The 72,089-nt window shown below is 42.5% G+C and overlaps 1 protein-coding gene across 1 annotated transcript; it reads left to right on the top strand.

Moving 5' to 3' along the window:
* Positions 1-16,633: 16,633 nt before the first annotated feature.
* Positions 16,634-18,693, top strand: ADRA2C (adrenoceptor alpha 2C). Its single transcript, XM_086964540.1, has one exon. It carries the CDS (start codon positions 17,199-17,201, stop codon positions 18,480-18,482), a length of 1,284 nt encoding a protein of 427 aa, XP_086820666.1. The 5' UTR covers positions 16,634-17,198; the 3' UTR covers positions 18,483-18,693.
* The last annotated feature ends 53,396 nt before the right edge of the window (positions 18,694-72,089 follow it).

Genomic DNA, 72,089 nt, shown 5'->3' with positions numbered 1-72,089 from the left:
GCGTTGGGATGACAAAACATCGAGTGATCTAATTGACCGAGGTGAACCACCTGTAATTGATAAGGTATTGGGGGTCTATTACTAAGCTTGCGTAACAATCGAATAACTGTTGTTCCTATAGTCGAGTTAAAGCTTCAAGGGAAGGAGCTTACCCTGAACTTGGTGGTGCAGCGTCTGTAATAGGTATTCAGGCGTTGGGATGACAAACCTCGAGTAGCACGTCCCCAAACACTACCTAGGAGACAGCAATTGGGGGGAACCAATGAATCTCAAAAATCCCAGTATGAATTGCATGTGGACATTAATGGGCCAACAACCGATTTTCATACTTTTCGTATCAGGCGTTATATATCCCGAGTGTCACCCAGGCGGAGCATTCAAGTAATCCGGGTCAGTTCCCGCTCCGCAGTTTTTTGCAAAAAAAGGCGCTGCAAAAAATATAAATATATAGCGCAAATCGGTCAAAACGAAACTACGATCCAGATAAATCTAGTGCGATGTTTTTTAGCCTATTTCCATACCTTTTTACTTCGCGTCTGCCGCTGTCAGAAGTCCAGCTGCCATGTTAGAATCAGGCACGACGCGATGGCGTCAGTCGTGCGTATTAAACCTTCCGAAAGAGAAGGACAAAAGACTACCAAGGTAGAACGGCAAAAGAAGTTCAAAACAACCCGGAAGTTCGTGTTACAACATATCGGGGGTGTTATTGAATTAATTGACAGAGCCATGAACTACCAGTTGTTAATGAGAAATTATTCTACCAAGGCACAAGTTTTTTAACAACGGGGGTGTGGAATAAAATTAATAAGGAAACATGAAAAATTTAGCCATTATTCAGGATAGACACTTGTCTATTTATTTCCTCATATTCATTGAGGCCCCGTCTGATTGTGTCAAAGAGATGTATAAAGCGACACTCCCGAATACTAAGGGTTTGATTAAAATCTCCCCCCCTTGGATTGGGTGTCACTTTTTCCAAGATACACCATGACAGACTGTCAGGGGTATGATCAAATCTCGTGAAATGTTCTACAAGGGGTGCCCCTTGGGTCTTGCATTTAATGCGGCTAATGTGTTGTAATATCCTGCACTTAGCTTTTTGGATAGTTTGCCCAATATATACAAAGCCGCATGGGCACGTGATGGCGTAAATGACGCCAGAAGAGTTACAATTACTATGATCACGTATCACATGTGTATGATCATTATATTTGAACTCCTTGACTTCCTGAGTCAACGGGCATGCCTTACAGTTGCCGCATTTTACATGTCCTTTTACTGGTGGGATCCCCCACAGTACTGTTTGACTGGGTTGCAGCGTTGTAGGTAACAGGGCCCTCACCACATAGTCCTTTATATTTTTAGCCTTTTTAAAGGCGTGCAGTGGCGGTGGAGCATTCCCTATCTCATCTGAGATCATATGCCAGTGTTGGTTTATTATCTTTTTTATTTTGTTACTCTTGGTGGAATATGTTGTCACACACACCAATTTTTCGTCGTTTGCCTTTTTCTTAGTAGTTCCTAGGAGGTGCTCTCTATGATTATGCCATGCTCGTTTTCTTGCCTGCTTGAGGAGCCTCATCGGATATCCTCTATCGTGAAGCCTTTCTAGAAGGCCTGATGATTCATTGAAAAAATCTTCTTTCTTGGAACAATTCCTCCGCAACCTTAGAAATTGGCCAAATGGATGGTTATCTCTAAGGTTGCGGGGATGATGGCTAGTGTAGCGGAGTAAGGTGTTTCTCTCGCTGCTCTTGCGGTACAGGCGAGTGTATAAAATACCTGATTCTACATTGATAGTAATGTCCAAGAAGCTGATTTTCAACTTGTCGAATTCTAGCGTAAATTTAATATCTTCAGAGACTGTGTTAAGCCACTGATGGAAAGAGGTTAGTTGGTCTGAGTTGCCATTCCAAATAATCATGACGTCGTCTATATATCGACGCCATAACCCTATATTGGTGTAAAAAGGGTTAGTTACATTAAGGATATGTTGCTGTTCGAACCCTTAGTATTCGGGAGTGTCGCTTTATACATCTCTTTGACACAATCAGACGGGGCCTCAATGAATATGAGGAAATAAATAGACAAGTGTCTATCCTGAATAATGGCTAAATTTTTCATGTTTCCTTATTAATTTTATTCCACACCCCCGTTGTTAAAAAACTTGTGCCTTGGTAGAATAATTTCTCATTAACAACTGGTAGTTCATGGCTCTGTCAATTAATTCAATAACACCCCCGATATGTTGTAACACGAACTTCCGGGTTGTTTTGAACTTCTTTTGCCGTTCTACCTTGGTAGTCTTTTGTCCTTCTCTTTCGGAAGGTTTAATACGCACGACTGACGCCATCGCGTCGTGCCTGATTCTAACATGGCAGCTGGACTTCTGACGGCGGCAGATGCGAAGTAAAAAGGTATGGAAATAGGCTAAAAAACATCGCACTAGATTTATCTGGATCGTAGTTTCGTTTTGACCGATTTGCACTATATATTTATATTTTTTGCAGCGCCTTCTTTTTTTGCAAAAAACTGCGGAGCGGGAACTGACCCGGATTACTTGAATGCTCCGCCTGGGTGACACTCGGGATATATAACGCCTGATACGAAAGGTATGAAAATCGGTTGTTGGCCCATTAATGTCCACATGCAATTCATACTGGGATTTTTGAGATTCATTGGTTCCCCCCAATTGCTGTCTCCTAGGTAGTGTTTGGGGACGTGCTACTCGAGGTTTGTCATCCCAACGCCTGAATACCTATTACAGACGCTGCACCACCAAGTTCAGGGTAAGCTCCTTCCCTTGAAGCTTTAACTCGACTATAGAAACAACAGTTAATCGATTGTTACGCAAGCTTAGTAATAGACCCCCAATACCTTATCAATTACAGGTGGTTCACCTCGGTCAATTAGATCACTCGATGTTTTGTCATCCCAACGCCTGAATACCCATTACAGACGCTACACCACCAAGTACAGGGTAAGCCCACTCTTTTGAAGCTTTAACTCATTTACATGAGTAACAACTATCTTTACATAAGTTTAGTAATAGACCGCCCATGCCTTAATTACAGGTGGCTTACTTCGGTCTACTAGACTATCCGTCTATCCCGGCACAGGAGGACGGAGGCAGCCCATTAATAATCAGTGGGTAAGCAAATAATAGAATGTGGGATAATCATATCCACATACATCTTATATATAAAAAATCCTGACCACCAATTTTAATAATTTTTACTTTAGGTTAACTTTGTGAACTGTCTACGGTAAAAAGTGTGTGCAACATTCGTCCTGAGGAAGACCCGCAGGTCGAGGCTCCAACTTGCCCACGTACCAAAAGACGGGTCGAAACGTCGACGCCCTTGTTTTCATGTACAGATAGGACCACTCAGAAAACCATTATACATGTCATTTTTTGACTGTACAAATGTGTGAAATATAAAAGCAACTAATTGTGGCTTTGTCTGTGATACTAGCTGATTCATTAGTACAGCTGTAACATTTTTTGAACTGTTTTCACTTGTCACCATTCTTCTGTTTGAGGCTTACACCCTTCTCACCACAATCACTTTTTCTTTCTTCTTTTTTCCTGCACTACTTTAGAAGCTGCTTGCTCTTCTTTTTACCGTTATTTTGAAATTGTATATAATTGTATAAATGTATATAAAAACAGCATATCAAAAATGGAGTAAATTATTAAACTCCTAAGTTTTTCAAATAAACCTTTGGTTTGTGTCAGGTATTTTCATAAGAATTCTGTTTTGCATAGGTTGCCTTAGTGGTAACCATGATTGATTCAACAGAGCCTTTTTGATGTAAGAAGCTCATTAAATTAATTAATTTTGTGCAGATTTTGTCTGTTGATACATAAAAATTTTTTGGTTGGGACCATTGTTTCTAGTATAACGTTATCTACCCAGGTCCTTGAACCTTATTGGGTTACCCCATTCCAGTAATGGTTACCTTGTGCAGGGATTCCTGCGAGGGTTGTGAGAATTGACTAAGTGTTTAATGTTGTAAATGTTTGTACAAAAAATCTTTTTTCTGTCCATTGTATGTCTCTATGTTATATAGTATAACATGTCCGAAAAAGAAACACTGTCATACAGTGAAGATTACATTGACAAGTTATTAAGTGACGAAGGAGCGAGCGCACTACTAGGGAACGACACTAGAAATATTGATATTACTCTCAATGAAAAGGTTGCAAAGTTAGAGAGGTTAGAGAAGAAACTAATAAGGACCAGGCTCCATGGGCACACTTTAGCGAAATATCTTAAATCTAATGTGATTCCTGTGGGCCTTAGAGTCAGAAACGAGCCAGCAATCTTCATCGATAACCCCAAATTTAAGGAGAGCTTTAGTTTTGTCTCCAATACATGCTCACGCCACTGGATGGTGTTGGGGGTAGAGACCGCAGTGGTAGAAGCCGAAAAATTAATAAAAGAGATAGCTGAATTCAAAAAAGAAATTATTGAAGACAAGGCCCTGACTAACGCCAAAGAGGCTTTGGATAAAGTAGAAAGGACCATACACGAGTTTGAGCTATACACCCAAGCCACGAAATTGGATAAAGTGGCTAAGGACATAAAATTCTATGACAAGAAAGTGACATACCCCTACTTACAGGAAGGGTATTATACAAAAGAACAGTCAGGTTCATACTCCAGCAGAGGAAGACAAGGATATAGAAAATACACCACTTTCTCTGGGTCATCTTTTGGCAGCAACACAGATAGTGATTCAGAACAAGCAGGTACCAGTAGTAACACAACGAATCCTCGGAACAATTTTGTAGATCCAAATGATTTTTTAGAACAGGATCAATGGTGGGAACCACGAGGAAGGGGGCGCCCCTGGGGGAGACCCAGGTGGCCACGTCAACAGACCTGGAACAGAGGGAGAGGGAAAGGCAAGCGGCCAACACAATTCCAGCAGACGTCCCATGGAGAAATACAAACCAGGAGACAGCACTACAGGTGGTGAGCCATGAACCTGAAAATCCAATAATCAATCTCTCCACTTACCAATTAGATCAGGACGAACAAAGTGTCCTAGAAAAAGGCCCTTCTTTTGTTCCTACAGCTATGCCGAATTCCTTTAATCTCAAGGTTGAGTTACACCAGTTCTTCAGAAAGATCAGACTGAAACATTTCTTTCTAAAGGTTCCACACAACCCCACTTTCACGGGCAGTGGCCTTAGACCACCGTCCAAATTTAACCCTCCTGCTCATCAAATGCCTTTAAAAATTCTGGCACATGAACAAGTGGTTCTACGAGATATAGAAAAGACACTCTCAGAGAGACAATATGTGAAGTACAACATCACAAAGGCAGAACGCAAAGCCCTGAATACTCTTAAAGAAAACCCAAATATTGTCATAAAACCCGCTGACAAGGGTGGGGCAATTGTAGTACAGAACTATGATGACTACACGAAAGAAATATTGGCTCAACTGAATGTTGAAGGGAATTATAAGAAACTCATGAGTGACCCCACAAAAGAACTTGCCAAGAGAATTAACTGCATAACATCACGAGGGCTAGAATTAGGTTTCTTAAACAAACATGAGTTTGATTACCTGAACAACCGTAACCCCAGAATGCCTACTATTTATACCCTCCCAAAAGTCCACAAAAGAATGGAAAACCCGCCGGGTAGGCCAATAATTTCTGGATGTGGTTCTCTGCTAGAACCATTGTGTAAATATATCGACACTTTTTTAAAACCCCTGGCAGAGAACACTGTCACATACCTAAAAGACACCATGCAGACGATACAGTTGCTAGATGGTCGTACCCATGATCCCAGTAAAAATCTTTTGGCTACAATGGATATTCAATCATTATACACCAATATCCCACAGGATTCAGCCTTGACTGTAATTTAAACAGTTTTGAACTCACGTCCGGCACCGACCTTTGTTCCAACTGAGTTCATCATTGAACTTCTTACTTTGGCCATGACAAAAAATTATTTTTCCTTTCTGGGCAAATTTTATGTCCAGACTAAGGGGGTAGCGATGGGGGCAAGCTTTGCCCCCAATCTAGCCATAATTTTTATGGATGCCTTCGAACAGCAACATATCCTTAATGTAACTAACCCTTTTTACACCAATATAGGGTTATGGCGTCGATATATAGACGACGTCATGATTATTTGGAATGGCAACTCAGACCAACTAACCTCTTTCCATCAGTGGCTTAACACAGTCTCTGAAGATATTAAATTTACGCTAGAATTCGACAAGTTGAAAATCAGCTTCTTGGACATTACTATCAATGTAGAATCAGGTATTTTATACACTGGCCTGTACCGCAAGAGCAGCGAGAGAAACACCTTACTCCGCTACACTAGCCATCATCCCCGCAACCTTAGAGATAACCTTCCATTTGGCCAATTTCTAAGGTTGCGGAGGAATTGTTCCAAGAAAGAAGATTTTTTCAATGAATCATCAGGCCTTCTAGAAAGGCTTCACGATAGAGGATATCCGATGAGGCTCCTCAAGCAGGCAAGAAAACGAGCATGGCATAATCATAGAGAGCACCTCCTAGGAACTACTAAGAAAAAGGCAAACGACGAAAAATTGGTGTGTGACAACATATTCCACCAAGAGTAACAAAATAAAAAAGATAATAAACCAACACTGGCATATGATCTCAGATGAGATAGGGAATGCTCCACCGCCACTGCACGCCTTTAAAAAGGCTAAAAATATAAAGGACTATGTGGTGAGGGCCCTGTTACCTACAACGCTGCAACCCAGTCAAACAGTACTGTGGGGGATCCCACCAGTAAAAGGACATGTAAAATGCGGCAACTGTAAGGCATGCCCGTTGACTCAGGAAGTCAAGGAGTTCAAATATAATGATCATACACATGTGATACGTGATCATAGTAATTGTAACTCTTCTGGCGTCATTTACGCCATCACGTGCCCATGCGGCTTTGTATATATTGGGCAAACTATCCAAAAAGCTAAGTGCAGGATATTACAACACATTAGCCGCATTAAATGCAAGACCCAAGGGGCACCCCTTGTAGAACATTTCACGAGATTTGATCATACCCCTGACAGTCTGTCATGGTGTATCTTGGAAAAAGTGACACCCAATCCAAGGGGGGGAGATTTTAATCAAACCCTTAGTATTCGGGAGTGTCGCTTTATACATCTCTTTGACACAATCAGACGGGGCCTCAATGAATATGAGGAAATAAATAGACAAGTGTCTATCCTGAATAATGGCTAAATTTTTCATGTTTCCTTATTAATTTTATTCCACACCCCCGTTGTTAAAAAACTCGTGCCTTGGTAGAATAATTTCTCATTAACAACTGGTAGTTCATGGCTCTGTCAATTAATTCAATAACACCCCCGATATGTTGTAAAACGAACTTCCGGGTTGTTTTGAACTTCTTTTGCCGTTCTACCTTGGTAGTCTTTTGTCCTTCTCTTTCGGAAGGTTTAATACGCACGACTGACGCCATCGCGTCGTGCCTAATTCTAACATGGCAGCTGGACTTCTGACGGCGGCAGACGCGAAGTAAAAAGGTATGGAAATAGGCTAAAAAACATCGCACTAGATTTATCTGGATCGTAGTTTCGTTTTGACCGATTTGCGCTATATATTTATATTTTTTGCAGCGCCTTTTTTTGCAAAAAACTGCGGAGCGGGAACTGACCCGGATTACTTGAATGCTCCGCCTGGGTGACACTCGGGATATATAACGCCTGATACGAAAGGTATGAAAATCGGTTGTTGGCCCATTAATGTCCACATGCAATTCATACTGGGATTTTTGAGATTCATTGGTTCCCCCCAATTGCTGTCTCCTAGGTAGTGTTTGGGGACGTGCTACTCGAGGTTTGTCATCCCAACGCCTGAATACCTATTACAGACGCTGCACCACCAAGTTCAGGGTAAGCTCCTTCCCTTGAAGCTTTAACTCGACTATAGGAACAACAGTTAATCGATTGTTACGCAAGCTTAGTAATAGACCCCCAATACCTTATCAATTACAGGTGGTTCACCTCGGTCAATTAGATCACTCGATGTTTTGTCATCCCAACGCCTGAATACCCATTACAGACGCTACACCACCAAGTACAGGGTAAGCCCACTCTTTTGAAGCTTTAACTCGTTTACATGAGTAACAACTATCTTTACATAAGTTTAGTAATAGACCGCCCATGCCTTAATTACAGAGGGCTTACTTCGGTCTACTAGACTATCCGTCTATCCCGGCACAGGAGGACGGAGGCAGCCCATTAATAATCAGTGGGTAAGCAAATAATAGAATGTGGGATAATCATATCCACATACATCTTATATATAAAAAATCCTGACCACCAATTTTAATAATTTTTACTTTAGGTTAACTTTGTGAACTGTCTACGGTAAAAAGTGTGTGCAACATTCGTCCTGAGGAAGACCCGCAGGTCGAGGCTCCAACTTGCCCACGTACCAAAAGACGGGTCAAAACGTTGACGCCCTTGTTTTCATGTACAGATAGGACCACTCAGAAAACCATTATACATGTCATTTTTTGACTGTACAAATGTGTGAAATACAAAAGCAACTAATTGTGGCTTTGTCTGTGATACTAGCTGATTCATTAGTACAGCTGTAACATTTTTTGAACTGTTTTCACTTGTCACCATTCTTCTGTTTGAGGCTTACACCCTTCTCACTACAATCACTTTTTCTTTCTTCCTTTTTCCTGCACTACTTTAGAAGCTGCTTGCTCTTCTTTTTACCGTTATTTTGAAATTGTATATAATTGTATAAATGTATATAAAAACAGCATATCAAAAATGGAGTAAATTATTAAACTCCTAAGTTTTTCAAATAAACCTTTGGTTTGTGTCAGGTATTTTCATAAGAATTCTGTTTTGCATAGGTTGCCTTAGTGGTAACCATGATTGATTCAACAGAGCGTTTTTGATGTAAGAAGCTCATTAAATTAATTAATTTTGTGCAGATTTTGTCTGTTGATACATAAGCTCTACTTACCCCAGCAATACAACCATGAATGTATATTCATAACACATATCATATATAACGTATTAATATGTCTTCAGTTCTTGTCTATTGATGGACCACAATGCTATGTTGTATTACATTTTACTATAATTGTATACACTCCTCTTTTGAAATAATAAGATATTAGAACATAAAAAAGACGGATGTAGCAACAGAAGGCAAAATTCGGAGGGTGACCCTCAAAAAAGGGTCAGGTCTAACAGTTTCCTTGATAAATGAATAATATGTTCAGCTCTTGTCATCATATCTTCCTTGGAAATGTCAATCTTCACCGAGAGAAAAAACAAAGGCACTTAAAAATCTGTCCACAAATCATTCTTGTCGTACAACAACCTATTACAACACTGCACACTGCCTACCCATAATAAAGGCTCTCCCATTAACATGATTTTCATAAAGAAATACCGCATACAAAACTCTAATCCTCTCAAATGTAATTTGTCGCTCATTTCATCATTCCTTTCTAAATCTTGATGATAACTTATCCACCCCATGCTAAACTAAAGGTGAAAAGGATGAAAAATAAGAGATCTTAAACAGACACTTGCCTCCATGATGTGTCGATTGAGTCATACACTTGGGATCTTCTTATGGGAGGGGTCAACATAGCCCTTAATATTATAGGGGGTTATATAGAAACGAGAATGGATGAATAGGTTTATCTGAATGTACACTCTTATTGACCTACTGAATGCTTTGAGTTTAGAGATATGTATTACAGTTACACACACAAGATGATGGACGGAATGTTGCACAATGGCAAAACATTCACCCCCAGTCACAGATCCGGGTTGAATCCATTGCTATTTTGCTCACCAAGCCACCCCAGTTCAGACATGGCCTTATGCAATCAATCTTGATCCTGTGCCTCATGGGAACAGTCCAGACCGAGCTACCAAGCCATGTCTTCCCTGGACCGGAATCAAGCAACCTAGGACCGGTTTCTGGCTATCAGACGTCTTCAGCCAGGATAGCTTGACTCCAGTGGCATAGTGAGCACGGGACCCACGTCTGGGCATACCCTACCCATAGAGGGTGAACAGCAAAACACACAAGATGGTGGACGGAATGTTGTGCAATGGAAAAACATTCACCCCCAGTCACAGATCTGGGTTGAATCCATTGCTATTCTGCTCACCAAGCCACCTCAGTTCAGACATGGCCATATGCAAATCAGTCTTGACCCTGTGCCTCATGGGAACAGTCAAGACCGAACTGCCAAGCCATATCTTCCCTGGACCAGAATCAAGCATATCCTAGGACCAGTTTCTAGCTATCAGCCGTCATCAGCCAGGATAGCTTGACTCCAGTGGCGTAGTCAGCACGGGGTCCACGTCTGGGCATATCCTTCCCACATAGGGTGAACAGCAAAACACACAAGATGATGGACGGAATGTTGCCCAATGGCAAAACATTCACCCCCAGTCACAGATATGGGTTGAATCCATCGTTATTTTGCTCCCCAAGCCACCCCAGTTCAGACATGGCCATATGCAAATCAGTCTTGACCCTGTGCTCATGGGAACAGGGAACAGTCCAGGCCGATTATTGGCTTTCTTTATAGGTCTGTCTAGGCACCTTTTGAGAAGAGTGAGACACTTTAGTAGTAATCGTGTTTTTCTCGTGGTAACTATCTGACTTCATGAGTGCTTTGACTTGTCTTGTTCTTTACTTTGTCACGTAGACATTGTTCTTGATGTATGTGGTATTATAGTTGTAACATATATCAACGTCATGTTTGTTGAGTTGTAATATGATTCCTATGTATTACAATTTCTAGCACTGAGGAAGTCTGTGGCTTAGACCACACAAGATGAATCACTTGTTGTCGGCTAGACCTTTGCTTTGAAGAAAGTACTGTGAGGAAGATTGAGAAGATCATCTTGTGATTGAGGACTTTAATTAATGGGAGAATGAGCTCAGGATATATTGTCTGATTACAAACACTTAAGATGATGATAACTCTGATTATTCATTTGTTATCCTCCATGCTGCCTATAAAGGTTTCTTCGTCCTTTTTTCATGACATTGATGTCCTTACTTCAAAGTTTTTGTGGAGTGATAAGCATTCTAGAATCGCAAATAAACATCTGAGAAAGCCCTATGTGCTGGGGGGATGTAATCTTCCAGACTGGAATTTGTATCAAATTGCCTTCTTGGTATCTCAGGGTGCTCTTTAGTTTTTATCAGATTCCCACCATTCCCACTGTGGATTTATATTGAGCGAGAGTTGTGTTTCCCGCTCTCTACTCCTGCTTTCCTAATGGCTTCCAAGTTGGCTCTTCCCTACTCAGGTTGTATTATTTCAGACACAATTGCTGCACTAAAATATATGGAAAGAATGGTATCCAAACCCATTCATAAATCGAGATGGTCTTCCGTATGGTTTAATCCTAAAATTGTTATTGACATTGATCCTGGTACGATATCTTCCTGGGCTTCTTAAGGTATTACGATGGTTAAAGATCTCTATGATGCCAATCATGATCCCCTTCCTTTTTCTTCTTTGGCTAAAGAATATTGCCTTAATAATATGGATTTTTATTATTTTCTCAAATTAAAGGTTAGCCTTTCTAAACTACCCCTGTGCCCATTCTCGTCTACTATCTCACTTCTTTCCATGTGCTCTCGTTCTGGTCATATGGCCTCGAGAATGTGTACCTTTATATCTGCTCTATTGAGTTTGCAGTCTACAATTACACAGGATAAATGGTCACATTGATGGAGCAAGGATTCGCACGTTATGCGACTTGCTTGTATTCATGAACCTCGAATAACGTTCACGTCATAACCAACACGTTTTGTCTTATTAATATTGATCTTTTACACTTCACGGGGGTGTCCCAGTGACGCTTGCCTATGTGTTTACTAATCCTAACTACACTTGCATCTAAAATGGTCGCTGCTATGCGGGATTCTAGTCTGCGCATGCGTCGGTCATACCCATGTGATGTGACGCACTCGCAGTTCTGGAGGGAACTTGTCGCTCATGCGCAGTATTGCTAAAGATGGCTGCTTTGTTTCTCACATGCTCTTCGCTTGCACTGCTGCTTTTGCTCAGCCGTTTCGTTCTGCTTAACTCCTAATGCTATAGTTATTATAAAGTAAGGGATGTAGTATAGCCAATCATGGAATACAGTGTATTCATTTTTTCTGTGTTTCTAAATTGTTTTCGCTTACTTTTCATGTATCTATCTTTGTGGGCCTGGGAGAGGTGTGCCCTTCCATCTTTGAAGCCCGTGCAGTACTAATCACGTGATGAGGGAAAAGAGAGTCATGCAGTAGTGGAACTCAGCCAGCTGGCTGCCGAAGCTAAGATGCTCATGGGAAAGTGACATGTGCCCCAGCGAGAAGACTCAAAACTCATACCTGCATTTGTTACATTGTAGTGTTGTAATGTGTGTGCTATTGTTTTCTGAATTTCTATGCCATGGGAACTGGAATGTAAGGGGTGGGTTCGTAAATTGAATATTTAATCTGGGAAAGAGAAAATTATAGGTGGTGTCATGACCTAACCATCTCTCTTGTCCAATCCGAAGTTGGGGATCCTTTCACTTGCAACATTGGTGGGTGGTACACTGACCCGAAAACAGTATAACTAGCCTAGGTTTAGCTAGAGAAATTGTCCGGCTTGTCCGAATAGCTGACCTGTCACTGACCCTACGAACTCTATAGGTAATTGATACAGAGATCTGCGGAGCACTTTGTCCGTAATTTCCACAAAATCAGTCTGGGGTGGAGAAACCTTAAGTGCTGGCGAAGCACTTTGCTGGAAGATTCGAGAACTCAATCGGGGTTATTGGCAGATTCCTTGCAGAGAGGGAGTAGCGCAGGCGTTGCATCCGAAGCTGCAGGTGTTGGTCGTACCCTTTGGTGAGCCCAGTCCTGATCCAAATCCTGAAGTGATCCTGTCCTGACTGTCCATGAGCTGTACCTGCTCGCCTACTGGCATCCTAAGTCCTTGAGGGTCCCTTCCCGCCTTTCCCAACTGACCCGTGGCCAGGGTTAGTCTCCATTCTGTCCTAGGTAAATATAATCTCTGTGTGGGTGTTTGTCTATCTAAATCTTTTCTCTCTCTCGTCTTAAATAAAGCAAACTTGCCTATGTAAATTTCTCTGTCATTTGATTCTCACGTAAAGTATTTTTCCTAGCATGTTCCATATCTTTTCCCTACCTTTAGTCAAACACTGAACTGTTTTTCATATCTAGTATGTTCCACTCTTACCTTCCCTATATAAAATAAGTACATCTTGGAAAGTGTCATTTTCTTCTAAATCATTAGTATAATTCGAAATCAGCATTGATTAGTATGTTCCTTTTTCTTACCCGCCTTTAGTAACGTCGTGAAAGTCTGGTAGACAAAATTTAGTGTGTTCCTTATTTTCCCCTTTCCTTTATTTTCGAGTTATAGATGATTCGAACTTTGATTCATAGCTATATTATATTATATTCCTAATCTTAGTTATTGATGTTTTGATTTGTGTATATTTCATTCTCATGGTAAAGGTGTTTAAAACTTCCTGCGTTTGTGGTTATTATAAAAGTGCAAAAATTTTCAATAGTATATGGTATTTTGGTTTGTGTTATCTTCCTACCCACTGCTAGCTCCTGATCCATTGAGATCTTAGGTACCTGTGACAAGGAGTGGTAAGTCAGGTACACGGAAATAAAATTAAGGGAACAAGAATTACTGATAGTGGTGTGTAAGTTACCTGACCAATACAAATAGTGATGAACACGTTATGGGCCCAGAAGTGCACATGTTGGTAAAATAAGAGTCGGGTGACCTGCACGCTCTATCAACATCATTTTGAAAGGGATACTTTTGAACATATTTCACAAGAGTCCTGGCAGCTGATTGGGAAGCTTTCCCTACGGAATAAGATTGCTCCTTCTCTGATTCAATCTAAATTTTTTACACTGACTCTTCTGCATTTGACTCCTGCTTGCTTACACAAATTGAAACTTAGGGATAACGATCTTTGTTGGAATTGCAATTTGCTTTCAGGCACTCACCAACATATGTTTTTCGAAAGCTCGTTGTACTAACCCTTTTGGGAGTTGGTTCAGAAACATTTATCATTAAGATTTGACTCATTACCCATAATTTTATTGGGACCAAGGGCTGCATCAACCCCTTTACCCCTTGATGATATGGATATGCAGTTATTAGATCTCCTTATATCAATTGCTGTTAAAGTAATATTAACAGAGTGGAAATCCTTTAATTCTGTATCATATCACACCTGGTGGGCATGGGTATCTATCTTCGTGGGGCTCATACTTTGGTAGAGGAGAAACACTATTCTCCTTCCATTTCTCAGAGTGTCTTGAGGTCCTTGGATAACTATATGAATTTGGCTTCTCGAGGGTTTGTAACCCAGTATCCTTTTATTTCTCCCTCTTAACTTGTATTTCTCACTGGAGCAGTGGTCCCCATCTGTTTCTAGTCCTTTCTTTCTCTTCCTATGGTTTCCTCGTTTCTCTATTCTTTACTATTTTCTATCTTTTCTCTTTTCTTTTATTTTGCTGCTCTACTTACCCCAGCAATACAACCATGAATTTATATTCATAACACATATCATATATAACGTATTAATATGTCTTCAGTTCTTGTCTATTGATGGACCACAATGCTATGTTGTATTACATTTTATTATAATTGTATACACTCCTCTTTTGAAATAATAAAATATTAGAACATAAAAAAAGAAGGATGTAGCAACAGAAGGCAAAATTCGGAGGGTGACCCTCAAAAAAGGGTCAGGTCTAACAGTTTCCTTGATAAAGGAAATAATATGTTCAGCTCTTGTCATCATATCTTCCTTGGAAATGCCAATCTTCACCGAGGGAAAAAACAAAGGCACTTAAAAATATGTCCACAAATCATTCTTGTCGTACAACAACCTATTACACCACTACACACTGCCGACCCATAACAAAGGCTCTCCCCTAAACATGATTTTCATAAAGAAATACCGCATACAAACCTCTAATCCTCTCAAATGTAATTTGTCACTCATTTCATCATTCCTTTCAAAATCTTGATGATAACTTATCCACCCCATGCTAAACTAAAGGTTAAAAGGATGACAAATAAGAAATCTTAAACAGGCTGGCAACAAACAACCTCAGAGTCAACACATCTGGCTTTAATATGCAAACACCTGCAAACGCAGGCATGCATAAATGTGCACACACTTTGTTTTGCTATAATTTGTTTTCCTCCTGTATCTTTCTATGGCTCCTAAGCGTGTGCCCTGACTTTACTGCCCAAGCTTCTAGTGCTGCTGGTTTTTGTTCCTGAAACTTCTTGCGCTAGAGACACACAGACCCACAAACGTGGGTAATAAAAAAAAAACAGGGAACAGACACAGGAGTCACAGAAAGAGTCAGGTTGCCTAGAGACAAGTCACAAATAGCCTGAGGTAATTTGTACACATCAGTTTTTACATGCGTTAACACGTTAAAGCCAGCCCTATCGACTTTGTCAATGCTCGTTTTAAAGGTATCACTGGCAGTACCTGTAGGATAAAGGTCGTTTTATGTAACCAATCAGAGGTCAATCGCTGTAATCATTTCATAAGAAGGCGTGCTCTTTAAGGAAAGAAGGATGTTACTACAAAAGAAGCTAAAAAACGTTCTCTAAATGAAGAGTAAGTAATTTAGCAGTGATAGATTAAAGAGCTACCGGTGTAATTAATACCGTATTTCTCCGTTTGGGTGATGGAGACGTCCTTCGACAGTGCTTATCTGGGTTTCAGATACCACGTGCACTGTTCTCGTCATCATTTTCTTCACACATAACTTGAGGTTTAACATCTAACTGCTGCAAGAGGCACACTTAAGTGCCATATTTACTTCTATCTCGGCAGGAATCCAACAGCAAATGGGAAAAAAGAAACTTGAACAGTGAAGAATTTGTTTTGGTACTTTCACCCAATAGATCGATATATACAAAAGCTCCAGCACTCTGGAAACTTCAATAACTGCACAGAAGAAGACTGTGTGCCTCGTGCATAGCTGGAGGGAAACAGTAGCGCAATTTGTCTTTGTCTTCAGTGCTTCAAGGTGCAAGCCTGCCATCTAACGGTGGACCGTATATTGCAAAAACCACCCGACGCTTCAGATGCCATGCTGCTTAATAAATAACATTAAGCGCAGAAATCAATTCAAACTGCATTTACTGCTAAGAAAACATTCAAAGGGAATTCAAATGAGCATGTTAAGGGCCCGATTCTAAACAGCTGAGGTATTTTATTATCAGCCGTGGATTTAAATGTTTACAGAAATGAGAAACTGCCGAAACGATGGGATGCTGCAGTCCACGGGATCTCAGTTTGCGCCCGTGCAGTTCTGGGTGTCTTTTCCTGAGAATCTGTAGCAACATCGCCCAGAAGCTCTCTCTTCCCCACTGAGCCTCTGCGCTGAGCGCCCTTTGATATGACATTAGCTGGCACCGCATGACACTAATATGATATCCGTGAGCACCCAATGATTCTTTTGCCAGTGGCAGCGCTGGGGGCGGGACAGGGTCTGCAAAGGGAAGTAAGGGAGTGCGCGCGAGAGAGAGAGACTTATCGGTGGAGCGAGGAAGCCTCCCAATCGGCTAAATGGAATTTGCAGCTTCGCAAATCCAATAACGGGCAGTACCAGGGGCTGGCTGTGCAGTCGGAGAGCACTTGGAGAGAAAGTGACTCCATCCAATGCCGCCGACCACCAGTGTCCCCGCGGGCTCCGACAGCTCTGCGGCCGTACCGAGGGGGTGCGCTGCTGGACCGGGCGCACCTGGCGCAGCTGGCTTAACACGGGCATCCCTCACCAATTCCTTGCGGAACTATCAGGACTTCGGTGTGACTTTGAGGGTCATCCACACGGCAGGTGCGGTGCGCGCACTCTCCCAGTGGGATACGCACGACTTGGAGAAAAGAGGAGAGAGGCTCCCCGCTGAGTCCCCTTGACAGCATCTCCAGGGGTGAAGATGTTCTTTTTCGGACAAAGGAAGAAAGCGCAGTCGGTGGTGTGAACACCTTCAGAATGTGAGGAACCTTTCGCTCTCAGCCGGAAGTCTGCCCGCGTGGCTCTCGGGGAGCGCGAGGAGAGGCAGGCATTCCTTGCTAAGGATGGGATTTGAGTGACTCTTTGGGGCCACCATGGATGTGCAGGGGAATATGACTTGGGCCAACAGGTCGCTGTGGCCCCTGGGTGACCAGGCCCAGTGGCCCTACTCCTTCTCCTCTGTGGTATGCCTGGCCGCCGTGGTAGGCTTTCTCATTGTTTTCACCATTGTGGGGAATGTGCTGGTGGCCATCGCGGTGTTCACGAGCAGGGCCCTGAAAGCCCCCCAGAACCTGTTCCTGGTCTCCCTGGCTTGCGCAGACATCCTGGTATCGGCCATGGTCATGCCCTTCTCCCTGGCGAATGAGCTCATGGGCTACTGGTACTTTGGGGTGGTCTGGTGTGATATCTTCTTGGCGCTGGACGTGCTGTTCTGCACCTCGTCCATCGTCCACCTGTGCGCAATAAGCCTGGACCGGTACTGGTCGGTGACCCAGGCCGTGGAGTACAACCTGAAAAGGACCCCGCGCAGGATTAAGGGCATCATCGTCACCGTCTGGCTCATCTCCGCGGTCATCTCGTTCCCGCCGCTCCTCTCCACCAACAGGGACCCCGAGGACGAGCGCTACCCGCAGTGCAAGCTCAACGACGAGACCTGGTACATCCTCTACTCCTCCACCGGCTCCTTCTTCGCGCCCTGCGTGATCATGGTGCTGGTGTACGTGCGCATCTACCAGGTGGCCAAGCTGCGCACCAGGACGCTGTCCGTCAAGAAGTGCGGACCCGACGGCTCCTCGCAGACGGAGAACGGCGTCAGCCGGGGCGGCACCTCGGTCCGGTCGCCCGGGGAGAACGGGCACTGCCCAGCGACGCTGGCCCACCTGCGCAAGAGCAGCGAGCTGGACGACATGGACCTGGAGGAGAGCAGCATCTCCGAGGGCAAGCGGCGCAAGAGCAGCAGCAGAGAGGAGAACACGGACGGCTCGGGCAAGGACAGGAAGAACAGCAAGTGCCACTCCTTCTCCAAGCAGTCCAGCCGCCTGTCCCGCTCCAGCAACAAGTCCATCGACTTCTTCTCGTCGCGCAAGAAGAAGCGCAGCAGCGTGTGCAGGCGCAAGGTGACCCAGGCGCGGGAGAAGCGCTTCACCTTCGTGCTGGCCGTGGTCATGGGGGTCTTCGTGGTCTGCTGGTTCCCCTTCTTCTTCAGCTACAGCCTGTACGGGCTCTGCCGGGAGAGCTGCGAGATCCCCGAAACTCTCTTCAAGTTCTTTTTCTGGATCGGGTACTGCAACAGCTCTCTCAACCCCGTCATCTACACCATCTTCAACCAGGACTTCCGGCGGGCCTTCAAGAAGATCGTCTTCCCGAAGCGGAAGTAAAACTTCTCTCGGTGACGGGGCCGGCGAGAGCCAGGGAGAGGGCCCTGGGTGGGACCGAGGACAGCTCGGACAGTCTCGAACTCTTAACGAACCCTTCGAATGTTCGCACCAAAAACGTTGATGCCAATTTTTTAAATGGACTCCTTTGTATTTTTGCAAAGCAGGTAAAGTACTAAGATTCGCTATGGTTTTGAATGCTGTTTTGGAGTAAAGTGTGTACAGTATAAAATAAAAAATATACGAATAAACCGACTCAAAACGAGGATCTTTATCGCTGGGATGGTATTTTCCTCTGGTTGTTTCCATTATTGCAGTGGTTCATTTGAATTATCAGGCAATAATCCCATAACCTTTTATTTTGAGAGTAAAATAGTCCAGTCTAGACTACAGATGTGTGTTTATGTAACACAGCGCAGGGAACACAGTGTTCCTTTTACACTACTGGTGATATTGTTTCACTACTCGACGGTATCCACTGTATCGGCAACAAAAAGATGAAAGGCCGAAGAGGCCCAGTTGGTTTTGAAAGTCTGGCCTATTGTTCTTAAAGTCGGTTTGTGGGGGTTCACTCATGCCCCGGATGTGCTCATAATTGCCCAGCCTTCCTTCCACCCAACACTGGGGACCCCGGTTTACCACTTAGACATCATATGAGGTGGGACTTCGGGGAATCTGGTGTTTTAAGCTAAAAAAGTTGTCAATATGTTAATACTTCACGATTTTCCACAGTTTCGCCTGAAGATTTCAGCAGTTTTTGAAATACACCGGGTGAAATTGGAAACTTTAAGTTCCAATAGAACTAGTAAGTTAACTGCCCTACTGGACACTCATGAGGGGGGCATAAGTGAGCTATCTCACTGGTACAATTCACATTTTCGACCTACACTTTATAATTAAAGAAGCAGAAGAAAAAAAAACCTTGTATCTGAAGCAGTGACCCTACTGAAGTCTTGAGTTCACTAAAGCCAGTTTTCCTCTACTGATGATCACACATACAGTACACATTAACCCTTTCACGTGAGGTTTTCATGCGCACACGTACACATACTGCTCTGGGAACATGTAATGTGTAGACTTGACAGTACTTTAAATGAACAGTAAGGTACGACCTCAGAATTGGCAAATATAAAATCCCAAGCAGCATTAAGTAAACTACTTAAGCATACCTCAGCGCAATGTTTTAGGACACTATTATATTCATTTATTTGATACCAACAGTGCTGACCTGTGTGTTTCATTGGTATACTATCAGAATATATAAAAACAACAATGTGCTAAAGTACCATGATTTAAATACCGACTCTGCAAATTATCTTGATGGTGTAATACTGTGCCTGAGGGGGTAAAAGGCTTTTGTCATTTTACAGTTTGGCATGGATGTCACTGTGCTAATCCTATGCTTAATCCCTTGCATGCACAGCAAATTTTCGTTCTTTGCGGGTGATTTACATAGCGGGCGGGATTTGGACGGCCCCCGGCAGTCGTCAACACATGCCCAACACGATGCATGAGGGCCGGGGGCTGTCATGAGCATGCAAGGGGTTAAAGACTTTGCTGCAGAAATGGTAAAATAATGTGTCCCTTTCTCCCTCTGTATGGATTGCATTCTGCTAATCCTCTGCTTAAAAACGTTGATAGAAAAGCAGACATTTGAGGTTGACAAATCTAGAGTGTCGCTGGTATTATAGGGTGATCTAATCAGGAGCTGCTCTCCACCTAAACTTAGGAACTATCCAAATCTCTGCTTCTTTTTTTTGTATAATATATATATATATATATATATATATATATATATATATATATATATATGCAATGTGGTTATGTAGCAAATTGGCACACTCAACAGCTGTGGGGGCCGACCGTCTTCCCCAAAGTTATTGTCATCAAACTTGAAACACTGCACTCCGCGACCTGTATTGTCAAAAGTCTTTAATATTGATAAGACAATCTCACTAATGTGTTTCCACCTGTAAGGAGTGTAGTGACATTTTTAAAACTGTTCTTGAGGTCCAAGTATGGAGAGCTAGACATTAATGAGAAGTAATTGGCAAATTCCAGTCTAGATGGTGCTCACAATATACACCCAGGATGATTCTGATGTTGGATCCAAATGATGGATGCTGTAATGATAATGAGCAAACTAAAACTTATCAGAATTACTCAAGTATTAAAGTATCACTTAGACATGTTGAGTGGGAATGAGTACTATACTTGAATGAGAGGTCATATTTTGGTAAACAACCAAGGCTAACCACACACAAGATCTCAACAATACTGTCAATAGCCCGCAATATAATTTTAATAATATCTCACACTTTGCTGAGAATGAATGCAAAATCATCTGAGATATGTTAGTGAGCAAAAGTATTATGCCTCTATCAACTGTCACAACTTGACAGTAACCTAAGGATAACCAGTTAGTCTAACAATACTGTTAGTCTGCAATCTGTTAGTAGGTATCCCTGGACTACAATGTGATCATAAGTATGGATTTTGAGGTATTCTAAATAATCATCCAAGTTGCGTTAAGATGCTTTGCTCTGATTACAATGATGGTACTATACCATTATTTGGGTTAATTGCTCAACTAGGCACTTATTTGTTGTTAATGGCTTACAGTTCTTAACATTTTATTATTGTTTGAAATATGGATTTGAATTGACACACTACATATCCCAGAATCCCTCAAGATGGGCAGGACTGGCTGCTTGTAGAAATGTAGAAATTAACAAAGGGCTCCCCAACCGTGAACAAGGTTGAAACGTGTCAGCGCAATTATCTCATTAAGATTAAAGAATATTGAAAATAACTGTTGAAAATACAGGTCATGGAGTGCAGCATCACTTGTTTGATTAAATATATATAGAGATCGAAACGAGTCTTGTGTTTGACAAAATAAACCCGTAATATTTTCACCTTGGAAACTGGAGTGGCTCGCTTTTTCATGCCAGGAATGCAGGGATCCTCGTTTGTGTGTGTGTGTATATATATATATATATGTATATATATATACACACACACAAATACACACAGATATATCTGTCATCGAGATTACATAGATGTGGGGATAAGTTGCATTAAGTCTATACTTGAAAATATGTCCATGTGTTTGTGTGTTTATATTTGTATGTTGTACTCTGTTTTGTGGGGAGTATTTAACAGAATAACAGAACCATTCATTAGTTGATTCAATTACAGTAATCATTTATATCACTTTTACACATTCTACTGGTAAAAAAAAATCTATTTTAGTCTTCCTCAATGATAGAAAAATATAGTTCTATTGTCATAGCTATATAGACCGTTTTCAAAGAATGTTTTTTACATTTTCTTTTTATTCAATAACAGTTTCCAAATGAGGGTGGAACTAATGTTATTTGCAAGAGCCAACACATAATTCGTCATACTTAAAGGTCGCTTCTTCAGGGCTGTACAAAACAATTCAAAGAACATGTCTGCAACATCTGCAACACTGGGGACCCCGGTTTACCACTTAGACATCATATGAGGTGGGACTTCGGGGAATCTGGTGTTTTAAGCTAAAAAAGTTGTCAATATGTTAATACTTCACGATTTTCCACAGTTTCGCCTGAAGATTTCAGCAGTTTTTGAAATACACCGGGTGAAATTGGAAACTTTAAGTTCCAATAGAACTAGTAAGTTAACTGCCCTACTGGACACTCATGAGGGGGGCATAAGTGAGCTATCTCACTGGTACAATTCACATTTTCGACCTACACTTTATAATTAAAGAAGCAGAAGAAAAAAAAACCTTGTATCTGAAGCAGTGACCCTACTGAAGTCTTGAGTTCACTAAAGCCAGTTTTCCTCTACTGATGATCACACATACAGTACACATTAACCCTTTCACGTGAGGTTTTCATGCGCACACGTACACATACTGCTCTGGGAACATGTAATGTGTAGACTTGACAGTACTTTAAATGAACAGTAAGGTACGACCTCAGAATTGGCAAATATAAAATCCCAAGCAGCATTAAGTAAACTACTTAAGCATACCTCAGCGCAATGTTTTAGGACACTATTATATTCATTTATTTGATACCAACAGTGCTGACCTGTGTGTTTCATTGGTATACTATCAGAATATATAAAAACAACAATGTGCTAAAGTACCATGATTTAAATACCGACTCTGCAAATTATCTTGATGGTGTAATACTGTGCCTGAGGGGGTAAAAGGCTTTTGTCATTTTACAGTTTGGCATGGATGTCACTGTGCTAATCCTATGCTTAATCCCTTGCATGCACAGCAAATTTTCGTTCTTTGCGGGTGATTTACATAGCGGGCGGGATTTGGACGGCCCCCGGCAGTCGTCAACACATGCCCAACACGATGCATGAGGGCCGGGGGCTGTCATGAGCATGCAAGGGGTTAAAGACTTTGCTGCAGAAATGGTAAAATAATGTGTCCCTTTCTCCCTCTGTATGGATTGCATTCTGCTAATCCTCTGCTTAAAAACGTTGATAGAAAAGCAGACATTTGAGGTTGACAAATCTAGAGTGTCGCTGGTATTATAGGGTGATCTAATCAGGAGCTGCTCTCCACCTAAACTTAGGAACTATCCAAATCTCTGCTTCTTTTTTTTGTATAATATATATATATATATATATATATATATATATATATGCAATGTGGTTATGTAGCAAATTGGCACACTCAACAGCTGTGGGGGCCGACCGTCTTCCCCAAAGTTATTGTCATCAAACTTGAAACACTGCACTCCGCGACCTGTATTGTCAAAAGTCTTTAATATTGATAAGACAATCTCACTAATGTGTTTCCACCTGTAAGGAGTGTAGTGACATTTTTAAAACTGTTCTTGAGGTCCAAGTATGGAGAGCTAGACATTAATGAGAAGTAATTGGCAAATTCCAGTCTAGATGGTGCTCACAATATACACCCAGGATGATTCTGATGTTGGATCCAAATGATGGATGCTGTAATGATAATGAGCAAACTAAAACTTATCAGAATTACTCAAGTATTAAAGTATCACTTAGACATGTTGAGTGGGAATGAGTACTATACTTGAATGAGAGGTCATATTTTGGTAAACAACCAAGGCTAACCACACACAAGATCTCAACAATACTGTCAATAGCCCGCAATATAATTTTAATAATATCTCACACTTTGCTGAGAATGAATGCAAAATCATCTGAGATATGTTAGTGAGCAAAAGTATTATGCCTCTATCAACTGTCACAACTTGACAGTAACCTAAGGATAACCAGTTAGTCTAACAATACTGTTAGTCTGCAATCTGTTAGTAGGTATCCCTGGACTACAATGTGATCATAAGTATGGATTTTGAGGTATTCTAAATAATCATCCAAGTTGCGTTAAGATGCTTTGCTCTGATTACAATGATGGTACTATACCATTATTTGGGTTAATTGCTCAACTAGGCACTTATTTGTTGTTAATGGCTTACAGTTCTTAACATTTTATTATTGTTTGAAATATGGATTTGAATTGACACACTACATATCCCAGAATCCCTCAAGATGGGCAGGACTGGCTGCTTGTAGAAATGTAGAAATTAACAAAGGGCTCCCCAACCGTGAACAAGGTTGAAACGTGTCAGCGCAATTATCTCATTAAGATTAAAGAATATTGAAAATAACTGTTGAAAATACAGGTCATGGAGTGCAGCATCACTTGTTTGATTAAATATATATAGAGATCGAAACGAGTCTTGTGTTTGACAAAATAAACCCGTAATATTTTCACCTTGGAAACTGGAGTGGCTCGCTTTTTCATGCCAGGAATGCAGGGATCCTCGTTTGTGTGTGTGTGTATATATATATATATATGTATATATATATACACACACACAAATACACACAGATATATCTGTCATCGAGATTACATAGATGTGGGGATAAGTTGCATTAAGTCTATACTTGAAAATATGTCCATGTGTTTGTGTGTTTATATTTGTATGTTGTACTCTGTTTTGTGGGGAGTATTTAACAGAATAACAGAACCATTCATTAGTTGATTCAATTACAGTAATCATTTATATCACTTTTACACATTCTACTGGTAAAAAAAAATCTATTTTAGTCTTCCTCAATGATAGAAAAATATAGTTCTATTGTCATAGCTATATAGACCGTTTTCAAAGAATGTTTTTTACATTTTCTTTTTATTCAATAACAGTTTCCAAATGAGGGTGGAACTAATGTTATTTGCAAGAGCCAACACATAATTCGTCATACTTAAAGGTCGCTTCTTCAGGGCTGTACAAAACAATTCAAAGAACATGTCTGCAACATTTAATTAGAATATAAACAATATAACAATATGTCTAATAATATAAATATAATAATAGACAATACAAATAGTATTGTTACTTTTTTAAAGAGACACCTAAACATTGAATTCTTCTAATATGATTTAATGGAATATATTAAGGCTTTCAGCAAAAGACCCTCCAATAGTGTAAGATATATATATAATATCTTCCAAAATATATATCTTTGCTTTGTCTTTGATCATTGATTTGTTAATAATGTGAGGAAGCATTTTAGAAAATGATTTTAACCATGGCAGCTGAATGCAACTGACTCACATATCTTAATAATAATTTATGGTAACCTAATTTAATTTGCTTAAATATCTGTAGCCAACCATGCTATTCTATCCATAAGAAACTATTGTATACACTACAGTGGCTTCTATTTACAATTACCAAAAATGATCTAGTAGCTTTAATGACAACACAAATAGTTGTGATGTGTCTTCCCTATATATGCATCCCTTCACAATATGTGAAAGAGGGTAATATAGGTAAGTATGATAAATACATCTAGTATTGTTAATAAAAACTCTAAACGTATCTATATATACTTATCTTCACTGTATGGTAGACTATATTTAACTGAAAAAACAAAACAGGTGTGTGGAGGGTCGGGGGAAAATATTTACTGACCTTCCTGCTCGCTCCCCTATGTCAAGGTAAAAAAAACACAAAAGAGCAGACAAGGTCTACAAATGGTGTGTAACTGCAATAGCGACCGTGAGGCACTAGTGGCGAGCGCATGAGATAAAGGGCTGTCAAAAATCGGAGACTATTAGTCACAAAAAGGCTAAAGTAATTCCCATCAGACCACCCATGTGGTGGAGTAACGTCATATGGGAATCAATGATCATCCCATCCCAAATCTGACCATATAGTGTCGATCCGGGAAGGGTTGTCAAAAAATAGTCCTGTTGTGACACCAAGAAATGTTGTGAATGGACAAAGTGCAGTGCTCAAAAAGATGTGTGAAATAAAATTGACTACCAGGACACCGAAGAACATTACAATAGGAGTCCAAGTGTCAAAGATTAAAAACACGCCAAGTAGTAAGGCTACTCAAAGGCGCTGTGCAGTACGGTCAACATGTTTCGGCTGTAAGAGCAATTAGCTCAGCTTTCTTCAGGACCGTTAGACAGTAAAACAGCTACTGCAACTACATTTGATATGTATAGGCGAAAAATAATGTAAATGTACTAATACAGAGTTACATATATACCAGGAACTAGTATACTTAAATGTCCACTGGAGGGAAAGAGAAGTGTCTTCTTCCTAACAAGAGAAAAAGAGAACACAAAAGACAGTATGTCAAACAACACCAAATCTCACACGCTCACCCACCGTACACACACAGAGACCATGCAGACACACCTGCAGGAATAAATTATATTCTGCATTCTAACAAGCATATTAGCTTTAATCACTCAGAGGCATTTCCTCTCAGTGATACTCACCCAGCTTTGTGTGGGTGATGACCTCACCTCACCCGGCAACCGCTCGGGAGTATGAGGCCCCGCTCTATAGTATAGAAATAAAAGACACAGTAAGCACACAACTTTACAATGTCCTACTCAATGGTTCTATACATATAACCCAACTGACGTGTGATAGTACACAAGATGTCACACCCAACCCTGAACACCACAAAGATTCATAAGGGGTATATAGAAATCGCACATCCTGCGATCCATGACATCACACAGAAAACTGGTATCCATGTGTATCTCAAGGACAATCCTTTAAAGGGTAATGTATGTCCTAACCCAATATATAGAGTCCAGCATATTATAAAAATGTCACGACCTCCGCGTTGCTGTATGAGAGGAGGGTTTTTTTGGTGCATTGCCCCTAAGTTGCTACCTGGGCCAGACCTATTGAAAGGCTTCTGAGCTCTCCCCGTATCTCCAAAAGCAGGATACCCTGGACCTCCCACAGATGAAAAAGTAGGGGCCATGCCGGGTGATCCTGAACTAACACGTAAACCGGGATATCCTGGCTTTGACAAAGATCAAAGAATGGGGGCCAGCCGGGTCCTCCTAAACTAACTGGTACACCGGGAATAGGTTACTCGCTAAACTCGAATACGAGCACTCTCTGACTCACCTGTCCGTCGGTGCTCTCGCTGCAAATACGAGCGGAAGTGGAGGTGAAAATGTTCACACCCTTCCTACTTTTAAACCTTTGTTTGATTGGATAATAAATTGGCCGTGGAGTCAGGGTTAAGAGTAATCGCGGTAAATCGCGTCGCGGAAGCCGCTACTCTCTTGCGCATGCGTGGAGGCAGGAAACCATTCCTCTTTTGCGCATGCGCTGACCCTCAGACTCGCCGAATAACGGAAATGGAAATAAAAATTCCCGGTTAAATCTTTAAAGAGCGAGTATTTTCATGATATATGACGGTAGATCCATTGTGCTCAGATGTTTATATAACCCAACGGAAGACAGAGTTTTAATAACATCAGATCGACGAGTGTCATAACGCAGAACTCCTATAATGTGTGTCTTCAATTAGTGATGGAACAAAGAATGTTGCAACATTGCCAACGTAGTGTGTAATTATTTGTTTTAAATTGGGAACCACCTGTCCCTGGTAAAGAGTTTTAAATTGGGAACCAGCTATCCCAGGTCAAGAGTTTGAACAACATGGGTCTCCAGGCGTAATATATACGATGGGACATACTTATATAGTGGTGCTTGGCTCGCTGAGTATACGGAGGAAAAAAGGACGGTGTCTAGGAGGAATCTACATTTCAAATAAGATTCAAGGGCATACATACCAACATGGGTCAGTGTGTAGTGGCAGAGTGACCAACCCATATGGGGACCCTAAATGGGAGTAGGGGTTGGTATCTTAGGGTGTCAGTGAGGGCGGACAAAAAGACAACATACACACATAGGTTAGGTGAGCTATAAGGTGCAAACATGGTTGCACCCTGATCAAAACGACCCGCAACTAAAAAGCCGCACTCAATACTGAAAAAACAAAACAGGTGTGTGGAGGGTCGGGGGGAAATATTTACTGACCTTCCTGCTCGCTCCCCTATGTCAAGGTAAAAAACACACAAAAGAGCAGACAAGGTCTACAAATGGTGTGTAACTGCAATAGCGACCGTGAGGCACTAGTGGCGAGCGCATGAGATAAAGGGCTGTCAAAAATCGGAGACTATTAGTCACAAAAAGGCTAAAGTAATTCCCATCAGACCACCCATGTGGTGGAGTAACGTCATATGGGAATCAATGATCATCCCATCCCAAATCTGACTATATAGTGTCGATCCGGGAAGGGTTGTCAAAAAATAGTCCTGTTGTGACACCAAGAAATGTTGTGAATGGACAAAGTGCAGTGCTCAAAAAGATGTGTGAAATAAAATTGACTACCAGGACACCGAAGAACATTACAATAGGAGTCCAAGTTTAAAAACACGCCAAATAGTAAGGCTACTCAAAGGCGCTGTGCAGTACGGTCGACATGTTTCAGCTGTAAGAGCAATTAGCTCAGCTTTCTTCAGGACCTTAAGACAGAAAAACAGCTACTGCAACTAACTTTTGATATGTATAGGTGAAAAATAATGTAAATGTACTAATACAGAGTTACATATATACCAGGAACTAGTATACTTAAATGTCCACTGGAGGGAAAGAGAAGTGTCTTCTTCCTAACAAGAGAAAAAGAGAACACAAAAGACAGTATGTCAAACAACACCAAATCTCACACGCTCACCCACCGTACACACACAGAGACCATGCAGACACACCTGCAGGAATAAATTATATTCTGCATTCTAACAAGCATATTAGCTTTAATCACTCAGAGGCATTTCCTATGTAACTCTGTATTAGTACATTTACATTATTTTTCACCTATACATATCAAATGTAGTTGCAGTAGCTGTTTTTCTGTCTATCCTATTGTAATGTTCTTCGGTGTCCTGGTAGTCAATTTTATTTCACACATCTTTTTGAGCACTGCACTTTGTCCATTCACAACATTTCTTGGTGTCACAACAGGACTATTTTTTGACAACCCTTCCCGGATCGACACTATATGGTCAGATTTGGGATGGGATGATCATTGATTCCCATATGACGTTACTCCACCACATGGGTGGTCTGATGGGAATTACTTTAGCCTTTTTGTGACTAATAGTCTCCGATTTTTGACAGCCCTTTATCTCATGCGCTCGCCACTAGTGCATCACGATCGCTATTGCAGTTACACACCATTTGTAGACTATATTTAACTGCAGCAATATTTTTACTGTTGATATTCTCAAATATATATATATATATATATATATATATATATATATATATATATATATATATATATATATATATATATATATATATATATATATATATATATATATATATATATATATATATATATATATATATATATATATGTGTATTATCCTCTCATCTTCTATGTTCGTCATAGTCCTAAATCATGATTTGAGTTCTAACCATGAGACAGGAAATTCACTTGTACTTAATTATAATTATCAATGAGTAATCATAGACGCAACAGCGTAATTGACAGCCGATTTGTAAAGCTTTTTCCAACAGGCCTAGCTGTAACCTGTGCCTATAATACGTTGTACACTATGCATCTATTCTTTATATGATGATTGATGAATTATCATTCAAAGTATACCCCACCCATTTTAAATAAACATGTGTGTTCCTATTTGGTTGTGGATAGGAGCCTATGAGGGAAGGGTCTCAGGACATACAGTGAACACTTGGCGAACACCCAACCAGTTCTGTCTTTGTAGCATTTACAAAGACTTCCAAGTGTATTTCCCACACTTGACTGTGTAACTGGCTTCTTTCTAAAGGATCCAGGCATAAGTACCCTCAGTAATTCTTGGATAGAGGACGATTATGTAGAGTTCTCCTCTCTTTTGTTACAACAGGGTGTTAAAGAAATAGGCAAACAGAAAAAAATTAATACCACAGTTTCTGTAATACTAGGCATGGACATAGATACTTTACATACAGCAAATATCAAGGATTATGGAAACAGAAGTAAGGCAACAAGGTCTCTAAATACCATACATATACGTATGCCCATTCTCACAAGTGTCATATAGGCATGCAATGTAGATGGATTTGTGCTTAAACAAATGCAGTTTTAATCAGCTTGCTTTTGTCTGTGTCATCTAGGCAAGCCATTGCTTACACATCTTAAGCCCTACATTTGTGTCCCAGCTTCTGGATAGATAATGTGCTGCATTTTCAGAACTACACTGTGGTTTAAATGACCGGGATTTCCGACTTTTCTCTTATGTCTGAGTGCTAGTTTTAAATCCTTTCAACTACCAGTGGGCCTGCATCGGTAATACACTGGGGTGGTAGTTCACATTCACTATTAATTCTGCAATTTAGAAGCATTCATTAGTGAATGATCACTGGGATGTGGTGGCAGGTGCACCAGACGTTAGCATTCATATCTAGCATTTCTATTTCCAGACAAAAGTACTATTATTGTCATAGCAACCAGTGCAGTAGCTACTGAACATGGTATCACTGTTATGTATGCACACTTACAAGGACATCCATGACTGACTGTATATTTTCATGTACATGTATAAATCTGAATGAGTGATTTTCTTTTTTTTTAAATGTAGTATGCAAACCAGTGAGGGTACATTTAGGACCTAATGGCTTTACTTTGACTCAACATTTGTAACATTTTAGAGAAAAACTAACTAGAAAGCATCAGCTCTATGACCACAGGCTGATGCAATGTCATTGTGGTCAATGTGCAGGCAACAGTCGAGGTACGATTGCAGAAGCAGGTTATTTTAGGGGTCCTAGAGTATAGGCAAGTGTAGTTGTACTAGGATATGAATAGATATTGATGTAATAGGATATAGATAGCAGTGGGGGCACTAAAGTATAATCAGAGATAGACTTACTGGGGTGCATAAAGGGAGAATGTTATTACCCTGTCTGTGGATTAGAGCTCCTGGAGCATATGCAGGAGTAGAGTATGGAGGGGTAGATGTACTAGAGGATAGATAGTGGTGGAGGTACTCGTGCATTGGCACGGGTGTGTAAAGAGGGTGGGTGCATGTGCAGCGGTAAAGATGGGCAAGGGCTTGGGTAGAGACCTATTTTTTACTTTCTTGGGATTGTTTATAAATTACAAACCTAACCGTGAATGGCAGTTGAGCAGTGTATATAGCAACAAGATATGTAGACAATATGGATGGTATGTATATGTGAAGGTTTATTTATAGTGAGATAAATGCACACAAATAATGGATACACAGCATCACAATGGCGTGAAGCAGGGGAAGTAAGGGATGCTAGGATAACAGTATTATGAAGAATGAGAACCTCTGGGGTGTCGAGGAAGGTTATTCTAGTATCGTTAGAGTCTCACTCCATGTACAAAGAAATAAAGTTTGTTGACATACTTTTGTAGTCTTTTTGGTTTCTGTTCTGCCGGGGAGATGTTCATACTTTCATTTATGCTATTAGTTACATTGAGGTTAGTTGCAAAGAAGTCACATGAATTGCCATATAGATCACAGTAAACTTTGAAATGGGTTCTGGCAGGGAGACAGTGCAGCTCTTTCAAGATAGGGAAGATGTGCTCAACCTTTCTGTGGTTGGCGACAGGTTGAGTTGTTGCATGAAGAATGACTTTGATGTCAATGAGCACTCTGATGAGTAGTGTGCAGTGGCGTAGCAAGACCTAGGCTGCCCATGGCGGTCTCTGGTTTTGCCGCCCTGTTGCTATTTTGCCCCGCAACGGCCGCAGGTAAATGCGGGGGTGGGGTGTGAAATCACAGTCCCCAAAACTCCTGCCGCCCTGGCGGTCTGACCCCGTGATAATATGCTAGTTTGGACTTTTAACTGGAAGGGTGCAAGGGCTGGCTCTTGCACACTAATGAAAGCTAGCACCATGCTGTCATTGCATTTTTTTCATTGTATTGTCCCTTAAAGGATGTAGGAGCATAATTTAGAAAACCCAGATGCTGAGTTGAGGAGTTTAGTGGAGGATAAAAAATTTAAAGAAAAAGTATAATTGAGGGAGATTGGGCAGTGATTTGGCTGTACAAACAGGGATAAGAGTGGTGTACAGAAAAAATGGGTGATATAGGGATATTTTTCAACATGAAACATAATTACAACGATTGAGTCAACATCTTGTAAATGGCATTCATTTGGTAAAGTATCGGGAAACAGGTTTGTTGAGAAGGATTCCCTGGAACCGGTTTCCTTAATTTACTTGGCCAGACGCACAAAATGCAAAACAATTATACAGATTTGCGCATTGCGCTTTGATTTACACATATTTTGTGATGTACATAACTTTATAGTAGTTTTTACAGTAATTCGGAAAATCAGAGCTTTCCATGCATAGTCCTAGTTCTCCAGGCAAACTTTGATGGTATAGCAATATGACTATGAGTGGTGGAAATGTGCAACAGTCCAATTAGCATTTTACTTTTTTCTTTCTGAGGAAAACAATTTCCCGGTGAAGATATACCTTATGCTACACCCAATTAAATATTCCATTAACCATTCATTTTGCACCCTGGGAAGGTATTTACTCCTATGCTTTACATTAGTTAGTTTCCCTGGCGGTAGTAAGCTGTAGTATGTTGCAAATATTCACTAATATACAAATGTATGGGTTCTCACCATTACTTTGCTGTGCAATCACCCAGACACCCGTAAGCATTTTTCTATTTAACATGGAACTTTGGCTTCGACAGACTATAAATCACAAAAAATAATAGGAAGAGAAACCCAGCATCCTATAGCCATGCTGCACTACTGCAAAGAACTGAACATCTACATCAGGAAGCATCAGCATCTGGATGCCTGATGGCTGTTTAAGAGTTACTGCTCCTATCTCTTCCTACAACACCCCCCTTTTCCACCTGATAGTCTCCCTCTCACCTTGCTACTCTGACTCTTCCTGTAAGCCTGAATCCAGCTACCTTTTACTGTAAATATTCTCCCAGGTACTATTTTTCAATTTGCAGACAATATCTATATTAGTGTATGATATACAGTAATACAAATGTAGTAGAGTCCTGGTACAGATTGCAGGATGTGAGCTTGTGCATTGGTATCACACACAAAAACACAGTACTCGCATCCACAACCAATTAATTAGGGGATGGTGTTAGGTCACGTGAGAGCAATACTTAAGATATGGGATGGAAAAGTCATCGTGGCATGCTTTCATCATTGGATAGTCCTTCCCAACTTGAAAGGATAGTACTACCGGGTAGTCTCTAACACAATGAGGTAGTTCAGTGTTTGTGCCGCTTGACAACGGTAGGATCCAGATAGCAGTTAAAACAGCATCAGTGTTAACCCAAGGGCATTTCATTTATTGAGAGTGTACACAGTGAACGACACATTTTTTTTAATCAAGGATGCTAGTTAAGAGGTAATGTCTTATTTATCTTAATGACAATATAGTTCAGCCTCAGGACTATGTGCCAACTGGGTCTCAGGCCTTCATCAGGACACACATAGATTCTTACTAATCCTGCTTTGTTGCTGTATGAGCAGTAGAAAAAGGAAAGAGCCGTATCATTATGGGGAAAGTACACAATAAATTATTTCAGCTTGGAAAGGTCAGATGGAGAAGGGGAAATTGAATGGGAACGGGGACAACTGGACCAGTCTATGACACAAGGACATGCATAAAGGAGAAAGGATCAAGCAGGGAGTACCATAGGTGGTGAGAAATGGGTCACAATAAGGATGATAAGAGAAATAAATGGAGGCGGTGTAGAAAACAATAGATTGATAATGACGATGTGGGAAAAGTTAAGATACTTAACCTAATTTATTTATAGCAACGCTAGTTAGAGGTACAAGAGCAGGGTAAAATTATGGCTTGCAGATGAAATGTGTTGAAGCAGGAGGAGTTTCAAATCCATTTTCAAAGTAGCAAGACAGGTAGGGGGAGATTTACAAAAAAGTCATGCAATGCAGCGCAGCCACCCGCGAGGCTGCGCTGCGTTGCCTGACAGGGAGGGAGCAGGAGAGCGCAATATCTTCAAAGATATGGCTATCTCCTCCTCTTTCCCTTGCGCCGGCGCTGATTACGGCTGCCGTGTGCCATGCACACACCTTAGAGCAGCAGCGCTACGGTGTGTGCATGAGTCCAACATAGGTGTTGTACAAGATGGTACCCTTCCTTTACAAAATACTATGCTTGAAACAAGGGAAAGCTGTTTCCACATTGTATGCGTGCTGCACTGTGCAGCACGCATGCTAAGTCAGAAAAGGAGGAGAAATGAAATCATTTCTCCTTCCTTTCACCTAGTTGAAAAGGGAGCAGTTTTCTCAAGCTAAACCCAATCTACTGTTTTTAGTAAATTGGGTTTAGCGTGAGAAACCTTGGGTGGTTGCATGGGAACGCCTATGCACCACCCTTGGTACGCCCCCATGGCACAAAGAAATGTGAAGCAGGGCAATGCTTGGCTTCACATTGCTGTTACGATATTTCCAGTGCTAAACAAGTTTAGTGCTGGGAAGTAAATTGCAAAAAAAGATTTTGTGTTGATTTGCGTCACTTTTGTGACCAAAACACAGCTCAAAAGCTTAGTATATCACCCCCAAAGTGTGCATAGCCTCGAGGGCAGTCAATTTCAGAGTCTCATCACACTGCCAAAGAACAATAAAGTCATAGACTGTTCACTGGTGAAAGAAGAGGCTTTAGAAAAAGAGAGTTATCATTACACAGTAGTCCATGGCAACCAGAAATCTTCAATTTTCTACCAAATATTTCCTAATATTTGGGAGTAAATAAACCTTTAGGAGAAATAAGAGCCTTCCTGAACTTTGCTCTGGCTTCAATGAAAAGCACCTGAAGAGAGGAAAGCACATGAATGATGTGATCAACAGTTTGAGTCTGGAGCAAAAGAAGCAGCTGGGTTTGCTCAGTGGTACATCCTTTATGCCAGCAAAGCCTTCCTAGAGTTTGTTGCATGCACCCAAATTCAAGATTGTAGAATGGGTCTCAACTGTTTGGTGCCAGCTACTCCCCTATATCTCCATGTTAGCTGGTCAGAGAGCTTGAGAGAAGCCTGAATGTCCCATTTAACAATTATTGGGAGTTCCTCCCCATTTCTCAACTGTACATGGCAATCGTTTGCCGGCGTTCAACTTCCCTAGAAAGTGGGAACAAGTGTGATCTCAGACAATACCGGTTACTCCTTTGGAATGCATCTTGCTGAGCTCACAGATAATACATTTCTCATTTCATATTTACAAAGTAGTAGATTCTCAGACCAGATTAAGGGGCTGATTAGGATGGAGGATTTTCCGCATCATCCGGGCCGGCGGAAGCCACCGCCGGCCCGGAGGATGTGGAAAATCCTCTGCGGACCCACCAAAGACCCACCGCCATATTAGGATGGCCGGTGGGTCCTGGTTTCAGTCCGCCGCTTTTCCGCCGCGGTTGACTTACAACCGCGGCGGAAAAGCTGTAACATGGCTGGCGGTGGCTATCAGACACCGCCAGTCATATTAGGATAGAGTAAAAGAGATGCTTTTCCATGGCGGCTTTCCCGCCGTGGAAAAGCATACGGAATTTGACTTCGGGGGCCCGTTGCGGGACCCCTGGGTGAAGGGGGTGGGGGGTGCACATGGGGGGTACCCATGGTACCCCCCTGCATTTGTATGCAGAAATCGGCAGGCACCCCGCGGTGCCTGCCGCTTTCTGCATACAAATGGAATGTATGCATTTTTAACATTGCGGCGGGTGCAGCTTGAAGCTGCACCCGCCGCAATGTTAAAGATAGAGGATGTGACCGCCTCCCTGGCGGTCACATCCTAATCTGCACGGAGGGAACGCCACTGCCCATGCGGTTGTTCCCTCCTACTCTGGGGTCGCAGACGGACTCAAGTTCGTCCGTGATCCTAATGAGCCCCCAAGTGTAGTCAGCAGGAATCCATGATCTAAAATCATGCTATATTTTAGTGGCGGTGTGAAACATATTTTTTCTCTTCCTTAACACTGAAAATCTATGGTTTCTATTTTTTTAGGATTCAGGAATCAATGGAGTTTAGGGTTGATAAACATTTGTTCAGGAATGGGTGTCGTTTAGTGGTGGTGAAGGGGTTTTAGGGTTCACAGACGAGTGGAGGGGTGGTGTTTTTTTTAAGGTTCAGGGTTGTGTGGTATGTAGGGGTGTTGTGGGGTTTCAAGGGTTCACAAATGGTTATGGTTTTATGGCTAGTGAGGGGTTTTTAAGGTTTCATAATGAATGCAGGAGTGGAGGTTTTTTGGGGGGTTCAGCTATGGACAGAGTTTAGGGGTGTTGAGGAATTTTAGAGGCTGGGATTGGGCAGGGTTTAAGGGTAAAAAGTGTTTTAGTGTTCGGGATGGGTGGAATTTAGGGTGGTGATGGGTATTAAGGGTTCAAGTATGGGTGGAGTTTAGGCATTGTGAGGGGCTTTTAGAGGGCAAAAATGAATCATGTTTAAGAGGTCAGGAATGGATGTTGTTTAGAGGAGATAGAGATGTGTGAATTAAATGTATCCAAAGTAATTGACAATGTAAAGATATAAAACCAAAATAATGTTCCCCGAAATAAAGCACTGAATTAAATACCTTAGACGAAAAGACAAAAATATTTCTGAAAGTAAGACCTGCAATATTTACTCCTTAAAAAATAAGCATGCACAAGCCAATTTCAAAATAAAGGACATTCTATAAGATGATTTCTATGACATGGTGAATGCCATTCATCCAGCAAGTTTCTATTAAATAGTTTATGTGAAATGGTTACTCAGTAATAGTATTCCATGAATCGTTTTTTGGTGGAATTTTGTACAACCACAGAAAAAACAAGTATTTGACTGTTTTCTGAATAAGGAATACTCAGTATTGAACCTGAGATGGGTGGGGAAGCACTTCAAACGCTTGGTGGCTAGGAAAGAAAATCATGGCTGACACACTGGCTTCAGAGTATGCTCGGGAGATCAAGCAGGCTAGCAGAGGTTGAATGAAGGGTCCAGGCTGGGCGGTAGTTATGAAGTTTTTGTCTAAGCTTGACCGAGTCACTGCTGTAAATCGCCCGATGAACAAAGATTTTTTAACGATGATGATTTTCATGGTGATAGTAATACTAATACTAATAATATTATTAATAGCAATATGACAGTAACAATAAAAATAGTGTCTCATTGCTAATGAATTCCTGTTAAAATGTGTGATTGATTACTATGAGGAAGAGATAAAATGACTCTTTGCCGGCTTTTTGCTTTTCAGTTTTATAAACAACAAAGGCAGGTCCCGAAGGGATAAGGATTTTATATTGGCTTCTCCTAGACCTGGCACCATTGGCGCGGGTCTCTCTTCTTTTTTGCTGTTGCCTCATGTATTTTTGCTGGTGTTAGATGCTTTGAGCAGTGTGCCACTGCTGTCCAGTGCCACAGTGCAAGTGCTCCCTATTGTAAATTGATATATTGATCGGTGGTTCCATGTTTGGCTATTTGGTTTACTTGTCAGACCCTAGTCTAGTGCACTGAGTGTGCCCAGGGCGTGTTAATCAAAATGCTGGTGGTAGGCCTGCAGCACTGGTTTTGCCACCCACAGAAGCAGCCTTATAAAATGTGTCTAAGGTCTGCCATTGCAGAGCCTGCATGCAGTCTGGTACTGTCATGCTGACTGGGCAAGTGCACCCACTTTCCAGTCCCTAAACCTTCCCTTTTCTTCATATCAGACACCCCTATGGTAGGCCCAAGAGCAGGGTGCATTGTAAGTATAAGGTAGGACAAGCAACAATGTGGGTGGCATGTCCTAATAGTGAATTACAGCCATTTTCGTTTTGAACTATTGCAAGGCTACCTGTTCTCCATAAGCCAGAATGGGCTGTTAGAATTATTACATGTTATAATCCTAACTGACTCAGAGAACATGGTAGAAATTCGAGTTTAGTAAGCCTGGACTCAGAATGATAAAATGCATCTTTTAGTGAAGTTGGTTTTAACATTCTGTGTTTGCAAATGCCACTTTTAGAAAGTAGATATTTGCTTGTCTAACCTTTCAAGCCTACCTCTGCTAGGTTGTGTATTCCTTTGTCTGGTTTTGTGAGTGACAGGGCTGGGGGATTCCAAGAGACAGGATGAGTCAGCCCATTGGTGAATAGAAATATCTGCATCTAGTTGGGAGGGAGGAGTTGCCCCTGAACCTTGAATAGGGCTGTGCCTGCCTTCCACAATGCTGGCTCCACTCCTGGGCAGCGGCTGATGTCTCTGCCCTGCACACTGAAAGAAGAGAAGGAGTCCTGTAAACAAAGTGTTCCAGGACTGTACTTGCCTTCCACAATGCTGGCTCCACTTCCTGTGGGGCGTCTGATGTTTCTGCCCTGCACAGTGAAAGGAAAGGAGAAGTCTGGTAAACAGAGTGCTTCAGAACTGGTTTGAACTGGGCAAAGGCCCCTCTCTCCTCAGAGAACAAAGGATTTTGGGTTATAAATATTGGGACCCTGATCCCAAGAAATTAGATCACTATTGGACTACAAGAAGAAACCTTTACTGAGGAGAGGAACCTGAAGAAACTGAGGAGAGACTGTTCCCAAGCTGAAGTGCTGATTGGGGGATTGGCCTGCAGTGGTTGCCTTACTGCCAAAGGAAAGAGAAAGGAACTTTGTGTACTTTGGTTTCAACTTGTGAAGGATCTTCAAGGGCTTGGAAAAGAGCTTGCCTCCTGATGAAGTCTCAGGGTCAACAGACTTTAACCCCCAGCTCCCCAGATTTCTTTGGAAGTGCCTGATGCTGTTTTGGGCTTTCTGAGGGACTGCGTGTCTCAAGGAGCTGGAAGCGCGACTCAATGAGAATGAAGCGTGTCGCCGTCGCTGCTGCTTCTGTCGCACTTCTGAACAAGGGTGTTGCCACTGGATTTGTCGCTCTGCAACGCATCGAGAGAAGTGTGGCACAATGAAGAGGAAGCGTGTCGCCGTCTCACTTCTGAACAAGAGTGTCGCCGCTGGAGTTGTCGCATTGCTCTGCATCGAGAGAAGAGTTTCGCAACGAGGTAGAAGCGTGTTGCCGTCGCTGTGCCTGCCGTCGCACTTCTGAACAAGAGTGTCGTCGCTGGAACTGTCGCATTGCACCGCATCGAGGAAAGTGCCTTGCATCCCCGAGAAGCGCGCCGTTGTCAGAGCTGCTGCCGTGGCATTTCTGAACAAGGATGTCGTCACGGTAGTTGTGGCATTGTGCGGAAGCTTCACGCATAGTGGGAGAAGAGTGTCGCAGTTGGAGCTGTTTCCGTCGCACTTCTGAACAAGGATGTTGCCGCTGCAGTCCACGCATCAAACCGAGAACTTCTCGCATGCCCTGAGACGCGTGCCGCATCTGGAAGATCTTCACGTCTTTATTTCTTTGCACCTGAACTTTGTCGCATTTTCCTCGCTGCGACATTGCCTGTCATGGAAGCGCAATGCATCACACATTGTACATATATTACACACACAGAACTAGATTTTGGTTGGATACCATCTTTGTAGGATTTTCCATACTAGAAAGACATTTGGGTCATAGCAGCATCAGAACAGCTACATTTTGGAGCCACATGAGATTATCAAGCAGTGTTATGTATATTTCTGTATGTGTTCTATTGGCAAACATCTATGTGAGATCTCCCAATTGCTAGAATTTACTTGAAGGCAGCTGAGAAAATCAATCTTTTAATAGGCGAAGATAATAGAAACCTGTGTTGGCTGCTGCAGAGGTTTGACTAGTCATTGCTATGTCATAGTCCGTCGAGATTCTATAAGGCCTTGCATTGGGCTAGTGATAAGGTCAATAGGCTAGGTTTCCTTAAGCCAGACCTTCGAAGGTGCTCCTTTTAACATCATAACTATTTTTGGGAAGTTTAACTTTAAGAGTTTTTAGGTATCGATTGATCACATTTCAAGAGATAGGAACTGCAGTTATGTCTGTCATCTGTTGTTGATTGGGTCGCTTCCATGATGATTTGTTAATTGTCAGATGAATTGTAAAACATAATATTCCACTTTTTAGCATCTTCATCGAATTGTATGTGTTGAAGTGCAGAGGAAACAGCACTGCTTCTTAAGTCTTGACTTGGAGCAGGTAGTTGCCAGGTTTACTACTTTTTCTATGTGACAGAATGGAGTCCAATTGAATAGAGAGAGGGCTGGGTCTCTCAGAAGAACTAAAGACAGAATAGAACATTCACTTATTGTCAGATCTGAAAATGCATCATTCATGTTTCCACCTAGGAGGCATTTATTTAGAGCGTTATCATCAGAAACAGGGTAAAAACCACAATGCCGCAATTTCAGATCGAGCCAAGAGATTATGAATATAAATTGGCCTCATTTCATGGGAAGTGGTATTTGCAGTTGTAATGCTGCAGCCAAGGATAAACAATACCGCCACTGGGTGCAATATTATCACCCGTTCCAAGTCCTGTATTGATACATATATACATGTATTGTAGGATACACCGGTAATAATGCATGTTCCCTATTTTGAGGGGCGGAACTATGAAAATTATGGTATACACCCAGAAAAACGTTTCCAATTTTTACATCTGTTTTATTCATATTCAAGCATTCTACTTAAAATAAAATTAAAATAAACAATTTTTCTTAGAGGGTATACACGTTTATTATACATACAACAATAATGAGGATGATTGAAACAAATACAATGTTTTGATATCAAAGTTCGCATTCTGCATAGGTTTCTTAGTACAAAGCCCGTGCTTTTCTTGGAAAACAAATTAAATGAACTTTACATTACTTCTGGAGGCCCTGTTATTGCAAAAAATGTATCAGTAAGAACAGAAGCACCCTTTGTTAGCTGCAAAAAAGTATCCCTTAGTTTGAGAGAACAGTGATGTTGGTGGCTTCAGTTTGCTGAAAGCAGAGTGACTCATTAGCTATCCAAGGTTTCCATCTACTATTTTAGTGAACTTGTTTTGAACTCTCTCTCTAAAGATCTCTTTAAGAAATGAAGATTAAAGTCAAGTTGTTATATGACTCTCTCTGAGGTACACTGCTTTCTTTGGCATGTATGTGGCTTGTTCAAGTATGACCAAGGTACTTAAAAAAAATAGTAAAAATAAAAATACACTTCACGTAGAAATTAATGGTGGAAGTAATATATTGCATCCTGATTTCCGAGTAAGTCATTGCAGGGTATTTGCTTTCTCTCTTTTAAAATATTTGCGAGTCTTATTTGGGAAGAAATGCTTGTACTAAATATAAATATAACTACATTTGAGATAGTTTTACCTCTCATTGTGCGCTGCATGGATGTTGTGCTCCATATTCTGAAAGTAGAAGGCAACACGTATTTTCAATGCAATAGGTCTCACATTTGTGATGGTTTAAGCTATTGGCATTGTAAATGACAATGCTTTTTCCTTATGTGTCCCCCCCCACCCTAACAACAATGCGAATAGTCAAATAATAGGCAATTCAGTTGTTATGTGAACCCCTCTGGATGGCCTGAATTGTTAACCCTTTTGCTGCTAGGCCTTTCCCCCCCTGTGCTAGGCCTTTTTTGGCTATTTGGGGTAGTTTGCGCTTAGGCCCATTTACCTTTTTGATCACATAAGGTATCCACGCCAAATTTGCGTCCTTTTCTTCCAACATCATAGGGATTTTAAAGGTACCCAGGGTTTGTGGATTACCCTGGAGTGGACCCAGAAATTAGCCAAAATACAGCTAAATGTTAGTTTGTTAGGGAAAAATGGGAAAAAGGGCTACAGTTGAAAGCGTCTGTTTTTTCCCCTGCAAATGGTATCAACAAAAGGGTTGTGGTGCTGAAATCACCATCTTCCCAGCTTTCAGGGATAACCAGACTTTTGTCAGAAAATCAACATTTTTTACACAGTTATGGCATTTTTCTTGGACATAGCATTTGTTCTAGTTTTTGTACTTTCTACCTTCTCCCAGTTACAGGTAGAAATGGGTATGAAAACAATAGTGGATCTTGAAAAGCTATACACTTGAGAAAATTAGACACAATTCTGAATTCAGCAAGGGGTCATTGTGTAGATCCTTCAAGGTTTCTCCATAGTTAAATATAGGAAAAATTGAAAATTAGTTGAAAAAAACCAGACATTTGTGTCAACCTTTTCACCTGTAACTTCTTCTAATTATGAAAGCTGTTTGAAAGCAATATACCCTTACATCCGTTGGACCTTTATGGTTGTGGGTATATATAGGACTTGTAGATACACCAAGAACCCGACAAAACCAGTGCCAATAACTGAGCAGCATCTTGCAATGATTTTTTATTATGTACTGCGTATAAAGTGGAGAAGTGTGGCTCACGGTGTAGAGCAGGCAGACCCAGAAGCTGAGGTCAGACCCGGGACCAGGGTTCAATTCCCAACGCGGCAGGGTCTTGAGCTCAAATGTCCACGGACTCGATAATTCTCGCTTCGGTGCCTGCTCTAATCATGGGTTCTCACTCTGCAACTCTGGGCATTAAGCTTGCTTAATCTCCACAACGGCCCCCTGCGGCGGGATGCCTGGCTTTCACCTTGGGGATGCCCTCTAGGGGCTATCTCACAGGGAAAAGCCAGGACGGGTTCCCAAGGCAAGCGCCGGGAAACCTCCGGGTAGCTGTGCGCTCAATAAATGCAATAATAATAATAAAGCAATTATTGTGGAAAAATGTATTCATGGAAAAATCGTTACAAAATATAGAATTTAGATACAGTAGATATTTGCACATTTCCGAAATTGGGAGTACCCATACTAGCATGAGAATTATAGGTCCTTTTTCAAAATTACTTCTTTTTTTACACATTGTCTTTCATTTGGAAGGCAGAAATGCATCAAAAGTAATAACAGTTGCTCTACAGTTCTGTGTTACCCTAAATCTCCCAATAAAAATGGTACCTCACTTGTGTGGGTAGACCTAGTGCCCACAACAGGAAACGGCTCAAAACTCAACGTGAACACACTCTATTTACAGTCAAAACTGACCCTTTTTTTTGCAAAGTTCCTTGCTGTAGTTTTTTAACTATAGCTCTGCTGGCACCTAGGCAAAATCAAGCAAACCTATACATTTTTAAAAACTAGACACCGAGGGGAATCCAGGATGGGGTGAATTGACTGACTCTCACCAGGTTCTGTTACCCAGAATCCCTTGCAAACTTAAACATTTGTCAAAAAAACACATTTTCCTCACATTGCTGTGGTGGAAGTTCTGGAATCTGCGTGGATCTACTAAATTCCGCCCACCCCGCGTCCCCAAAGTCTTCCACGAAAAATGGTACCTCACTTGTGCGGGTAGGCCTAGTACCCACAACAGGAAACGGCGCAAAACGCACCATGGACTCACCACAATTTCAAAGCCAAAAATGACCCTTTTTTGGCAAAGTGCCTAGCTGTAGTTTTTGAAACCTAGATCTGCCGGCACTTAGGGAAACCTAGCAAACCTATACATTTTTGAAAACTAGACAACCATGGGAATCCAGTTTGAGGTGACATGACTGGCTCTCACCAGGTTCTGTTACCCAGAATCCCTTGCAAATTAAAAAAAATTGTTAAAAAAAACCCAGATTTCCTCACATTTCTGTGGTGGAAAGTTCTGGAATCTGCGTGAAGCGACAAAATTCCACATGCCCTGTGTTCCCCAAAGTCTTCCAAGAAAAATATTACCTCACTTGTGTGTGTAGCCATAGTGCCCGTAACAGGAAACGGCCAAAACGCAACGTGGGCACACCACATTTTCACAGTGAAAATGGACCCTTTTTTGGCTAAGTGCCTAGCTGTAGTTTTTGAAACCTAGCTCTGCCGGCACTTAGGGAAACCTAGCAAACCTATACATTTTTGAAAACTATACACCCATGGAAATCCAGTTTGGGGTGACATGACTGGCTCTCACCAAGTTCTGTTACCCAGAATCCCTTGCAAACCTAAAAAATTGTAAAAAAAGACCACATTTCCTCACATTTCTGTGGTGGAAAGTTCTGAAATCTGCGTGAAGCAACAACATTCCACATGCCCTGTGTTCCCCAAAGTCTTCCAAGAAAAATGTTACCTCACTTGTGTGGGTAGCCATAGTGCCCGTAACAGAAAACGGCCAAAACGCAACGTGGGCACACCACATTTTCACAGTGAAAATGGGGTAAACAGACATATTATCGAGCCCAAAATATCGATTGGACAAAATATCGAGTAAAAAATATAGACTGGACAAAATATAGACAAGACAAAATATAGACAACAAAAATATCGAGTAATATCGACTAGAATAGCAAAAATATTGAATCAAAAATATAGACTAGACATAATATAGACTAGAAAAAATATAGACAACAAAAATATCGAAAATAAGGTAAGTTATTAATATTTAATAATATTTGAGTAATATAAATCTGTAGCGGGTTGTGGGCTTATAGGGGAATAGGGTGGGAAGTAATTTAATTATAAATAATTAATTATGTAAATTTAATGTAATTGTTACTTAAACAATAATTGGTAATTAATTAAAATATAATAGTTAATTAATTAAAAATGATTAATTGATAAATAATTAATTTTTAGTAATTTAATTTCTGTAGCGGGTTGTGTGTTTATAGGGGAAAAGGGTGGGAAGTAATTTAATTATAATTAATTAATTATGTAAATTTAATCTAATTGTTAATTAAATAATAATTGGTAAATAATTAAAATATAATTGGTAATTAATTTAAAAAAAATAATTGATAAATAATTAATTTTTAGTAATTTATTTTCTGTAGCGGGTTGTGTGTTTATAGGGGAATAGGGTGGGAAGTAATTTAATTATAATTAATTAATTATGTAAATTTAATCTAATTGTTAATTAAATAATAATTGGTAAATAATTAAAATATAATTGGTAATTAATTTAAAAAAAATAATTGATAAATAATTAATTTTTAGTAATTTATTTTCTGTAGCGGGTTGTGTGTTTTTAGGGGAATAGGGTGGGAAGTAATTTAATTATAATTAATTAATTATGTAAATTTAATCTAATTGTTAATTAAATAATAATTGGTAAATAATTAAAATATAATTAGTAATTAATTTAAAATAAATAATTGATAAATAATTATTTTTTAGTAATTTATTTTCTGTAGCGGGTTGTTTGTTTATAGGGGAATAGGATGGGAAGTAATTTAATTTTAATTAAATAATTATGTAAATTAATTATATTTATAAATTAATTAGTAATTGGTAAATACATAAAATATAATTGGTAATTAATTTAAAATAATTATTTGGGAATAGTAATTTTCACCCCTACGCTATCCAACGCTTTCCCTACTGTAGCACCCACTGGAGTGGGAATAGTAATTTTTACCCCTACGCTATCCAAAGCTTTCCCTACTGTAGCACCCACTGGAGTGGGAATAGTAATTTTTACCCCTACGCTATCCAACGCTTTCCCTACTGTTGCACCCACTGGAGTGGGAATAGTAATTTTTACCCCTACGCTATCCAACGCTTTCCCTACTGTAGCACCCACTGGAGTGGGAATAGTAATTTTTACCCCTACGCTATCCAACGCTTTCCCTACTGTAGCACCCACTGGAATGGGAATAGTAATTTTTACCCCTACGTTATCCAACGCTTTCCCTACTGTAGCACCCACTGGAGTGGGAATAGTAATTTTTACCACTACGCTATCCAACGCTTTCCCTACTGTTGCACCCACTGGAGTGGGAATAGTAATTTTTACCCCTACGCTATCCAGCGCTTTCCCTACTGTTGCACTCTTTGGAGTGGGAATAGTAATTTTTACCTCTACGCTATCCAACGCTTTCCCTACTGTTGCACCCACTGGAGTGGGAATAGTAATTTTTACCCCTACGCTATCCAGCGCTTTCCCTACTGTTGCACTCTTTGGAGTGGGAATAGTAATTTTTACCCCTACGCTATCCAACGCTTTCCCTACTGTTGCACCCACTGGAGTGGGAATAGTAATTTTTACCCCTACGCTATCCAACGCTTTCCCTACTGTTGCACCCACTGGAGTGGGAATAGTAAATTTTACACCTACGCTATCAAACGCTTTCCCTACTCTTGTACCCACTGAAGTGGGAATAGTAATTTTTACCCCTACGCTATCCAACGATCTCTGTAATGTAGCACCCACTGGAGTGGTTACATTAAATTTAAACCTTTTGCTATGCTACGGTAAATATATTCTATATGTTTTATTAATAACATGTATTTATATATATATGTATTATTATTAATACATTTTAAATTTACATTAATTATGTAATAATGTTACATTTATTTAATAATTTTCACAATGTTTATATTAAATATATGTAATATTATAATAGTTTTAACTTATTTTAAAGACATTAAAAAATCGATATTTTGACAGTCTATATTTTTAACACTCGATATTTAAAAGTCGATATTTTTGTACTTACCTTAGTGAAGATAGAAAGTCGATATTATGTCCCTCGATATTTTGTCATCGATATTATGGGAACTCGATATTTTGGTAGTGGATATTGTTTCAGTGATCCTGAAAATGGACCCTTTTTTTGCAAAGTGCCAAGCTGCAGTTTTTTAAACCTAGCTCTGCCAGCACCTAGGGATACCTAGCAAACCTATACATTTTTGAAAACTAGACACCAATTGGAATCTAGGATGGGGTGACTTGACTGACTCTCACCAGGTTCTGTTACCCAGAATCCCTTGCAAACCTAATAAATTGTCAAACCTCAAATGTAGCTGAAAAAATACATTTCCACATAATTTTGTGTGGAATGACTGTGCTGGAACAAATGTACTACCTCACAGCGTTCTCCTTAGTGTCCTGAGTAAAATGATACCTCACTTGTGTGGGTGTCCGATGAAGAATTGGCTAAAAATATATTTAAAAAAAAAAATAGCGCTTAGGAACCACAGTACCATACCCTTAATCCCAATGGTTTGGGCTCTTCCCAGTAACACTCCCTTGCCCCACCCACATAACTGTGGTATCATTTTACTCGGGAGTCAAAGGGGAACGTTGTGCCGGCATGGTGATTCCACACATAAATATGTGGAAAATGTGTTTTGTCAGCTACATTTGACGTTTGCATGGCATTCTGGGTAGGGAAACGTTGGGATCAACTCAAGCCATACCTCATTGTCCTCCCAGGGGTGTCTAGTTTTCAGAAATATTTGGGTTTGGTAGTTTCCCAAGATGGCTGCCGAACCCAGGGCCAAAAACCCAGGTGCCCCCCAAAACCAGGTAGTTTTGTTATAGGTAAATTTGAAGTCTCCACAGCACGATTTGGGCCATATCCTGTTGCAGTCACTATGCCTACCAACACAAGTGAGGTACCATTTTGATCGGGAGACCTGGGCGAACGGTGGGTGGGAGGAAATTTGTGGATCCACACAGAATCCAGAACTTTTCCACACATAAATTTGAGAAAAAAGTGAATTTTTCAGCAAAACTTGAGGTTTGCAGGGAATTGTGGGTAGGAGAATGTTGTGGGACACACAAGCCATACCTCGCTGGACTACCCCTGGTGTCTAGTTTTCAGAAGTGTGTTGGTTTGGTAAATTTCCCTAGATGGCCGCCGATTCCAGGGCAAGACACTTATGGGACCCCCCTTGCAAATCCAGATTGGTTTGTGATAGTTAATTTTGATGTTGCCTCAATAGGTTTTGGGCCCTTGCCTGTCACGGGTCCTTGACCAACTCACACGAGTCAGGTGCCATTTTTATTGGGAGGCCTGGGGGAATGCAGGGTAGAAGGACATTTTTGGATTCACACAGATTCCTGAACTTTCCCAGACAGAAATTTGAAAAAAGTGATTTTTTCAGCTAAATTTGAGATTTGCAGGGGATTCTGGGTAGGTGAATGTATGGGGACCCACGCAATCCATACCTCTCCGGACTTCACTGGGTGTCTAGTTTTCAGAAATGTGTGGGTTTCATAGGTTTCTCTAGATGGCCACCGAGCCTCAGGCCAAAAACCCATGGGACCCCCCTTACAAAACCAGGTTGGTTTGTGATAGGTAATTTTGATGTTGCCTCAATAGGTTTTGGGCCCTTGCCTGTTCCAGGTCCTTGACCCACCCACGCGAGTGAGGTACTATTTTTATCAAAATACCTGGGGAAATGCTGGGTGGGAGGAAATTTGTGGATCCACGCAGATTCCAGAACCTTTCCACACAGAAATTTGAGAAAAAGATGATTTTTTTATCTACATTTGAGATTTGCAGGGGATTCTGGGTAGGAGAACTTTGGGGGACCAACGCAAGCCATACCTCTCTGGACTCCCCTGGCTGTCGGGTTTTCAGAAATGTGTAGGTTTGATAGGTTTCCCTAGATGTGCGCCGAGCCTGGGGACAAAAACTCATGGGATCCCCCTTGCAAAACTAGTTTGGTTTGTGATAGGTAATTTTGATGTTGTCTCAATCGGTTTTGGGCCCTTCCCGGCGGTGGGTACTTGGCCCACCCACACAAATGAGGTGCCATTTCTATTCAGATACTTGGAGAAATGCTAGGGGGTTGAAAATGTGTTGTTTCTTTCTGCAGCATGAAAATGGTGGCACAATAATGCAAGGAAAATGTGACAGTCACATTATGAGGTTTGCAGGACATTGTGGGTAAGATAACTTGTTGGGATCCACAAGAGAGACATCACCATGTACTCCCATGGGTGTTTAGTTTACAACAATATCTACAGTTGGTAGGTTATTCTTAGATGGAATGTACACCTTGGCAGAGAGACAAAAAAAGACAATGATCACTGCACAGCCATCTATTCTTCAAGCACACACACATACTGGTTGGATTTGGCACAAGGGCGAGTGATGGTTCAGTATATAAAATTTTATTAACAAGAGATTTCACAAAAATGAAATGCACCATCAGTAATTGAAAGGACAAAAAACTGAACCAGTGACTTGCAGCTTGTGAGCTGTAAAGACACGTCAAGGCCCCAACCGCTTTACAGGCCATTCACACACCTTTCATACGTGATACAAACAAGTTCATTCACACCACCAGGCACAAAACCAACACAGTACAACATTCACTAAAAGGGACAAGGTAGACCCTGCTTGAGAAAGACAGAAAAGACAAATATTTTTTCACAACCACCTATACCTCAAGCACACATACATACTGGTTGGATTTGGCACGAGGGTGAGAGATGGTTCAGTATATACAGTTGCATTAACCGGAGATTTCACAAGAATGAAATGCACTGTTAATAATTGAAAGGACGAGAAACTGAACCATTGACTCACAGCTCATGAGCTGTAAAGCCATGGCAAGGTACCAACCGCTTTACAGGCCATTCATACACCTTTCATACGTGTGACACATATAAAACCATTTACACTGCCAGCTACGGGCCCAGCACATTACAACACTCACACCAGCAGACAGCACCATTCAAGGGCCCATCACTTTCAAATACCAACATTCCTGACACAGCAACCACACCAGCTCACATTTGTGTGGAGTAGCTTTTGGTCAGCAGTGTGTGTATTGATGAGCAGCATGTCATAACTCACACACCGCCAGCCAAGCGCCAGTCCACGCACACTGCCAGTCGAGTGCCAGTCCACGCACACCGCCAGCCAAGCGCCAGTCCACACACACTGCCAGCCAAGCGCCAATCCATGCATGCCACCGGCCAAGTGCCAGTCCATGTACACCGCCAGCCAACCAGCAGTCCACGCGCACTGCCAGCCAAGCGCCAGTCCACACACACCGCCAGCCAAGCGCCAGTCCATGCACACCTCCAGCCAAGCACCAGTCCACGCCCACCACCAGCCAAGCGCAAGTCCACACACACCACCAGCTAAGTGCCAGCCTACACACACCACCACCACATTTAGGATTTTTTACACAAAAAAGAAAACACAAACAAATTGCAAATAGATACAAATCTACTAACACAAAATCTGAAACTAAATACATTGCACAAATGCCAACCTTGAAACTTAACAAAACATATAAAAAAATAGAGAGCAGGCAGTTCACTTTACCACTCATGGATGCTCCCAAAAATGATTTTCCATGTGGTGCATTCTAAAACAAGCAGGCACACACAGTGCAGGTTTAGAAGGACACTCAGGGCAGTACATACGAGTCTCCTTCCACGTACCTCTTCGCCAACAGAGTCTACATCTCGTACTGGGAAAGTCTTTTGAGGGTGTGGGAGGAATGTGATCAGGAAAGTGGTAATCTTTCAATCTAGCCACATCCTCCACCACTCCAACTCTAGGAATACTGGATTCTGTCCGGAACGGTTGCTCCCCCACGCTCCCTGCTCGATCTATCTGCAGCCCTTACAGCCCGCAGCTGAAGCCTCTTGCACCCTCGACCTCCCGACTGCACCTGGTATCGTAGCCTCAGACCGCATAGTAGCGCTTTGAAGCTCTCACTCTGGAAGCGCTTTAGAAACCTAATTGTATCATCTGCCTCGCACTCTGTGCATAGTCGCGCTTTGAAGCTCTCGCTCCTGCAGCGCCTTGAAAACTGCATTGTATCATCTGCCTCACGCTCTGTGCTTCTTTCACTAGTCTTATTGCGCTTTGAAAATCATTAGCGTGTAGCGCTTTGGAATCCCAACTGTGCTCATTGAATTAGCGCTGTGTATTTTCTCTTTACATCTGTGTTGTGTAACGCTTCCAAGGTTGGTTGCTCTGTGGATAGCGCTTTAAGTGTACACATTGTGCAGGATTTAAGTGCCCTTGATAGCTTGCTGGCGAGCATTGTATTGTGCTTTCGCTGTTTGTTTTCACTTTCATTCCTCCATTTTGTGTTTTGCTCTCCCCTGACCCGCCTCTCTGATCCCGCCTCCCTGATGACCCTCCCACGCTCCGCCCCCTCCACTGTCCATATATGTCAGATGGTCCCACGCGCAGCGTCCACGCGCTACGGCCTCGCCGAAGGTGCGCCAAAGGTAAGCCCGTCTACGCCCGTCCGCGCCTGGACCGCGCCCAGCGCCAGACCCCCTGGTCCACGCTATGCCCAGCCCCCCCGCTTTACTTACGACGCCTCCACCCTCCTAGCCCTTAACCCCGGCCGTCCCCCCAACTGCGTCCAAGCCGCTCCTGGACTCACCCATGGACCCTTCTCTTGCAACTCCTGCAAGTACGACGGCACCAAATCCAGCTCCACATCCACCAACACCACTCAGAGACCTGACACCAACCACCTAAAATGCATCCTGCTCAACACCCGCTCGGTCCACAGACACGCCATCGACCTCTGGAATCTACTCGACACCATCTCACCGGACGTCGCCTTCCTTACAGAAACATGGATGAATGCCTCGTCAGCCCCAGACATCACCATTGCCATCCCGGAAGGATACAAGATCATCCGTAAGGATCGCATCGACCAAACAGGAGGAGGCATCGCTATCGTCCATAAGAACTCCATCCGCATCTCAACCAGCTCTGACGCCCACCTCGCCAACGCCGAACACCTTCACTTCCAGATCCACATCGACCCCAAAACCACACTCAGAGGCACCCTCCTCTACTGGCGTCCAGGTCCCCGTGCACAATTCAGTGACAACATCACTGACTTTATCACCCCACACGCCCTCCCCTCCGAGGATTACATTCTATTGGGAGACCTCAATTTTCACCTGGAAAAGAGCAACGACGGCAGCACCACCACCCTTCTGGACAACCTTGCCAACCTCGGACTCAAACAACTGGTCACTACCCCCACCCACATTGCTGGCCACACACTAGATCCTATCTTCACTTCCAGCAAACATGTCTCCTTCAGTCATACCACAGCTCTCCACTGGACGGACCACAGCTGCGTTCACTTCACATACAACAAGTCCACAATCTACAACCATCCTCAACCCACCATGCGAAGAAACTGGAACAAAATCACCATCAACCAGATCTCCTCCTCGCTTCTTCAAAACTCTCCTGTCCACTCCTCTAACCCCGACCAAGCAGCCACTAACCTCACCCAATGGATATCCAACAGCGCCGACATTCTAGCCCCGTTGAAAAAACGTCAAAGCAAACCTGGCAGCAAAATCGCCTCCTGGTTCAACGATGATCTTAAGAAATCGAAGAAACACTGTCGCTCCCTCGAGAAGGCCTGGAAAAAAGACCCAAACACCAGCACCAGGGACGCCTTCAAAAACGCCACCCGCATACACCACCAACTAATCCGGTCTGCCAAGAAAGCCGCATTCAAAGACCGACTTGACAACAACGCCCACAACAGTAAAGAACTATTCAACATCGTCAAAGAATTCACCAACCCATCAGCCAACTCCAACGACATCACCCCTTCACAAGCCCTATGCGACTCCCTAGCCTCCTTCTTCTACAACAAAATCGCAGACATCCACAACAGCTTCGACAACCGACCCGGAGACCAACCTACCCAACCTTCTGCAGGACCTTCACCCCCCCTGAACACCCTCAACGACTGGAACCCAATCTCCACTGAGGACACCATCCGACTGATGAACTCTATCCACTCAGGATCCCCAACTGACCCATGCCCTCATCACATCTTCAACCAAGCAGACTCCATCATAGCACCACACCTCCGTGATGTCATCAACTGCTCCTTCAACTCCGCCACCTTCCCGGAAAGCTGGAAACACGCAGAACTTAGCGCCCTTCTGAAAAAACCCACAACGGACCCCACCGAACTCAAAAACTACCGCCCCATCTCGCTTCTTCCTTTCCCTGCCAAAGTCATCGAGAAAGCTGTCAACAATCAACTCGCCACCTTACACGAAACCAACAAATCCCTCGACTCCTCACAGTCCGGCTTCCGAGCCAAACACAGCGCTGAGACCGCACTCATCGCTGCAACTGACGACATTCGATCTCTACTGGACAACGGAGACACAGTCGCCCTCATCCTCCTCGACCTCTCCGCCGCCTTCGACACAGTCTGTCACAGCACCCTTCTACAGCGCCTCAGAAACGTCGGAATACAAGGAAAAGCACTGGAATGGATCACTTTGTTCCTCACCGGAAGAACCCAGAGAGTCCGCCTCCCACCATTCAAGTCAGAGGCCACTGAAGTCATTTGTGGTGTGCCACAAGGATCTTCTCCCAGCCCCACCCTCTTCAACGTATACATGAGCTCCCTTGCGACCATCGCTCGCCAACACAACCTCAACATCATCTCCTACGCTGACGACACTCAACTGATCCTCTCACTCACCAAAGACCCTAACACCGCCAAAACCAACTTACACGAAGGAATGAAAGAAGTAGCCGAGTGGATGAAGCACAGCCGCCTGAAACTGAACTCCGACAAAACAGAAGTCCTCATCTTAGGCACCTCCCCTCCGCCTGGGATGACTCTTGGTGGCCAGAGGCCCTTGGAAAGGCACCCATCCCGACAGACCACGCGCGGAACCTGGGCGTCATCCTGGACTCCTCACTCTCGATGACCAGACAAGTCAACGCCGTTTCATCATCCTGCTTCAACATTCTTCACATGCTCAAAAAAACATTTCGCTGGATCCCCATCGAAACTCGTAAAACGGTCACCCACGCACTGGTCACTAGCCGCCTGGACTACGGAAACACCCTCTACGCCGGTACCACCGCAAAACTCCAGAAAAAACTCCAACGCATCCAGAACGCCTCTGCCAGGCTCATACTAGACATCCCGCGTAAAGAACACATCTCTGGTCATCTGAAAACCCTCCACTGGCTCCCCGTAAATAAGAGGATTACTTTCCGCCTCCTAACCCACGCACACAAAGCACTTTATGAACTTGGACCTGAATGCCTCAACTCACGACTGTCCTTCTACACCCCCTCCCGTCAGCTACGATCCTCCAACCAAGCTCTTGCCACTGTACATCGCATCAACAAAACCACCATGGGAGGCAGAGCCTTCTCCTACCTGGCAGCTAAAACTTGGAACTCTCTTCCTACTCACCTTCGCCTTACTCAGAACCACCTAGCATTCAGAAAGCAACTTAAAACTTGGATATTCGACAAGTAATTCCCCACCCCCCCTCAAGCGCCTTGAGACCCTATGGGTATGTAGCGCGCTATATAAATCTTTTTGACTTGACTTGACTTGACTGACTTGTTCCACTACAGCAAGGCTGCCTGTTACAGACTCCTGAAACTTAACAAAAGTAATCTTTGACTCAGGACAAGAATCCTTGAATACAACAAAAGCATTAAAGGTTGCCAAGTGGAAAAGATGGATAGCCAACTTTTTATACCAAATGTAAGCCTTACAAAGAGCTGTGTAAGATTCCAACCTCTGATCTACTCTATCAACACCACCCATGTGCCTATTATAGTCTAAAATGCACACTGGTTTGCGCGCTTCAGTAACCTGACCCCAAACAGTCACAAGTAAAGAGCTTTTATCATGGATGGTAGTCTGCACGTAGACATCTCTCCTGCCTGAAAACTTCACAGCTAGAAATTCCTCGCAACGCACTGCACTGTCCCCGTGCAAGCTTTTGAGAAACAAGTTCTTTTGGGAAACCTTTACGGTTAGAGCGGTTTGTGCCACAAGCGACAGTGTCCACTTTGGCCAATTTCCTGAACAACCGCACCCCGTGTAGAAGTAATTGACATATAAATGGTGCCCTTTGTTAAAAAGTCCTCTACCAAATTCCCAAACAAATTTCTCAGTCACTCCAAAAGTGGACGGACAACCAGGGGGGTTTATCCTGGATTCCTTACTGGTGTACACCCTGAAATTAGAAACATATCCAGTTCTACTGTCACACAGCATACACAGCTTAATTCCATAGCATGCCTTCTTACTAGGAATGTATTGCCTAAAAACCAAGCAGCCCTTGAACAAGACCAACGATTTATCCACTGCTATTCCTTTTCCCGGGGCATAGATCTCAGAAAATTGATCTACAAATTTATCAATGACAGGCCGAATCTTAAAAAGACGGTCACAATCAGCGTGATCTTGTGTCAACGCTAAACCATTTTCGACAAAATACAGCATCCGAAGCAGAAGCAAATACCTAGCACGACTCATGACTGCTGGAAATATAGCCGTTGCCAACAAGGGACTAGTAGACCAATATAAAGACATTGAGGGCTTCCGTAGCAAGCCCATCAAAAAAGTTAAACCCAAGAACTTCTTCATCTCTTCCACATTTGTGGGAGTCCACCGGGTAGCTGTAGAGTGGGGCCTAAGGCTGACACTGAGGTCCCTCAACAACTGTTCGGTATACAAATTATTTTGCTCGACAATCTCTGCCAAAAATATATCATTGATAAACAACTGAAAAAATTTATCGGCAACAAATTTCTGTATTCACTCTACACCCTGGAACACCAGTAAAGTTAGGCAATGCTGGCTGCACCATGCCCGGGGCAATCCAGAGGTCATCACTTCCAAATGGAAGCCTTGCAGCCCCAGGCTGCAGCCTAGATGCCTCTTGCTGCACTATCGGCACATCAATGTCCTCCTCTAAAACAGGCACTTCATCTGCACTAAGAGTAGCTTCATCCGCACTGAGAGTAGCTTCATCATCCTATGATTCCATGTGGATAGAAAATTCACTGCCTGAATCTTCCACACCGTCCTCTGCCTCAGATGCAGAGTCAGTCTCTGAACCATGGTCAGAGGAAGACTCAAAAAGCGTAGCAACAACCTGCTGAGCAGTAATCCTGCGGCTAGCCATTATCCTTACTAAGAAAGGAGACTGCACGAACAAGTCAACAACAATCAACACTGTGCAAAATAAGGAAACAAAAAAGTGTGCCTTCATCACAAAGATCTATATACTCAAAAACTATGAGATTCAATTGCAAGAGACAGCTACACTCACCAGCACCTACTCTGCAGAGAGACAGCAAAAACCAACTATATCCCACTAGAAAGAAAAAAACTAAACCAATTACTCACAAGACCACAAAATACACATCGAGCACAAATGCAAAAAGTTTTAGACACTCACAAAACAGAAGCCAAACACACTGCTATTATTACACCATTTGCAAATAACACCTTCATGCAGAGAAATGAAACTCATTTACATTGTACAAAAAAAGTCTCTTACCAAACACTTGCAACTACACAAACAGCAGAACCACCTTTAACAAAACCGCAACCTGGAACAATCTATAGAGCAAAAGCCTTGAACTAGAACAAAAAGGGAGAAATAAAGCATTACAATTGCAATTCACAAGAATTAAAACAATTAACATTAGAACACACTATTCCACTACACAAATGGTAAATCTGACAGATGGGCCTTCAAATAGGGCTGGGAACAATGGGGCATGATCTTGCCCAAGGGATCAGGTGAGGTTGTCTGCCAGGCCGATCTGTTCTCCGGGTGGGGAAGCAAACAGCAGACAGAAATGTGCCCCCCTTGCAAAATAAATAAATCACTGGTGCCTAGTAGGGTTTTCTGCCTCCTCCCTCCTGCCTAGGGCAGAAAGGCCAAAAAAAAGGGGCAGATCTTTCCCCAGAAGGGGCAAAAAAAACATTAATCAAATTTTACCCGCTTGGAAGCAACCATGTCGCTGCCATTACACACAAAACAAAATTCCCAGTGCCAAGTGGTTTTTCTGCCCCCCCCGGGGGCGGAAAGGCAAAATAATGGGCCGGCAGAACACACATATAAAAAAAAATTGGCCCCTGGAAGCGACCCTTCCCTAGGGGTTGCTTCCGTTTTATTTATTTTTAAATCCCTGGCTCTACTGGGCTTTTATGCCCCCCTCCCTCGGGCCAGAAACGCCAAAAACGCAGGCGATCTGTTCCCAGCGGGGGCAGAAAAGTCCTACAATTATTTAGTCCCCTAAGGAAGTGACCCTTGGCCAAGGGGTCGCTTCCTTTAAATAAAAAAACATCCCTGGTGTCTAGTGGAGGCATTCCTGCTGCACGCCCCCGACGCTGCGCGCGATCGTGCAGCAAGAATGCACTGCATTGAGACTTCAGGGGGGAGGAAAAGCGTTTTTCTCTCCCAATGCCTCAATGCATGAAGAATTGTCCCCCCCTACTCCACCGGAGGAAGGAAACATACCTGTTTTCTCTGTGGACGCCTGGAAGCAAATGGCTTCCAGGCATCCAGCACTTCCTGATGACGTCGGCGCATGCTGTGTGCGCTGACGTCACAGGATCGCCGAGGGAGGGGTTGGAGGTGGCAGCGGAAACTCTTCTGCTGCCATCCCTGCTTGGGGGTGTAGATGAACTGCCCATGGGGAGAGCGCCAGTGCTTCCCACATGGGTAGGCGCCAAGATGGAGCGGTTTCGTCCTGAGCACACGCCCACCCTTGCTCATGACAGAACCGCTCCATCATGAGCATGCAAAGGGTTAATATACATAAACAACATTATAGCTAATGTAATCAAAATGTTAATGTTTTATACAGTGAACATTCTGCACTCAAGTATTTCTAGGTGCTCTTATATGTCATAATGAAGAAAATAGAGGCAAAGTGAGATCAAACCAGTGTCTTGGCTCACCCAATTTGGTTAAGAGAGAAGCCAGGATTGATTCCAGGTTTTCAGGTTTTGCACTGTGCAATTGTATTTTATTCTAGTTGATTAATCAACATACTTCCTTTGTACGCTTGACTCAGCCAGGGTACTCATAGCAAGCAGAGAAGGCTTACCCCTAGGTGCAGTAAATGGATGGTGACTTAGATGCAGGTTAACACAGTACTGCCAAATGTATGATTCATATGGTAGAATGAAACGCTTAAAATACCTCAATGGCTCACTGCCCACACAAAATACATACTTCGCTTCCTCTACACACACTTTACACCGCCATGCCCTACCCCATCGAAGTGGTCCATGATCACACCATCAACCACACTTTGGGCCCCTGGTGAAACGTTTGCGAGTACCTATGCTCTAGGTGCATGGAGCTGAGTAAAACTTGAATTCCTCATTGGAGACTTTGCCTGCAATAAACACCTTTTTTATAGCAGCGCATTTTTCATAGCATCCCTTTTTCATAGCAGTACTTTTTTCATAGAAGCTCTTTCTCTTTCACACCTATGTTAGAGGCACTACATGTTAGGGGCGCTTTCTTCTTCATCTTACCCCGCCCCCTTTCTCTACTCTTTTACTAAAGGAGTCAGTTATATATTCGAAAGTCTGTTGCCAGGTGACGGATAATGGTATTCAACAATTACATGAGGGCATTATTTATCAGGGTTTATCATTAATGTGGCCACTATGCAAGTCACAATTTCTCATTTTTGTTTAAAATCTGCTAGTGTATCTATTCCATCCATTGCTTATATGGCGAGAGATTTCTTGACACCAGAGTTTCTCAGCCTTAATGGGTGATCAGATGAGCTAATCTTGTGCCCTTGTATTGCCCACGTGTTGCCTCCTCAGTACAGGCAGCTATACCTGTGATGGGCGGGAACTGTATATGTGCATGTGCTGGTCTTTATATGGCACGCACTACTAGGGAATCAAAGGACATTTAGGTGAAAGAGTAGGAGGGTATTAGAAATAGGATTTCTGGTTGGCTAAGGCTTGCCCCAAAGCCAGGCAGAAACCATAACTGCAGTCAGGGCAAGGGAACTACACACTGATGATAACCCCTGCTCAACCCCTTGGTAGCATGGCACGAGCAGTCAGGCTTATCCCAGAGGCAATGTGTAAAGCGTTTGCCCAACACACAACACACAGCAGCAACACACTAGGCACACCACAAAAGAAACTCCACACAACGTTACATAAAAAATAGCCTTTGTATTATCATAAACACATTAGAAACATAATCACACATTTACACTGTGCCAACTGGCACTATGCAATATTCACAGGGGATTATATCCAGGTCCAGGCCAACCGGACCATGGTCAGAACCATAAGATCACGTAAGTACATATAAACCACAACCAGTTACTACTGGTACCAAAATGACCTAAGCATTATCACAGTAGCATTAGACACTATCCTAAACTATCATAACATGACATTAGGCAATAAATCACATTAGGCCCAAACCTCATTAGCATAAACCTATTACGCATTGGGCCTCACCAGAATAAACACGTTATGCATACACATCCTAAACATAAACGCATTATGTCATAGGCATCGAATGGGGCATAAACATTTGCATTAGGCATCACATTATGAGCACAAACACCATCATCTTATCAGGCCCCTCTTAGGCACAACCCTCACAGCTGATGAGAACAACCAGTAACGACTGGTAATAGGGCACTGCACTGAGCATAACACATTATGCCCAAGCACCATGAGTGGCAGAAACATATGGTACACCTCCCACAGGGTTACTTGTCCCTAAATCAGTGTTCCCCAAGTGCCCTGCCCTGGGCCTGCCCGGAATGCCACCTCATTTCGAGATTGCCCCCAATTGCGCTGGCACCACTGTGCCTGGGGGGAGCCCCACTCTGAGGGCCCTAGACAACAAACTTGCCCCCAACGTTGCAGCTGCCCGTGCCCTCGCTGTGCATCTGTGGCAAGCAAAAGTAGCACCAGCACCTGCGGTGCCTTTGGGGCCCCACTCCGGGGCTCTTATCAACAAATTGCCCCAAAGTCCCACTCGCGGACTTCTCAAGAAAAAGAACTGGCACCCCAAGTTGCAGTTGGCCCCTGTAAGACGGGGCAGCTGGAAAAACAGCATGGGCACTCACGGTGCCCTAAGCACTACCACAGGGGGCAGGCACCGGCAATGTGCCACGACAAACCCTGCCAACCAGTGTCCAACTGAGCCCCACTCACTGGGCTCCCTGTGGGTAACTCCGCAGGCTCGGTTGACCACCTGGCGGTCTCTAGGCACCGACATTGTGCCTTGGCGGGTCCAAACTTCATTGGAGCCTCTCTCCACTTCCTCTACTTATGCTGCAGACCATTTCTATTTAACTGCGGCCAACAATGTGTCTCGGGCCCCCATGTCACCATAACTCCGCCGCAACTTCACGTGCTGCTTCTGGCACTCCAGAGACTTCGGGGAGCTCCTTCCTCACCGGGGCTCCTCACAATCTGCACCGCAGGGATCTCCAGCGGGGCACGTCAGCTGCGAGCTGCTCAAGGCTCCATCCTCATCCTTGGCAGCATGCGGGGCTCTCCTCGAGCCTGGGACCCCCGCCTTTACCCAGGCCTCGGCCATCAGCGCGGCTTCCTTTTCCTTGGCCCAACCACAGTCAGGTATCGGGTGTCCGGCTTCTGGGTCACTTGCAGTGCCGGCGGCTCATCTTCTCTCTCGATCCTGCAATGTGGTGCGGGCACCCGCTTTTACATCCACAATGCGGGGTGGGCACCCGCAAATATGACTCCCATGAGGGGTGGGTACTCGTAAATACAACTCCAATGCAGGGTGGGAACCCGCAAGACAAGCCCATAAGCAGGGTTGGCTCTCCAGATGCACAAAAATGCAGGGTGGGCTCCCGCTTCAAGACAAACAAATATGTGGGGTAGGCTTCCGCTAGATAGCACAAACACGGGGTGGTCTCCCGCTCCTCCCACAGCAGTAAGGGGAAGACCCCACACTGGGATTCCCCGTGTCGGCACCTCGCAGCATCGCGCTGCAGGCCATGAAAGGCTCCTTCATTGTGGAAGTACAAAGATGGCTCTCACAAGGTGCCAGGAGTCCTCCAACACCAAGGGGCACAGCTGGGCCAAGTCAGGCCAGCACACAGGGCAGGGACCTTGTGCCAGAGGAAGAGGCAGAAGGGATGTTGCCCCAGAGACGGAGCTCTGTGTCCCGTACCGTTGTGCCCTGCCAGGAAGAGTTCGACCGGAGCCTCGCAGGCTCCATGCCTATGCCCGGTGAGTGAAGGAGAGACAGGGTGCCGTAGCAACCCGGCTGACCATGCCTGCAGGAGAACGGGCCCCCATGTGCTAGTGGGAGCCCTGCGGGTCGTCCAGATCAAGACAGTGCCTTGTTCCCCAGCCCATGAAGGACCAAAGAAGTCTGTCGGTGAGTGAGGATCAGTTGTTAACTTGGTGGGGGTGGTGTCAGGCACATTGTCAGTGCCTACCCCCTGTGGTCACAGTTGCCCCGCCTGACAGTGGGCAGCTGCACGTTGAGCCCCATTTGTTTAAAAGTCCCAAGGTGGGGCTTTAGTGGCACAGTGAGTCCCAATGCCTATTTGGTTTCCAGCTGCACCCCACTAGCGGGCATTTGCACTCAGGGGGCAATTTGTGCTAAAAGCCCCATAGCAGGACCCTAGAGGCACGGTAGTGCCCGAGCTTGTTTTTGTCTGAATCTCAGCTGCCCTGCGAGAGCGCTGGGCAGCTGAAAAATTGGGGGACACTTCGTTCTAGGTGGAGAAGGGGGTGAGTGCACCCCATGCGCTAGCGCCTGTGCGCATTTTTGTAGTTGCAGCTGAGACAGCCAGGGGGCCCTTGGTGAGGTCCCCCGTAGAGCCCTGACTTTGCGGTACATAGGGCATTTGAGCCCAGATGAAGACCAGTTGTCCTGGGGTCAGGTCTAATGTTGATAGGGTGCAAAGCCCTCAAGTGATGACCCTTACATCATGATTTAGGCGTAATATGGTTTAGGCCTAATGAGATGCATAATGTGTTTTTATACGTGTGATGCCTATGACATAATGTGTTTATGTTTAGGATGTTTCGGTATATTGTGTACATGCTGGTAAGGCCTCGTGCGTAATGTGATTTATTGCCTAATGTCATGATATGATGTTTCAGGATGGGGTCTAAATGTTAATGTGTTAATGCTTAGGTCATTATGCTACCAGTAGTTACTGGTTGTGTTTCACATTTACTTACCTGCTCTGACGGTTCTGACGGGGGCCTGAAGGGCCTGGTCCTGTACATAATCCCCTGTAAATTGTTACCTGGTGCCAGTTGGCACGGTGTGTGATTGTGTTTCTGATGTGTTTATGATAATACAAAGGCACATTTTTATATACCCTTATGGGGAGTTTCTTTTGTGATGTGCCTAGTGTGTTGATGCTTTGTGTGTGTGTGTGTGTGTGTGTGTGTGTGTGTGGTGCGCAAACGCTTTACACATTGCCACTGGGATGAGCCTGACTGCTCATGCCAAGCTACCAAGGGGGTGAGCAGGGCTTATCTTCAGCGTGTAACTCCCTTGCACTGACTAGAGTGGTGGTTTCTGCCTGGCTTTGGCGCACGCGTTAGCCAACCAGAAATCCCATTTCTAACAGAGGGGAATCAGACACCCGAGCAAAGTAGCATGTAAGGGGAGGTGTTGGGAAGGAATACCTTGTGAATGTCTTTGGCCCAAGTATTCAAGGGCGCTGTCAACGGAGGTAGTGTTGCCCTGGAAATAGAGTGGTGACATTCATGTAACCCCACCTCTAAATATGCAGCTCTTATTTGGCGCACCTTAGAGGATGACCACAACACAACTTAAAAATTAGTTTGCACTTAAGATTTCTGCTTATAAAAAAAGTCATACCTGTTAACCATTGCCCCTAGAGTGATAGGTTAAACTTTGGAAGGATCAAGTGCATAGAGACCTCCAGCGCTTCTTGTTTTGCTTCAGCCGCGACCTGTCTGTTTCACACACGCCACACCAGCGTGCTCTATCTTGTATGCAATGATGTTTTTGTTATTAAATCATTGCTAATTAAAAATATGGCAATCAGCAGGTCGCCGCAACTTGTCTCGTGCTCTCATTAATGTATTTGAGCCATCTAGAAAAGCATAGACAACCTCTACATACTGTGTACCTCCTACACAGCATACATTTGCTCACTTTACGAAAAGTTTTTTGGAGGAGGAAATGAATGGTACTGAAACTGTTTTTTCACGCTGAGCTGAAAAGCCATCCACACCCCAAGGGAACCGCTTTCTAAAATGTTCAACTGGTGCATTATTCAGCCAGCACATTACAAAGAAATCGGGTTGTCAAAGGCCGTATGAAATGGTGCGCGGAACAGTCAGCCCCCCCCGTGCATTTTAAAGGCAGATGTAGAGCTTGTTCGAGCTGGTTCAGTCTCAGAGACATGCAGGTTTGATGGGCAGCCTTTTGTCACCAGGCATCTAAGATGCATGCAATAATTAAAACGCACAGCATATGAACAGAGTTTTATCGTCACCACCAATGCAGGGCTTATACTGTCATGCCATGCTCACTATTAAAGTACAAAGACTGAGAGCGGTGCCCCTAAAGCGAGAGCCACGCTCAGCATGCACGTTAGAGCGGCATAGCGCTTTATAAGAAAAGCACCGACATTTTCCTGTGTGGGCGCTCTGCAAAGACAAAAAGCAGCCACCATTGTCCCCAACAGTGTCAATAGACAAAATAGTGCTCACCCACTAGATAAAGCTGACCATGTAACAAGCCAAGTAAAAGTTCCAGTCGTTATGGGAGGTAACAAATGACGATAATTCAGTACGAAGGAGGGTCTAACAAGCCTATTTATCAATCAGAAGCCAGCATTTACGAAGGACAATGACACAAAGCCAATGAAAAATATGGGTGGAGGGTGAACTCAAAGGAATACACCTGCAGCTATAACTTAAACAAAATCTATAAGAACGAAAAGGGGATGAATTGCAGTCGGCAATGTCCAAAAGATGGTAGGTCAGCGAGAAGCAGGAAGGAGCAGCTAGGGTCCTAATTGGGTGACGGGAACATGTAGAACAAGAGTGTTTTAATTTTTTGTGGACTGTGGACAGGGGATTTATCAATGAGATTGTGCTGCATTCATTAACGAATGCAGTGGAGATAGTGAGCGCTTCCACCTAGTGCCTCACACAGACGTAGTCACATTCATCTGCATCATGGCCAAATGAGTTTCGCAGCTGGAATGTTAAGCTGCCTAAAATAAGGGCACGACTTAAGGACTTCCTCTTGTGCCGCTGGGTTTGAATTTTATAGTAGAAACATCATAGATGGTATACAAAGAGCATAAAAGAGTATTTGGAGTTGGTTTTGTGATTTGGAACACAGAGGAGAGTACAGACACTGGAATTTGGAAGTCATGCTTATGACTCCAGCATGGGCTGCCAACTGAGCTGTGTAGGCCCATTAGAGAATCCATGGTAGGATGGTGATGGAGCATGAAAGGGGAATAGGAGACTATCAACATGCATTGGGACCGCTCTCACTGATGAGTGGTAATGGCGTCTGCGAGGCACTGTACACGAGTTCCTCGAGCAATGTACACACAAGGAAAGTATTAGTACAAGTAAAAAGCCGCGGCCAAGGGGGGCCAAGTCCAAAGTCGGGCTGGGTTCATAACTTACTGTGAAACAACATTGTCACTTATTTCCAACCCCGGGTCTATTACTGCTGATCATCATGGGTCACTGCACAAGTAAACTAATCCCCTGACTACCAAACCAACATACCTGGAAAGTAATTATGGACGCTTCTACGGCTCGCCCGGCGGGAGTGCAGAAAAAATGTTGGGTGCGTCATCTTAAAGGGCTGCAATGACGGAAACGTGGCAGTGGAAGACGGGAGAAATAGAGGTGAACTTTGGGAATTGTGGCACCTCATAGAAAACTTCTGCACCATTAATGGATAAGGCAGTGACAACATGTGACCCCCCAAGCTCTCTGACAGGGCAGAAATACGGCCTAATGTCGGCACGATCAGCTGAAGTCAGATGAAAACAAGCATTTACCTGTTTATTCGCTGGCATAAGTTAAGCAGGGGGAAAAGGGATTTGGGCGAGTCACGCTATAGAATTCCCGCGGCCGCCATTATTGAAGTTCAAACGCAGCATCCGGGAGAAAGGTGTGCGTGCGGGCGCACTGAATATGAAGCTTGGCATGCCACAATTTATTAAAAAAAATAAACATTTAAGAAAAGCAGGATTTTGCAGGTGCGCTATAAGAAAGTTGCCAAATACGCTGTCCAATAAAGATGTGATAATAAAAAAACAAGTATTTGCAATGCAATAGGACTCGCATATACGCAAGACTTATTGCATTTCAAACAGAAGTGTGGTTGTGCGGGGGTGAGAAGGCTTGAACAATAGGGGTGGGCGGAGGAGCGAGAAGGCATGGGCTGTGGGAGGGGGAAGAAGACCTTAAAAAAGAAAATAGTGCTCACAATCGAACTAACACATACCGTGCAACACTCAAAGTAAAGGGTCCAGTAGCCATGGAAGGATACAAATGACAACATGACCGTCATAAGGAGGGACTAACAAGCCTAAAGACCAATCATAAGGCAGCATTTAGAAATGACAAAGAAACAAGCCAATAAAAAGGATGGGCAGGGGAGTGGTCGTGGCTTCTCTCCCGTACTCTACCACCGCAGATCAATCCCAGAGCAGTGCTTGCGCACTGGCTCAGGACTTGACCTAAAAAGGGAACTACAAGAATACATTCAGCTGGCACTACTCATATTTTCCACTCACTACCTTCCCTAACTACCAGCTAATGCTTTACGAATCACCAATGTAAATATAGACCCTTCTATAGTAAATACGCATCTGTATTAGAAAGGTGGAAAAGGAAAGGAGGGAGGTGTTTTTCTCATTCATTAAACATTCTGCTGCCTAGAAGAAGTCATAAAAGTGGGGTCGTCACTTAATTACTCGTATGAACTGCTGAGCTCATATCCCAATCTCCCGTAGACTAACTAGATTACCTGCCTGCTTCACTCTGTCAAACATCAATTCTTATGCATGTAAACATATTACAGTGTAAAATAAAATAACCTGAAGCCTCGAATTCGGACATTTTTGTGTCAAATTCTCTGAGGCTTAACCAAAATCTAACTAGCATAAAGTCTAGAAGATGACTTGCAATACACATACATAGAACAAACAACCCATCCGGTTCACACATGTATCGTTGCAAACTATGCAAACTCCTGCTTGTACTGGCTCACCTTTTTTTTTTACAGACTATTCCATTTGCCCCACCTCAACAACATTTGGACATGAGGGCAAGGCAGCAACTCAACATTTCAGTGAACACTGTTTCAACTCTGATGCCATTAGTCACATGTTCAGGTAGTAAACACAAGACCACTAATCAAATCCAAAACAATGAAGGTAGCCCAGTTTCTCTAACAGCTTTCAGTTTTTTAAAGTGCAACAGCTATTTATGAGAGCATATCATATTCTTAAGTGGAGCAAAATGATCAATGTTTCAAAACGGTCAGGACTAAAAGAGAAATCACAAAACTGCCCTACTTCAGCAAGACTTGTATAGCTTCCCTGGTTACAACACCAGAATTAAATTAATCAAATTCAGATCTCTCTGGTAAAGCTCAAAAACAGCTGGAAGCTTAGTTATATCACAGTTATATCACAGGGGAGAGGTTTAGTACTGCAGATTTTCCTTCAATCCGGCTGTGGAGTCCCTATTGTATTAAACCATGTATACCAGTCAGGAGTCATTCTGTGAATTCCTAACAGGTGCAAATGTAGCCATTTTGTAACCATGATCATACTGTTAAGAATGGCTTTTTGAGTTGGTCCCCGAGTATCTGCATCAAATATCAATCATTCCACCTTTCAGTCATTTTGGAGATGTCCTTTACAAATATGGAAATGGTGTGTGTATAGGTGTGAATTATTCTTGTAGTACTCCTGGCTTAAAAATGGATTTCAGAAGTCATTCAAGAGTTCTCTTCACTTGCTCTTAAATTCCAGGAGTGATATAAGACTACATCACATCAAAACCTTTGTAATTGAGGCCCAGAGACTTTTAAATCAAAGTATTGTGACACAGTTTCTGACATGGACCCTATTATCCAAACAATCGATCTCAAGAGAGAAGCCATTCTGATTGTGTGCAGCTTTGGAAGTCCATAAATTGTAGGTTATCTAGGGCTGGCGGTGTTCAAATACAAAGTCCACCCTTTCTCTGTTCCTCTTCTGTAATTCATATGAATGTATTTGTAACTACGTGGCCTTTATGAGATGACCCTATATGCATTTATGTATTACTGCTTAAAGCCAACAAAGTTGTGTGTTCTTTAAAACTCAAGCCGCAACTCTTACTCTTTGTCTCTACTGCTTCAAAAAAATATTCTTAAGGACACAGAGCTTCTCTAGAAAGAGTAAAACTAGACGGAGGTTTAAACTTTGTGGTACATCCCCTTTAAGAAGATGTTTCCACCTAGACTAATTTATGTAGTCTGATATGCCAAAATAATCTTAATATGTCTTTGCAAAGTACACAATGATTTGTGTATTCTGCAGGGACATATGATAGTCCCTTTTCCAAAATAAAATTCTCTTCTCGAGACAAATAACAACGAGATAAATTCATAATCAAAGTTCCTTCCTGTACTGATGCCGGTATCCAGCCTGCATGTCCCAAGTTGGTTCTGAATAATTCACTCTGCGATGATACCTGTTATTTTCCTCTTGCACCCTTGATATCCTCCTCTCATTTTGTACAAAGATATCATGCTGCTGACATGAGGTATTATATATGTTAGAGACTTATAGTGTTGTACTGTTAGATGAACACACAGGGCACTCAGCCCTTCCCCAAGGTCCCTCAGCTGCTCTAAACACAACTAATGTCAAACTAATGCAACAATACCCAGACATGATACGTGCAAATAACCAAAGATATTTCAGAAGATACTGCAGAAAATATTTCTAGACATACGGTATAGTTAATTGATGGTGTACAATGTTTGAAAAAACTATACTGACCTCACTCACAGTATAACTAGGGGAACTTCATCCTAACATTGTGATGAATGTTTAACCTTCTCTGCATGTTGAGACCTCTTCTGAAAGGGCGGCAAATGTTTTTTCACCAAAGAGGCTGTAATCTACATGTAAAAAGCCATGCTGTTGTGAAAAGACCAGGCAGAAAATTCAACAATTTCCCGTCAGTTAAGTGTCTAAGAAAGTCATCAACATGTCAACGTCCTTTGATTGATCCATAAGAGAAGGCTCATAGATAGCTATTTGCAGAAGTTGGTTCTATAGAAAAGTTCTTATAAGCTGTGCTGGTTCCTGAGGGAGTTAAAAAATCATGGTATTGCTTTGTAATGTTCAATGAGCGTCCTACTTCTTTCGTGCTTTATAGCACAGATGATCCAGACAGATGAGATGCAGTTTTTGCTTAATGAAGGTGAATGAGCTCCATTGTTGCCTTCAACAGGTTTGTTTGATATATCCTGTCGAGTGGAGACTGGTCAATAGCATATAAAGAAAAGTTTATTTTTTATCTTGGTGCCAAGTTAGTGGTCTTGTTTCTTTCTACCTTTAGACTATATTTTGGGAATTGATTTATCATTTTCTCGAGTCTGCGAATACAGCTTGCAGGATGAATGTTCATACCTTAAATATGTTGATATATCTTTTTGAGGATGGATTAGTGGTAACCCTTAGTTGTTAACATAGGATTCTAGGGTACTAGATATGATTTTCTCAGTAATCAATTGTCGATTTCTACTGCTATGATGCCATGGTGAGAAAGCTAGAGCAGAAGATGCCTTCGATTAACACAAGTGGGTAAGTGCAGGGGTCCCAGTAAGCTTCCCGTCCAGCACATCAAGTTGCTGATGTTGGGGCGCTGGTTGTCCAATCATGGTAATTCCCAACTACAAGTTAGTATTCCAATCATTGTGAAAGTTATTGGCTTCGTACCCATGAAGATATCATCCTGCCAGATTCTTTGTATATAATAGCCCCAGCTATCCCTCAAACTATTGCTGGTAGCAGTACTGAACGCGCTTCGTAAGGTAGGGATGTGGGGTAAAAAAAGGGAAGGGGACTGATAGAGAGATGTCCCATGTAGCAACCCTGCACATTTTTTTTACATTGTCCTCTTTTTCTCCCCAATAACTTTATTGCTGGGACCTTTTTCACATATTCGCATGTGTGACAATGTTGGATTAGTTTCACTGAAATTGCTTTGCTTATATATCTGGCGTCATGCAACATTATTATGATGCCTCGAAAACTGAGTACAAGGTCTTTACGCAGGATGTACAAATGTCATTCAATCTTCTGTCACAGGGCGACAGGGCTATCTATATATCCATTATACTGCTAATCTGCGTGTACATCACAAGGATGCTTTTTACAATAAATAAATAAGAATTTCCGGGGATTCGTGGGGGGAGACACTTCCACTGACATCAATAGGTCTACATATATACACTGTCTTAGCACATGGTGGAACTGTATCTGCTATGTTCTCTTTTGGTGCTTATAATCACTTTTATCTGCTTCTGTCTACTGATTATCAAAGCACATGTATTCTACACAAGAAAAACGTTGGTTCAATAAATAAATTGAAACTGTCCCACTGTGTATTCTCTGTATATGTCTCTTAGACCAAAAGTGAACAATGACTGAGCACAAAGTTTCTGATCTGTTACCACAACCATTGAGGGGACAGGGGTGTCATGTTCAGTGATTGCCAGATACCATTTGCTCTGCTTTGGGTTAGAGGGGTTTATGATGGTACTGTGAGCTAGCTGGTCTCTAGGCCAACATATACTATGGGGTGCATGGAATCAGTCTAGGCACCTTACCTAAATTTTATGTTGACCACAAACAGGCAGGTTCTATGGATTAGTGGGAACTACATAACCAAACACTAGACTGGAGGTCACTCTCCGGAACTTTAGCAGCTCTCCTGGGAGACAACACCACATTATCTGGATGATATGAAGACAGTTTGGGGCCAAACTAAGTACAGAAAAACAAAAGACAAACTGTAAGTAGCGCTTAAAAGCCGGTTTTGAATTCCATTCGGAAGTAAGTTTGAAAAGCTTACTGGTTCTGTGGGTGTGTTGCTTTGATGAGCATTAGCCAATATGGAATCTAACTGAAGGCCCCAGGAGGCCACCAACAAAACACCAGTCAGTATCTAGGATGTAAACAGAGCAAGGAGCACACAACTACAGAGCAAGGAGGGTACGTCGGAGGCCTAATGGACAATCAAAAGGGAGAGACAATAAATGTGAGTGTTGAGAATAGATGCAAATTAATAAGAATGTGGAAAGCTAATGCAACTAATTACTCATTGCCAGAAAAAGCCCATGAGCCAAATGAGTTCTTATTTATAACTTTGCCACCATTGACCCAGAAATGACCTAAACATAGGAAGCGAGTAAAAGGCCATACAGTAAGAATCATTGTAGTTTCCTCTCCCTTTCATTCCACTGCCTCCAACCCTCAAGTATTGTATGTTTAGTTGTAGTCTTTCTTTATACCTAAAGCCCGATACATCCATTTCTTTTTAAGTACTGTCCATTTGTTATTTATGCCTAAAAAGTGTGCAAAAGTATGTTTGAAGGATTCTGTAGTAGCTTCTTTGAGACTCAATAGCACATTCTTATCATGAAATTGTTTGCCGTTATCAAGTTAGAAATATGTTAGAAAAGCACTTTCTTGCATAAGTGACTCCACAACCCAACAAGGTTATATATATCTATATGTGGTAACCCAAATATGAATCTGTATGATTGGTGTCAACTTTTATCCCTCACAAGACACTTTCTATGATCTCATTGCCCTGGGTCGCCTTGGAGTGACAGCAAAAGAATTAATTCCCAAATGCTTTTTTCCTTTACCTTATAGAGTGTTCCTTGTCACTTTCCAGTGTAAATGTGGATGCTAATAAAAGCTGTGCAGATTGTGTAATGCTCAGGTTCCTCTTTACCTCTCCCAGGGGGGGACTAAAATTCCAAGTGCCTCAATGGACAATAGTTGGTCTTTCTAAACTGTAGGTTGAAATACGTGTGAGCACACAAGTTTGTTCTTACTGCTTCTTTTCAGTATAATGTACATTTTTCCAGTAATGTATGAAGGAAAGTCTTCATTTAATTAAAGACACGGAGTCACGTATTATGCTTCTCTAATCTTGCCTTTATTTCTAAAGCAGCAGTCAAGGACAGTGGAACTACAAATCCCAAGCGGTTTAGCAACAGACTAGCCAATGGGTAGGAAAAATATAATCATCGTAACAACCAATAATCCACCAGTAACATGTATAATCTCATACTTGTCTGCGAACACCCCTCTTTTCTTGAGTGAGAAGTTAAATAGAACTAGAAAACAAAGGAAAAATAGACAACACAATAGAAAATGCTAAAGTAAATGTAAAAAGTTATTGGCAAAAGTTAATGAAAACGAAACTCCAAGAGGGATCCAATGGAACAGGAAGAATTCCATGGAGATATGCTGAAGGAGAGGAGGAAGCCAGGAATCTTGCTGGAACTGTGATATCTTTAAGAGGAAGCAGATGGCAATGCTGGAGTTGCTATCAGGGAGGGAACAGGTTGAGGTGGGATAATACTCGCCTTTGTGCCATTATAAAAAACAAGACTTTAATTTATAAACTTACTAGAAAATTATACATTTTATGTCAAGGCCAGAGGCTCCTATTATGCTTATTTAAAGCATGTTAATTATGTATGAACAGGTTTACAATAAAATGTCCTAAAGAAATTATAGTTAGACCAGTCAGATGATCTCATAATGTCCGCTAGTCTGGAACGTGCCCAAAAATCTTTAGAAGCCATGGCACCCCTGGGAGAATGATCCCTGAAAACTTAAGTATCAATGCCTACTAAAGACATAACTTATCTGACCCAGTGAGCCATGTGGTGTAATTAACTGGATTGAGGGGTTTTCAAAAGGAAATGAGGAGTTGGGAATGAGAACACATTCTGAGATCAAAGTCTGTTGTTTGTGCACATTAAGTCATTAACCAACACAAAGTTTGAGTTAATCAGGAAAATAAGGGTAAAACACTGTATTTATTAGTATTTGTACGTTTGATAACTGTGAACCTCACACCAGTAGTAATGTATTGGCTAGAAGAAGCATCCAATGGCTTTACAACTGATAAAAGAGATGAGGCATAACAACATAGTACATTTTTCAGACAGCATATTTTGAGAAAGATCTGCATTGTCAGGTCAGGAAATAAACAGATTCAACACAACATTAACATCCTACTATTTGCTGTACTTTGAAAGAGGAGGATTAAAAATGTTTACTCCTTTTAAAAAGTGACAGATGAGCTGATGCTCTCACACTGGTTTGCCATTGATATTGGGATGGTTCATGGAGATCGCCGATCTGTACAAGTTGATGGTCTTGTATGACTTAGATCCACTAGCTTCAGCTGCCAATAAATTAACAATGTAAATTATATTGGCTGAAAAGGGATTGAGACATTTTCCCAAACACCAGCTTGAGCTTTCAAGGCACACTTGTAAGTTTTTCCTAGGGCCCAGGCCTTGCTAACGAAATCTGAAGCTTCTGGTGAAATGAAATCGATTAATATTGTCGAGCATCCACTTTTCCAAGCAATGAGAGTGAGGGAGTTGCCCGAACTATGTTTGGATTATGGCCCGAAGGGTCCAGAAGAAGACTGGGAAAGGACTGGAGAAGGACAGGGAAGTTGATTGCTAGTTTGAGAAGAGGAGGAAACCATACTTGTGATTTCCAGAATGGGATCACTAT

The sequence above is a fragment of the Lissotriton vulgaris genome, chromosome 3_2 (genome assembly GCF_964263255.1).
Source record: "Lissotriton vulgaris chromosome 3_2, aLisVul1.2, whole genome shotgun sequence".
In the NCBI taxonomy this organism is placed as follows: Eukaryota; Metazoa; Chordata; class Amphibia; order Caudata; family Salamandridae; genus Lissotriton; species Lissotriton vulgaris.
The sequence above is the reverse complement of the archived record's forward strand: the minus strand, read 5'-3'. Positions and strand labels throughout refer to the sequence as shown.

Excerpts from the sequence above, each read along its gene's own strand:
- ADRA2C (XM_086964540.1), top strand. The coding sequence starts at position 17,199 with ATGGATGTGCAGGGGAATATGACTTGGGCCAACAGGTCGCTGTGGCCC.